At 38.2% G+C, this 72089-nt stretch overlaps 1 protein-coding gene across 1 annotated transcript; it reads right to left on the bottom strand.

The window, feature by feature from the left end:
- Window positions 1-53602: 53602 nt before the first annotated feature.
- On the bottom strand, window positions 53603-71426 carry LOC116888024. The gene is given in 7 exon segments (XM_032889433.1): window positions 53603-53674; window positions 53781-53885; window positions 65744-65842; window positions 67193-67292; window positions 68193-68331; window positions 70077-70160; window positions 71315-71426. Coding segments are annotated over 7 exon segments (711 nt in total).
- Between the last annotated feature and the right edge of the window lie 663 nt (window positions 71427-72089).

Genomic DNA, 72089 nt, shown 5'->3' with positions numbered 1-72089 from the left:
TGATTGTTTTGATTGTTCATGTATTTGGTTTCAGTGTTTTTGCATTGATATTTATAAGGGAAATTGGCCCGAAATTCTCTTTCTTTGTTGGTTCTTTGTGTGGTTTAGGTATAAGCACAATTGTGGCTTCATAGAACGAGTTGGGTAGTGTTCCTTCTGCTTCTTTTTTGTGGAATAGTTTGGACAGTATTGGTATTAGGTCTGCTATGAAGGTCTGATAGACTGTACTAAACCCATCTGGTCCTGGGCTTTTTGGGTTGGGAGACTTTTATTAACTGCTTCTATTTCTTTAGGAATTATGGGACTGTTTAGATGGTTTATTTGATCCTGATTTAATTTTGGTACCTGGTATCTGTCTAGAAAATTGTCCATTTCATCCAGATTTTCCAGTTTTGTTCAATATAGGCTTTTGTAGTAGGATCTGATGATTTTTTTTAATTTCCTCAGGTTCTGTTGTTATTTTCATTTCTGATTTTGTTAATTTGGATACACTCTCTGTGCCCTCTGGTTAGTTTGGCTAAGGGTTTATCTATCTTGTTGAATGCATCAAAGAACCAACTCCTGGATTATTGATTCTTTGTATAGTTCTTTTTGTTCCTATTGTTTGATTTCAGTCCTGAATTTGAATTTTTCCTGCCATCTACTCCTCTTGTATGTATTTGCTTCTTTCTGTTTCTGAGCTATTAGGTGTCCGGTCAAGCTGCTAATGTATGCTCTCTCTAGTTTCTTTTTGGAGGCACTCAGAGCTATGAGGGTTCCTCTTAACATTGCTTTTATTGTGTCCCATTAGTTTGGATATGTTCTGTCTTCATTTACATTAAATTCTAAAAAAATCTTCAATTTCCTTCTTTATTTCTTCTTTGATCAATTATCATGGAGTAGATTGTTGTTCAATTTCCATGTATATGTCGACTTTCTTTAATTTTTGTTGTTATTGAAGACCACCCCTTAGTCTGTGGTGATCTGATAGGATGCAAGGGATTATTTCAGTCTCCTTGTTTCTGTTGAGGCCTGTTTTGTCACCAAATATATGGTCAATTTTACATAAGGTATCATCAGATGCTGAGAAGAAGGTATATTCTTTTGTTTAAGGATGAAATGTTCTACAGATATCTGTTAAATCCATTTGGTTCATAACTTCTGTTAGTTTCCCTGTGTCTCTGCTTAGTTTCTCTTTACATGATATGTCCATTGCTGAAAGTGGGGTGTTGAAGTCTTGCACTATTATTGTGTGCGGTGCCATATGTGATTTGAACTTTAGTAAGGTTTCTTTTACGAATGTAGGTGCCCTTGCATTTGGAGCATAGATATTCAGGAGTGAGAGTTCATCTTGGTGGATTTTTCCTTTGATGGATATGAAGTGCCCTTCCTGTTTCCTGACTCTTATAGGGATTTCTAGTAGAAAGACATAAAACTTAATAATATAGTTTGTAGGGAGCTGCGACGTGCTGCGCCTCAAAGAAGGCGCTGGTTTCTGCCTTCCACCCTCCCGATGGTGAGCGCTCCTTGTAGTAAACAAGTCCTTATTTGGCTATGCCTGCCTGGTCTGCTAGTTTCCGCATAGTGACAGCCTGTCTGCATGACCCACGTGGCGGCACGTTGGGGTTGGTTGGCATTGGGTACTTAAGCTGATGTAGGGCATTCCCAGGGTAGAAGATTGTATCAAGGTTCCTGAGTAAACTGCGTGAAGAAGATCTCCTCTGGTCGTGTCTTCTTTGCTGGTTGAGGTTGGTCGCGACAATAGTTGACACTAGGATACACATGGTGATAGTACATGAATGTGTCTTTCTGAGCTTAGATTGCCTCCCTCAGCATACTTTTAAAAATAGTTTCATCATTCCCCTGGAATCTTCATTTTTCTATACAGTTTAATTAAATCATATATGTGTATGCATTATATTTTCATTACCTATGCATCAGTTTATGAACATTTAGGTTGATTCCAGGTTTTTGTGAATTGGATAGTCATGAGCATGAATTAGAAAATACCTTTGCAAAAGTCTATAGAGGCTTTCGGTAAGATGCTCAGATTAGCTTCATCATATGGTAGTTCTAATTTACTATTTTGAGAAGATGCCAGACTAATTCCAAAATTGGACTCATTAAAACTGCCGCCAACAGAGAAAAAAACGTATCTTTCTCTACTTCCACGCCAATATTTTTATTTATTACTTGGATTCTTGATGATGACCAATTTGATTGGTATGAGATACAAATTTAAGGTAGTTTTAACCATCATTTCTGTACTAGCCAAGGATATTGAATACTTTTACATTTGATCATTATCCATTCTTATTTCTTCTTTTTCAGATTTCTGTTTAATACCATTGCCCCTTTAAAATTAGGTTTTATTTATTGATGCTTAGAATTTTGGAGTTCCTTGTATCTTCTGATCATTAATCTTCTATTATAAATATGTCTAGAAGATATTTTCCTCAATTCTGCATTGCACTCACAGGTTTGTTGTTGCTATTGTTATTATGCAGAAGTTATTTAGCTTGATGAGATCCTGTATGTTAGTTGTTGATATTTCCTGTATGACTAGATCCTAACTATAAATCATAAGCAGTGCCTCTGAAAGCTTCAGGGTATTGAGTCTTACAATTGACTCATTTGAAGTTGAATTTTGTGGCAGGTGAGTGGTCAGGGTCTAGTTTCATTATTCTACTTGTTGAAACTTGGTTTCCCTGATACCATTTGTTGATGATGCTAACCTTTCTACAATGTGTGATTTTCTGCATTCACTGAGAAAATCATGCTATTTCTGCCTTTGAGTATATTTATGTGACATCCCTTCTTCACTTACTTATGTATGTTGAACCAATCCTGAATTGTTGACATCAAGACTACATCCACTGGACATGAAGAGAAGATCATCTGATCTTGAATTAAATTTGATTTTTATTGAGAATCTTTACATGTATATTAATTATAGAAATAGGTGTGTAACTTATCTTGATTATTTTATCTTTTGTTTCTCTTGCTCTGTCTACTCTTGTTCTCTCACTCTTTTGCTGTTGCTCTCTTTTCTGTCTCTCATTTTGGTGTACCTTAGACTAATTTTGGTATCAGGAAAATATTCGTTTTATGGAAAGAGTTTGAGAACATCCCTTCTTTTTCTGCTTTATGAAATAATCTGATTGATATGGAGGGTAGCTGTTATTTGAAGGTGTGGTATAATTCTGCAGTGAATTTATTAAGTCCTAGATATTTTTAGTTAGGAAATATTCCATTACTATTTTAATCTCTTTGCTACTTAAAAATCTGGTAAAATAATTATTTTGTATTGACATAATTTAGAAAGATTGTATGCATCTAGACATTCATTCACTTCTTAAGATATTCAGTTTAGTGGAATGTGGGTATGGTGGTTTTTATGTGCTTAGCCCAGGGAGTGGCACTATTTGGAGGTGTGGCCTTGTTGCAGTAAGTGTGTCACTGTGCTTATGGGCTTTAAGATCCTCTTCCTAGATTCCTAGAGTCAGTATTCTGTTAGCAGCCTTCAGATGAAGATGTAGAACTCTCAGATCGTCCTGTACCATGCCTGTCTCAATGCTGATATGTTCCTGCCTTGATGATAATGGACTGAACCTCTTAAACTGTAATCCAGCGCAAATTAAGTGTTGTTCTTGTAATAGTTCCCTTGGTCATGGTGCCTGTTTCAAGCAGTAAATCCCTAACTAAAATAGAAATTGGTACCAGGAACTGGGGTTTTGCTGTAATAGTCCTGACCATGATTTTGTTTGGAAGAGTATGGATTTGGGGACTTTGGGTTTGGAAAGCAGTGGAATTCTTTAAATGATCCTTTAAATGATCTTATATGGGCACTATTATATCCTAGTAGGAATATGAAAGACTTTGTTGCTAAGCATGATTTTAACTATGCAGACCTGGCTCAAGAGGTTTCAGAGAGGATAATTTCAGAATATGACTTAGAGAATCATTTTGTGGTAATTTGGTAAAGAATGTGGATGCCTTTTGCCCTTGTCCAAAGAGTCTACCTGAGTCTAAGGTAAACATTTATATAAATCATATCGACAAAGGAAGTTTCCAAAAAACCCAGCAGAGACTTTGTTCTCAGTTATGTCTCATGGAGAGCATTTTGAACAAGCATAACAAGCTTAGAAAAGACAGATATAAAACACATGGATCAAGTATTAAAGGGGCAGCAGGAAGTGAAATGAAATTGAATCTTATGTTCTAGGATATAATTGATTAAGGCATTTAGGGGCAAGATGCTACCCCTAAGCTTAGATCCAGGCATTGTGGTCCACACCTTTAATCCCAGCATTACAGGAGACAAAGCCATATTGATCTTTGTGTTCAAGGTCACCCTGGGACAAAGCATGTTCTAGGTGAAGAATAGCTTAAATCCAGGCATAGTGATACACTCCTTTAATCCCAGCATTACAGGGGACAGCCATGCAGATCTCTGAGTTCATGGTCAATCTACAGAAAAAGTTCCAGGAAAGTCAAGCTTAGGCAGAGAGGGAATTGGAAAACAGAAAGATTGTACTAGGATAAGAGGAGCCACGTTTCAGCTCCTGCAAGCAGCAGAACTCGGCAGCTTCAGCTGTGTGGCTCTGGCTTTAGAGTGAAAAATAGAAGGGACTACTGGGACAATTGATGATGGTCAGCTGAAGCTAAAAAAAATAATATTCATTAAGAAGAGACCAGCATCACTGAGGTGAAATCTTCTGGGAAGTGTTTTCTGAGAGCACAAAGAAGTTGCTTTCCAGAGGTAGCCAAGGTTATACCACATGCAGCAGCTGTATTAGGTAATGTGTAAGAGTCACACAGGTAGTACTAATTTTGAATGCAAGAGGGTGTCATGAAGAACAACTGAGGCTTGGCACTGTGAGAGGCCATGGAAGGCCATTAGTGAAGGTACAGGTTGAGTTGCAGTTGATGTCTCAGGACTGAAGGGGTCATGCAAAGGAGTTGAGGCTTGGTACCATGACAAGAGCCTATGAGAGGCTATAGATGAAGCCTACTTGCAGTGGAAGACCCAGTGTATTGGAGATGCCAGTACCATGGGTTTACCACAAAAAACAGCAGTGGCAGTGTAGTGGATCATTCTGAGCTTACAGTGCTACAGAGGGCAGAGCTGAAGAAGTGACAGCAGCCCTTGGAGGAGCCCAGAAGAGCTTTGGGCTATCTGCTGATGAAAGCTGCTAACAGGGAGTGGAACAAGCCCAGGAAAAGAAGTTTGTTGCAGTCAACAAAGGTGAAAAAGGAGTTGGAGGTCTAAAAACTGCTTTGACATCAGATATGGAGATGCAGAGTTTGGAGTTTGCCCAGCTGATTTCCTGTCTTTATTCAGGAATTACAGTTAAATGATTAGGTGGCTCTCAGAAGAAACTTTGAACTTCAGACTTTTTTTTTTTTTTTTTTTTCAGGGCTGGGGATCGAACCCAGGATCTTGCGCTTCCTAGGCAAGCGCTCTACCACTGAGCCAAATCCCCAACCCCGAACTTCAGACTTTTAACAATATTGAAACTGCTAAAGAATATGAGAACTTTTGAAGTTGGAGTAAATGTATTTTGCACTATGCTATGTTTAGGTGTGGCCCTTATAGACTCATATGTTTGAACTATCCTATGGGGGCCAGGGAGTGGAATGTCATGGTTTGTATATGCTAGGCCCAGGGAGTGGCACCATTAGAAGGTGTGACCCTGTTGGAGTAGGTGTGCCCTTGTTGAAGTAGGTATATCATTGTGGGTGTAGGGTTTAAAAATCTCATGCTAGCTGCCTTGAAGCCAGTATTTTGCTAGCAGCCTTCAGATGAAGATGTAGAACTCTCAGCTCCTCCTGCACCATGCCTGCCTGGTGCTGTGCCATGTTCCCACCTTGATGATAATGGACTGATCCTCCGAATCTTTAAGCCAGCTCCAACTAAATGTTGTTCTTATAATAGTTGCCTTCGTCATGGTGTGTGTTCCCAGTAGTAAAACATTAAGACAGTGGGTTTATTATATTTATGGTCCTGGGTTTTACTTTTATCCTAACAATATCTCCCTTTTATCTCTAATTTTATTAATTTTGATATTCTCTTTTTTCATTAATATGTGTAAGGTTTGTCAATTTTGTTTATCTTTTCAAAGAAACAGTTTTCCATTCTTCATATTTATCTTTGTTTCTATTTCATTAATTTCACTTTGACTTTTTCTTATGTCTTTCCATCTGCTGTTTTGGGTTTTGTTGTGTTCTTGCTTTTCTAAAACCCCCGGGTGAATCATGATATTGTTCATTTGAACTCTCTTAATTTTTATGTACCCATGCAGTACTGTAAAGTTTACCCTTTACTTTTGTTGTGTTGCATACATCACCATTTGTTGTGTTTTAGTTTTCATTAAATTGTAGGAATTTAAAAAAAATTCGTTCTTCTTTTCTTTAGTGACCATATTCATTAGCATATAATTTAGTCTTCATGAGTTTATATACTTCCCATATTCTAACTTCTTTTTGACAATGTATACAATGTATTTTGACTATATTTGCCTCCCTCCCAGTCACATCTCTTACTCACCTACCCAACTTTGTATCCCATTATTTTTGTTTCAAACCTCATAAAGAACAATTTATAATACCTACATACTCTCATATGTATAGCATTCCATGGAAGTGTGGTCCTTTCTCTGTCTCTCTCAATAGCTGTTAATTGCCAATACTTCCTCATCTAGAGTTGGAATTTCATGCACACCTATCTTTTCCATTCTGGTATTCTATCTATATTGTCCTTGTGCAGGGCTTGTACACACTGTCATACAACTTCTGTGAATTTGTATATGCAACTGCTATGCTGTGTCCAGAAACAGGAAACTGTTTCCTTTTACTCATCTGCTGTCTCTGACCTTTATAACATTTCCACACCACATTACACAATGGTTTCTGAGACTTGAAAGGAAGGAGTATACTATGTCCCCTTTAGGTTTGAACATTCTGTATTCTCCTATTTTCTGAATGTTGACCAGATTTTCTTTTATTTCTGAGTCAATTGCCATCTATAGGAAAAAGGAACTTCTTTGTAAATGATTGAGAGATGTCCTCGTCTATCAGTATAATAATAAATATACAGGTGGCTATTCAATACTATATTTAGCAAAGTAAACAGAGTAGGTTTTCCTTTAGGACCTATAGTATGTTTAGAGACAAGTGTTTGGCCACAGTCACAATGTTAGGTATGGGTGTCATCTTGTGAATCATGACATAAATTCAATCAGAAAGGTGCTAGTTATGTACATGTGTCCATGGTGTTCATGGCACAATTACACCAGTGGACATTTTTTGCCATGCCAGTTGTTATCATTGTTCACAGTGTTCATGGATAAATAATATGGATGATTAGTTTCCTCCTGTGGTAGTGAATATAAAACCTAACACTATGAAAGCTAGAAAGTAGGGATAAAGCTTCCAACTGAGTACCATCTTGATTTCTCCATTTTCTATAGTTAAAGTATGTGGTGTCTTTAGCAACAGGGTCTCAATGGCAAGTTTTGTAGGGTAACCAAGGGCATTGGTGATAGTTTGTAATGTTTGGGGATCTCACTGGAAAACAATTTGGAAAGAGGTAATCCATTTTTATCACTGAGCTTCTATTTATTTATTTATTCTTCATTTATTTATTTATTTATTTATTTATTTATTTATTTATTTATATATTTAGGCCTTTGTATATAGTAATGCCATTTGTGTCCATTTAGAGTATGACTGCATTTTATCACTTTCAATGTGTGTGTCTGCGTATACTTTAGAAAACTTTTATACTAATTGGTTTCTATATGTTTTTTAAAATGTTCTTTAGTGTTAGATATTACATCAAAATATTATTTTATTGTTGTTGATATTTGTCCTTATTCTACATGACCAGATAGAATGCAGAATGTTATTTCAATTTTCTTATATTCATTAAGTCTTACTTGTTTGTTCTTATTAGAATATGCAATGAATTTTACCAAAAAATCCATAGACTCCTGAAAAAATCAAATTCATTCTTTGGTGTTTGAATAGAATATTGTGTTGATGACTGATAGACCTATTTGATTTATGATATAATTTAACTTCAATGCTTTTGTTTACTTTTTTTTTTTTGGCTCAAGTAACCTTTCTTCTGTCTGTTCTAGTTTGACGTTTGCTTTTCCATAATTAGGAGAACTAGATACAGCAGCTTGTTTTCTTCCATTATGTCCATGTGGCATTCCATTGCATTTTTATTTTTACTAATTAAAGCCTTCATCTCCATCTTCATTTTAGTTTGGATTTTTATTTAGTGTTTTGTCATTGAACTTTCTTTTCATATCCCGAATTGTTTTTTTCATTTCATTCAAGTATTTTTATGTTTTCTTTTATTTTGATCCATTTATTCCTGTCTTCTCTAAGTTTGTTATCATGTTTATGCATGTATCATTTAAAATCTATGAACTCTTGGAGCACATTAATGTTTATAATTATTCTTGTGAATTCTACAGCTTGAATAAAATCTGAATTATTATCATAAGTATCAATTTATATGGAATTAATGACAGGAGGAGTGACATATTGTCTTGCATTTTATATGACTTGTCTTTCCATATCTGTTTGTCTGTCTGTCTCTCTCTATCTATGTATCTATCTATATATCTATCTATGTACCTTTGATGGGACCTGGGCAATTGTAGTTAGGCTGTTGATTGTGTTGATTGACTTTTGATATACTGTTAGCCCAGTTAACCTTAGTCCAGATATCCCCACAGAGTAGTGCAAGTAAGAAACATTGCAGAACATTCCGGGAAGATTCCAGAGATGGGGGTGCTAGTGGATGTCTTAAGTCTTTTAGCCAGGTGGCTATGTGGAACAGACCAATGGAAGTATTCTCAGTGTCTCTGTCTTTCTTCCATGTTTGGCCTACTAAAGAGATGTTGAGGCTGTGAGCACAAATTTCTAAATCAGTAGGATGGCAGGATTGTGCCATTTGAATCTCTTAATCAGATGGCCACGTTTAATGTGACCATGGAAGAGGTTTCTAGGAGATCCTAACGGTAGGGCTGAAATATTTTGTGTCTTTTACCTTTTGCCAACATGGAATAGTGCAATGAGTGAAGTTCCCTGGGGGTACATTTTATTGTTTTCTCTACCTACTCTTTTAATGAGCACAAATTATTAAAATTGTAAGTAAAGGAGTTAAGTAGTTTTTCATAACACATATCTAGATTACTATACCCTACTATGTGATTTAAAGCAAATCTATTTAATTGAGGTTTAAAAATATTAAAAAAAAAAAAAAAAAAAATATTCAGAAGTATCCAGTTAGAAAAATCCATAAGTACCACTGGTTTAGTTTTCTATCAGCCCTAGAAAAACTTTACTATTCTACAACCTTATGCGATCATTCAATTCAGTTGGAAATCTATCAGTGACAATGTAGGAAGGCTATGTTCTCAAGTAAGCACTTTCGATAGGTACATCATAAATAACAACATATAGTTTCCATAGTATATCATCTGTTCAGTTGTACTTGAATAGACAAAGAATCCATGGCACAGAAATTCTAATGAGCTTGTCTAATGGCACAGTGCTAGATCCAGAAATAATACCAGCTTGCTATGTGAGTTCAAATCTCATACTTAACACATTATGTAGGGCGCCCTCCAGTGGTGAACAACGGTACTGCGCATGCACGGGTTTTGCACCTGGTGTCAGTTGGCCGTTAATATGCTAATAAGGGGCGGGTCCATTCTAGTGATGTGATTCATTCTCCGCCAATCCCTGGAGGACAAGTAGTGGGATGATAGTGGGGTGACCTGTGCCCCACCAATCCCTGAGAGATTATTAGCATACTGTTGTGTATATAAGGCGAGCGACTTTGCCGCTCATGGTCCCCTGTCCCTGTTCAAGAGAGCTGTACAGTAAAGGCTTGTTCGCAGAAGAATCCTGTTGCTGCGCGTCGTTCTTACTGGCGAGACGTTGGGTGCGCGACAACATTACTTCTAACATTTGATCATTTCATTTCTTTACATTTTGTGATACGTATTTTGCACTACTCCATCACAAAAAATGCCATACTCTCCTAATTTTAATCAGAAAAATTACACAATTTCTTCTCAAATCCATTCTTGCACATAGAAACATACACATAATTGGTAAACATGGTGTAATGTTCATGGTTAAGTGCCTTTTGTTAATCTTTCGTTTTTCTACTTAACAGTGTACAAGCATCAGGTATTCTGGTGATTTCTTCATACACTGCAGTTTGCATGTTGCTACCTTCAATAACGCCCTGCCTTACCTAACATTATTTCTCACAAGAACAGCTCATGAGCTGCATCTGCTATACAGCATCTAGCACCATTCCTTAGGAACAAGATCTTCTAAAGAATTAAAGGATATATGTATTATCACTTTAAATTTCACTTAGATATATTTCAAAAATTATGGAAGAAAATTAGCTTCAACATATACTGCTATATTTCATAGGTCAGGGCCAAAACATTTTACATAAACTCTGTATCACAGGGAATCAGTCAAGAGGGGTTTTAGAATCAAGTTTTCATGTTTTAGAAGTCCACCAAACTGTCACATTCTTTATAAAGTAGTCCAGCACTTTACAGAGGAGAATCTCTTTATTTTTATGGTCACCACAGTACTACTCTCAAATGTGATATTATGACACATGATAATAGAACTTGAGTGATAAAAATAATGAATTGGATTTTTTTGTCACTAGAGGGGGCCCATGGGAGAAAGAATATAAACAAATGAGTGCCGACTTAAACCCTATGATACTGATAAATCGCAGGTACAAATTCATATAGAAAATATACTGAAAATTATCATGCAAAACATTAGGAAACTATAAGAATTATTTTTATCTTAGTGTTTTTTCAAGAATTCAGTCAAGTTAAAGTTTTTTATGTCCATGTGGCATTCCATTGCATTTTTATTTTTACTAATTAAAGCCTTCATCTCCATCTTCATTTTAGTTTGGATTTTTATTTAGTGTTTTGTCATTGAACTTTCTTTTCATATCCCGAATTGTTTTTTTTTCATTTCATTCAAGTATTTTTATGTTTTCTTTTATTTTGATCCATTTATTCCTGTCTTCTCTAAGTTTGTTATCATAGACATATGTAAGCAGTATTATACATAGATTCAACTAAACACTAGTTTTCCTTCTGTTAAGTCACTGTTACATCTTATTGATCTTTAATGTCTCATTTCTCAGTGCAATTATTTCCTATAAAATTCTTACTATATCTTTTACAAAAGTAACCTTTCATCAATATATTCAGATGTGCTTATTGAAAGACTGAAGATACTCTCTACATACAGACATACACACACAATAAAAATACATGGCTAATAAGATTTATGCAAGTGCAAAATCTTACACACAAAATGGTATCTTAATGACGTTTTTATACTTAATCATCCCCCACTCATTATGAAATAGTTGTCAATACTCAGATATACTTAAAGGGCTTTAATCTATATGGTGATATGCATAAACCACAACCAACACAGTGGTGATATTTTGCTTACTTTATGTATATTTTACAATATAATGAACAAAGTAAGTTTTGTAAAACATGTATGAGCTGATGCATAAGTTAATATAAAAACTTAATAAATTAGAATGGGCTTAACATTTTAAAAGAAGAACAAATTTAAGCTAAATTAGTCAAGATAGTACGTTAATGATGTAAGGATTGATGATTAATTAAAAATAGCAAAGCCATAAATAATTTTAAATAACTATCTATCAATACTATAATTTTATTCAAATACATTATTTAGAGTAAAAAAAAGCTTGTCCATGGCTGAAAAATTGAGATTAACTCTAAAATCTAAGTAGGGAACTGTAAAGAGTAATAGAATTGTATAGCTTAATTGCGGTAGTGATTCCATAGTATACTTGATAAATTCTTTCATACTATATACTTCATATGAATGGCTGATACATTGTATAAATTATAACTTTTAAGAACTATATTTAAAAAATGTTAGTTCAATTTTATTTTAAGATTCAGAAGTCTTTGGGGGTAAAAACTTGAGATAAAAATATAAATCTTTGCTCTGCTCCCAGACCACGTGGGAGAGAGACCTCACCGCCTGGTCAGGTGGGCACTCCTGAGGCTGCAGAGTGGAAGAGACCACCAACACTGCCCACCCCTGCCCACATCCCTGGCCCAAGAGGAAACTGTATAAGGCCTCTGGGTTCCCGTGGGGGAGGGCCCAGGATCGGCAGGACCCCTGCGCCTGAGACACCACCAGAACCTGAAGGAAACAGACCGGATAAATAGTTCTCTGCACCCAAATCCCGTGGGAGGGAGAGCTAAACCTTCAGAGAGGCAGACACGCCTGGGAAACCAGAAGAGACTGCACTCTGCACACACATCTCGGACGCCAGAGGAAAACACCAAAGGCCATCTGGAACCCTGGTGCACTGAAGCTCCCGGAAATGGTGGCTAGGATCTTCCTGGTTGCTGCCGCAGAGAGCCTCATGGCAGCACCCATGCGAAAGTAACTTGAGCCTCAGGACCACAGGTAAGACCAACTTTTCTGCTGCAAGTGACCTGCCTGGTGAACTCAAGACACAGGCCCACAGGAACAGCTGAAGACCTGTAGAGAGGAAAAACTACACGCCCGAAAGCAGAACACTCAGTCCCCATAACTGGCTGAAACAAAACAGGAAAACAGGTCTACAGCACTCCTGACACACAGGCCTATAGGACAGTTTAGCCACTGTCAGAAATAGCAGAACAAAGTAACACTAGAGATGATCTGATGGCGAGAGGCAAGCGCAGGAACCCAAGCAACAGAAACCAAGACTACTTGGCACCATCGGAGACCAATTCTCCCATCAAAACAAACATGGAATATCCAAACACACCAGAAAAGCAAGATCTAGTTTCAAAATCATATTTGATCATGATGCTGGAGGACTTCAAGAAAGATGTGAAGAACTCCCTTAGAGAACAAGAAGAAGCCACGGAGAGGAATCCCAAAAAATGCCTGAAAGAATTCCAGGAAAACATAAATAAACAAGTAGAAGCCCATAGAGAGGAGTCACAAAAATCCTGAAAGAATTCCAGGAAACACAATCAAACAGTTGAAGGAATTAAAAATGGAAATAGAAGCAATCAAGAAAGAACACATGGAAACAACCCTGGATATAGAAAACCAAAAAGAAGAGACAAGGAGCTGTAGATACAAGCTTCACCAACAGAATACAAGAGATGGAAGAGAGAATCTCAGGAGCAGAAGATTCCATAGAAATCATTGACTCAACTGTCAAAGATAATGTAAAGCGGAAAAAGCTACTGGTCCAAAACATACAGGAAATCCAGGACTCAATGAGAAGATCAAACCTAAGGATAATAGGTATAGAAGAGAGTGAAGACTCCCAGCTCAAAGGACCAGTAAATATCTTCAACAAAATCATAGAAGAAAACTTCCCTAACCTAAAAAGAGATACCCATAGGCATACAAGAAGCCTACAGAACTCCAAATAGATTGGACCAGAAAAGAAACACCTCCCGTCCACATAATAGTCAAAACACCAAACGACAAAATAAAGAAAGAATATTAAAAGCAGTAAGGGGAAAAAGGTCAAGTAACATGTAAAGGCAGACCTATCAAAATCACACCAGGCTTTTCGCCAGAAACTATGAAGGCCAGAAGATCCTGGACTGATGTCATACAACCCTAAGAGAACACAAATGCCAGCCCAGGTTACTGTATCCTGCAAAACTCTCAATTAACATAGATGGAGAAACCAAGATATTCCATGACAAAACCAAATTTACACAATATCTTTCTACAAATCCAGCACTACAAAGGATAATAAATGGTAAAGCCCAACATAAGGAGGCAAGCTATACCCTAGAAGAAGCAAGAAACTAATCGTCTTGGCAACAAAACAAAGAGAAGAAAAGCACACAAACATAACCTCACATCCAAATATGAATATAACAGGAAGCAATAATCACTATTCCTTAATATCTCTCAACATCAATGGCCTCAAGTCCCCAATAAAAAGACATAGATTAACAAACTGGATATGCAACGAGGACCCTGCATTCTGCTGCCTACAGGAAACACACCTCAGAGACAAAGACAGACACTACCTCAGAGTGAAAGGCTGGAAAACAACTTTCCAAGCAAATGGTCAGAAGAAGCAAGCTGGAGTAGCCATTCTAATATCAAATAAAATCAATTTTCAACTAAAATTCATCAAAAAAGATAAGGAAGGACACTTCATATTCATCAAAGGAAAAACCCACCAAGATGAACTCTCAATCCTAAATATCTATGCCCCAAATACAAGGGCACCTACATACGTAAAAGAAACCTTACTAAAGCTCAAAACACACATTGCACCTCACACAATAATAGTAGGAGATTTCAACACCCCACTCTCATCAATGGACAGATCATGGAAACAGAAATTAAACAGAGATGTAGACAGACTAAGAGAAGTCATGAGCCAAATGGACTTAACGGATATTCATAGAACATTCTATCCTACAGCAAAAGGATATACATTCTTCTCAGCTCCTCATGGTACTTTCTCCAAAATTGACCATATAATTGGTCAAAAAATGGGCCTCAACAGGTACAGAAAGATAGAAATAATCCCATGCGTGCTATCAGACCACCACGGCCTAAAACTGGTCTTCAATAACAATAAGGGAAGAATGCCCACATATACGTGGAAATTGAACAATGCTCCACTCAATGATAACCTGGTCAAGGAAGAAATAAAGAAAGAAATTAAAAATTTTTAGAATTTAATGAAAATGAAGGTACAAAATACCCAAACTTATGGGACACAATGAAAGCTGTGCTAAGAGGAAAACTCATAGGGCTGAGTGCCTGCAGAAAGAAACAGGAAAGAGCATATGTCAGCAGCTTGACAGCACACCTAAAAGCTCTACAACAAAAAGAAGCAAATACACCCAGGAGGAGTAGAAGGCCGGAAATAATCAAACTCAGAGCTGAAATCAACCAAGTAGAAACAAAAAGGACCATAGAAAGAATCAACAGAACCAAAAGTTGGTTCTTTGAGAAAATCAACAAGATAGATAAACCCTTAGCTAGACTAAGGAGAGGACACAGAGAGTGTTTCCAAATAAACAAAATCAGAAACGAAAAGGGAGACATAACTACAGACTCAGAGGAAATTCAAAAAATCATCAGATCTTACTATAAAAGCCTATATTCAACAAAACTTGAAAATCTACAGGAAATGGACAATTTCCTAGACAGAAACCAGGTACCGAAGTTAAATCAGGAACAGATAAACCAGTTAAACAACCCCATAACTCCTAAGGAAATAGAAGCAGTCATTAAAGGTCTCCCAACCAAAAAGAGCCCAGGTCCAGACAGGTTTAGTGCAGAATTCTATCAAACATTCATAGAAGACCTCATACCAATATTATCCAAACTATTCCACAAAATTGAAACAGATGGATCACTACCAAATACCTTCTACGAAGCCACAATTACTCTTATACCTAAACCACACAAAGACCCAACAAAGAAAGAGAACTTCAGACCAATTTCCCTTATGAATATCGATGCAAAAATACTCAATAAAATTCTGGCAAACCGCATCCAAGAGCACATCAAAACAATCATCCACCATGATCAAGTAGGCTTCAGCCCAGGCATGCAGGGATGGTTTAATATATGGAAAACTATCAACGTGATCCATTATATAAACAAACTGAAAGAACAAAACCACATGATCATTTCATTAGATGCTGAGAAAGCATTTGACAAAATTCAACACCCCTTCATGATAAAAGTCCTGGAAAGAATAGGAATTCAAGGCCCATACCTAAACATAGTAAAAGCCATATACAGCAAACCAGTGGCTAACATTAAACTAAATGGAGAGAAACTTGAAGCAATCCCACTAAAATCAGGGACTAGACAAGGCTGCCCTCTCCCTACTTATTCAATATAGTTCTTGAAGTTCTAGCCAGAGCAATCAGACAACAAAAGGAGGTCAAGGGATACAGATCAGGAAAGAAGAAGTCAAAATATCACTATTTGCAGATGATATGATAGTATATTTAAGTGATCCCAAAAAGTTCCACCAGAGAACTACTAAAGCTGATAAACAACTTCAGCAAAGTGGCTGGGTATAAAATTAACTCAAATAAATCAGTAGCCTTCCTCTACACAAAAAAGAGAAACAAGCGAGAAAGGAATTAGGAAATGACACCCTTCATAATGGACCCAAATAATATAAAGTACCTCTGTGACTTTAACCAAGCAAGTAAAAGATCTGTACAATAAGAACTTCAAGACACTGAAGAAAGAAATTGAAGAAGACCTCAGAAGATGGAAAGATCTCCCATGCTCATGGATTGGCAGGATTAATATAGTAAAATGGCCATTTTACCAAAAAGCGATCTACAGATTCAATGCAATCCCCATCAAAATACCAATCCAATTCTTCAAAGAGTTAGACAGAACAATTTGTAAATTCATCTGGAATAACGAAAAACCCAGGATAGCTAAAACTATCCTCAAGAATAAAAGAACTTCAGGGGGAATCACTATCCCTGAACTGAACTAGTATTACAGAGCAATAGTGATAAAAACTGCATGGTATTGGTACAGAAACAGACAGATAGACCAATGGAATGGAATTGAAGACCCAGAAATGAACCCACACACCTATGGTCACTTGATTTTTTTTGACAAAGGAGCCAAAACCATCCAATGGAAAAAAGATAGCATTTTCAGCAAATGGTGCTGGTTCAACTGGAGGTCAACATGTAGAAGAATGCAGATCGATCCATGCTTATCACCCTGTACAAAGCTTAAGTCCAAGTGGATCAAGGACCTCCACATCAAACCAGACACACTCAAACTAATAGAAGAAAAACTAGGGAAGCATCTGGAACACATGGGCACTGGAAAAAAATTTCCTGAACAAAACACCAATGGCTTATGCTCTAAGATCAAAAAATCGACAAATGGGATCTCATAAAACTGCAAAGCTTCTGTAAGGCAAAGGACACTGTGGTTAGGACAAAACGGCAACCAACAGATTGGGAAAAGATCTTTACCAATCCTACAACAGATAGAGGCCTTATATCCAAAATATACAAAGAACTCAAGAATTAGACAGGGAAACAAATAACCCTATTAAAAAATGGGGTTCAGAGCTAAACAAAGAAGTCACAGCTGAGGAATGCCGAATGGCTGAGAAACACCTAAAGCAATGTTCAACATCTTTAGTCATCAGGGAAATGCAAATCAAAACAACCCTGACATTTCACCTCTCACCAGTGAGAATGGCTAAGATCAAAAACTCAGGTGACAGCAGATGCTGGCGAGGATGCAGAGAAAGAGGAACACTCCTCCATTGTTGGTGGGATTACAGACTGGTACAACCATTCTGGAAATCAGTCTGGAGGTTCCTCAGAAAATTGGACATTGAACTGCCTGAGGATCCAGCTATACCTCTCTTGGGCATATACCCAAAAGATGCCCCAACATATAAAAAAAGACACGTGCTCCACTATGTTCATAGCAGCCTTATTTATAATAGCCAGAAGCTGGAAAGAACCCAGATGCCCTTCAACAGAGGAATGGATACAGAAAATGTGGTACATCTACACAATGGAATATTACTCAGCTATCGAAAACAATGACTTTATGAAATTCATAGGCTAGAGGATGGAACTGGAAAATATCATCCTGAGTGAGGTAACCCAATCACAGAAAAACATATATGGTATGCACTCATTGATAAGTGGATATTAGCCCAAATGCTTGAATTACCCTAGATGCCTAGAACAAATGAAACTCAAGACGGATGATGAAAATGTGAATGCTTCACTCCTTCTTTAAAAGGGGAACAAGAATACTCTTGGCAGGGAAGAGAGATGCAAAGATCAAAACAGAGACTGAAGGAACACCCATTCAGAGCCTGCCCCACATGTGGCCCATACATATACAGCCACCCAATTAGACAAGATGGATGAAGCAAAGAAGTGTAGACCGACAGGAGCAGGATGTAGATCGCTCCTGAGAGACACAGCCAGAATACAGCAAATACAGAGGCGAATGCCAGCAGCAAACCACTGAACTGAGAATAGGACCCCCGTTGAAGAAATCAGAGAAAGAACTGGAAGAGCTTGAAGGGGCTCGAGACCCCATATGTACAACAATGCTAAGCAACCAGAGCTTCCAGGGACTAAGCCACTACCTAAAGACTATACATGGACTGACCCTGGACTCTGACCTGATAGGTAGCAATGAATATCCTAGTAAGAGCACCAGTGGAAGGGGAAGCACTGGGTCCTGCTAAGACTGAACCCCCAGTGAACTAGACTGGGGGGGGAGGGTGGCAATGGGGGGAGGGTTGGGAGGGGAACACCCATAAGGAAGGGGAGGGGGAGGGGGATGTTTGCCCGGAAACCGGGAAAGGGAATAACACTCGAAGTGTATATAAGAAATACTCAAGTTAATAAAAATAAATAAATAAATAAATAAATAAATATATAAATCTTTAAGTTTTTATTATTAAGGTACTGACATGTATTTAAAATACAAACACACTACAAATGCACTAACACTTGTATACAACTATTTTTTCTTTGTTCTTTTGAGTTCAACTTTTCATTATTTTTTATTGGATATTTTTATTTATATTTCAACTGTTATTCCCTTTCCCGGTTTCCTGTTCATAAGTCTCCTATCCCTTCCCCCTTCTTCAACCACCCCCCTTCTTTCTTCCTTGTACTGACATTTCCTTACACTGGGATGTCCAGCCTTGACAGGATCAAGGACTTCTCCCACTGGTGCCCAACAAGGCTATCCTTTGCTACATATGCAGCTGGAGCCATGGGTCTATCCATGTGTACTCTTTGGGTAGTGGTTTAGTCCCTGAGAGCTCTGGTTGGTTGGCATTGTTGTTCTTATGGGGTTTCAAGCCCCCTCAGATTCTTCAATCCTTTCTCTAACTTAGAACTATTTTTTTCAAATTGACGCTTTTCTAAATATATATGATACACACACACACACACACACACACACACACACACACAGATGTGAAGACACTCCATTGTATGCCACATAATCACATTTTAGTTAATCCTGGACTTCTTCTATATGCTGGTCCCATATGATTACTATCTTGTCCCTCTACTCAATAATAAAAAAATGTGGTTTATTTACCCAATGGAATACTACTCAGCTATTAAAAACAAAGACATCATGAATTTTGCAGGTAAACGGATGGAACTAGAAAATATCATCTTGAGTGAGGTAACACAGAATCAAAAGGATATGCATGGTATATATTAACATATTAGTGGATATTAGACATAAAATACAGGATAACCATTCTACAATCTATAGATCTAAAGAAATCAAATAGCAGGAAAGGCCCAAAGGTTGAATCTTTCTCCTCAGGGGAAAGAAAATAGATATTGGAGGTGATAGAAGGAGGTAACAAGGTTAGAACCAGCATGGGGAGGAGAATGTACTGGGGGATTCAGGTGAAGGGAAAGCAGGGGAGAGGGAATGGAAACCAGAAGAGGGGCCAGGGGGCATCTCTAAGATTCTCCAAAGTTCAAATGTTATTCCCTTATGTGGGAGGCAGGGAGGTCCCAGAGTGTTTATGAGGGTGACTCTAGCTGAAACTCCTAGAAGTGAGGGATATGGATCCTGAACTGGCCACTTCCTGTAACCAGGCAGGACTCCTAGTGGAGGTATAAGGACAACAACCCACCCACAAAACCTTCGACCCAAAATGTGTTCTGTCTTAAAGATGTACAAGGCAAAGATGAAACATAGACTGGGGAAATGGCCAACCAATGTCTGGCCCAACTTTAGTCTCATCTCATGTGAAAGAGCCTAACCCTGACACTATTTAAGATGCTCTGTTATGTTTGCAGACAGAAACCTCACATATCTCTCATCTGAGAGGCTCCACCCGGCAACAAATAGAAACAGATATGCAGACTCACATTTAATTATTAGATGGAGTTCAAGGAGTATAGTAGAAGAGTTGGGGGAAGGATTGAGGGACCTGAGTAGGACAGGGACTCCACAGGAAGACCAACAGTGTCAACTAACATGGATCCTTGAGGCTGTCAGAGACTAAACCATGAACCAAAGAGATAGAATGGGCTGATAGTAGTCCCTCTCACCACTCATTTGTCATAGATTTGCAGCTTGGTCTTTGTGTGGGTCCCCCAACGAATGGAGCAAGAGCTGTTGCTTAATGTATTGCCTGCCTGAGGATACTGTTCCCCTAACTGTGCTGCCTGTCTAGCCTCAGTGGGAGAGCATGTGTCTAGCCCTGCAGTGACTTGATATACCAGGGTTGGGGGCTATTCCCAGAAGGGATCACCCTTCTAAGAGGAGAAGGGAAGGGAGGAATGGTGGGAATATCTGTGTGAGGGGTACTGGGAGGAGTGGGGTTGATATTTTGATGTAAAGTGAATAAATAAATAAATAAAAATTTAAAAGATATACTTATTTTAGAGTGGTAGATTTATATAATCATACTATTCTGGCAGTTAGGGAGATACAATTTTAGCTAGTCATACTTGCAGCTCTTGGAAAAATTGATAGTTCACCATTCTGAGTTAGAGGAGTGAGAAATGATATTGCTTTGTTATGGTCAACTAACCTGAACCTGAAAGTCAATGCAGAGATTCTGGATTCTTAAAGTTAAGTCTCTTCCACTTATATTATGTTTGTGTGTTGTGAGGATCAGCCAAGTATCTTCAGAGTTATAAGCTTCCCTTGAAATAACAAATAACTTAACAAAGACATCTTTCTTTTGTTATTTGTATAGTATCATTTGCTGTATGACACTTTAAAAAGTACATGCTATTCCCATGCTATTCTTATGTAGTTAGAAAATAAAAATTTATTTGCAGACAGGATAAATGTTTTTGGCATAGTCACTGTATTTATTGTGGAGAAAAATCACAGTTGTCAGTACCAGAAGTCCAAATTTTCGAAGGCCAATGTACAAATGGTGTTGGAAAAAATTAGGAGGTCCCAGACTCCACCACCAAGAAATCATGTCTTCCATTTCAGTACTTATCTTCAGTGAGCAGGGTTGGGGTGGGGGATAGGGGGTGGGGGTTGGGGTTGGGAGAAACTTGTGACTATCTACAAACTTTGTAAAGAAACAAATGAAAGAGATGGTTTCAGCATTCTGGATTTATGAATGATATGAAGATTTATTTCTTGCGAGGAAGTGGGTAGAAATATGCCATTTGAATTTATAAGGAGATAGTTTATGGGTAGCATGGGGCAGTACATTGATCATTCTGCCCAATTAAATTTTGTTGTATTTTAGCGAGTTCTACATGTTGAAGACATGTTTCCAGTACAATTTATAGGTAATGTTACATAGTCCTTAAAAGTCTCCTTTCTGAAATCAGATAGATATAACTATTTAGTAACTATTAAGAAAAATACCTCTGTTTTGATAATTGGAAATAATGTAATAGCTCATAAATATTTGTTTGCAGTTATATCAAAATGATAGTTTATTTTCCAAATAAGTATCTGCTGTAAGTATTAATTATTCCTAACCATTCTTTCTTGGTCCAACCCTTAACAAAATACCTAAAGAACCTAGTATACATGTACGTTATTAAGGAACATTAGCTGAATTTTTAAGAAAGTGTATTTCAAACAATATCAAAAACATAGTTCCCATTAGAGAAAGAATAGAATACACACCTTTAACACATTATCTCTTCTGGATTCTGTTTTGTGATTTTAATTAAGGCCTCTCTCCTTCAAACAGTTCCAGACATATGCCCCATGCATCCCAGTTTTGTCCTTAGTCAAAGATGACACAGTCACAATGTTGGAATATCATACCAGGCAGTTGAATTTCTCTATTTTTATCTTCTCACCATGCCTCAAAAGGCCAGCCATTGTATGACTGACATACTTAACATTTTTTAACATAATACTATCTTAAATATTTTAAAAAGTGTGCAAAATTTTGGAACATTAAAAAAAGAATAAAGAATCAACAATGCACTGTAAATGATTCAGTTATTGGAACAAGTCAGTGCTGTGAAAAGACAAATGGGAAGAAGGAAGACCACAGATTATTAGAAACCAGAGTCGTAACAACCTAATATTTGGTGTTAGATTTATTCTGATCCAATTTGAGCAAGTCTAATTATTAAAAAGAGTTTAAGTTTATTTGTGGATTATGCCATGCATGATATTGAGAAATCACCACTATTTTAATGGTTAATGATGATGTCATTGTTGTTATGTTTTCCAAAAACCCATTATTTTAGGTATGTAGTGCACATGGAAACAAACAAAAAATTGATACATTTTGAAGTTTTCATTAAAGGTTGCTTACAAAGTAAAAGAACAGTGATAAAACAAAAAAGTCATTCCATAATCAGTGAATAAACAGGGCTGTTGCTAAGTCATTTTCTATATGTATGATTTGTGAACATTTGGAGAAATTACAAGAGCATACTTATTAAATATAGGACAATGGTGTCATTGGGTAACCTAGCTAGAGCAGTGCTGAGGAACACACCCTTTTGGTGTGGATAAGGGAGAGCAGGCAGCTAGTGGACTGACGAGCTCATCTACCATCCAGGCCCATATCCAGGGCTCTGAATTGGCCCACCCCAAAATTTATATCATCTGTGATTTTATAGAGTATAAAAGAGCCATTCTTGCCTATTCAAAGTTGTGAGATCTCCAGGATACAGGACAAAGAATAACCAATGTGAGCCCTGGTGAGGATCCAATACTAATAGTGTCAAAGAAGACAGAGACCTTGAATCAAACCAATGACTCGTTGCAATGAACATTTGTAAGTGAAGATGTGTGGTCAGAAAGATATACTGTGGGACACAGTGTGAATTATTACAGTTTCTACAATGAGATGTTTTTTAATGCTTTGTTTTTTTTCTTTTGTTTATGTTTTTTATTTTATGGGAAGTTTGCAAGGACAGAAGGCAGATACAAAGAGATGAGTGGGACTGGAGAACATGATGTGAAACTTATAAAGAATCAATAAAAAGTTAAGAAAAATAAATATGGGCATGTAGAAAAAATGCAAAAAATCTATACCTATCACCCTATTTTATTTATAATAACCAGAAACTGGAAACAATCTAGATGTCGCTCAACCAAAGAATGGATAAAGAAAATGTTCATTTACAAAATGGAGGATTATTTAGCTATTAAAAATGATGGCATCATGAAATTTGAAGGCAAATGAATGGAAGTAGAAGAGATCATCCTGAGTGAGGTAACCCAGATTCAGAAAGATAAACATGGTATGTAATCACATGTAAGTGGATGTTAGCCATAAAGTATTGGATAAACATGCTACAGTCTACAGGATAACCAAGCTACAGTTCACAGACCTATATTAGTCCACAGAAGCTAACTAATAAGGATGGCTCAAGGGATGGTGCTGGTGCATAAATCTCACCAAGAAGGGGGAATAGAATAGTCTTCATGAGTGGATATGGGGAGGGAACTGGAGTAAGGGCATGGAACAGGAGGAATCAGGAGGGGGAGAGTACTGGGAGAGACAACTGGAATCCTGTGGGATGAGTTAGATCCCAGAGCAATGGAAACTCCTAAGAATCTGAGAGAAACCCTAACTAAGACTCATAGCAATGGGGCTAAGCAAGGTAAACTGGACATCTCCTGTAACCAGACAAGACTTGCAATAAAAAGACTGAGACACTAACCAAGCCACAAAACCATCAACCTACAATCTGTTCTGCCTAAAAGATGTGTAGGAGTACATACAGAGCATAAATTAAAGGAAGGGTCAAGCAATGACTGGTCGAGCTTGAGACCCATGACATGAAAGGGACCTCACCATTGACACTTTTAATGGCATTCTGATATACTTGCAGCCAAGAGTCTAGTGTAAGTTTCATCAAAGAGGTTTACCCAGCAACTGTTGGAAACAGATTCAGAGATCCACAACCAAACATTAGGCAAAGCTTGTGGAATCCTGTGGAAGAGTAGGAGGAAGGATTGTAGGAACAAGAGGGGTCAAGACACTACAAGAAAATCTACAGAATAGACTAACTTAGGCTACTAGGGGCTGATAGAGACTGAACTGAAAACCAGAAAACATGCACAGGATGTATGTAGGCCCTCTGCACATATGTAACACTTGTATAGCCTCGAGCACATGGGCACTGGAGAAAATTTCCTGAACAAAACACCAATGACTTATGCTCTGAAATCAAGTATCTACAAATGGGATCTCATAAAACTGCAAAGCTTCTGTAAGGCAAAAGGACACTGCAATTAGGGCAAAATGGCAACCAACAGTTTGGGAAAAGATCTTTACCAATCCTACATCTGATACCGGGCTAATATACAAAACGTACAAAGAACTCAAGAAGTTAGACTCCAGAGAGCCAAATAACCCTATTAAAAATGGGGTACATAGCTAAACAGAATTCTCAACTGAGGATATCGAATGGCTGAGAAATATTTAAAGAAATGTTCAACATCCTTAATCATCAGGGAAATACAAATCAAAACAACCCGAGTTTCTACCTCACACCAGTCAGAATGGCTAAGATCAAACTCAGGTGACAACAGGTGCTGGTGAGGATATGGAGGAAGAGGAACACTCCTCCATTGTTGGTGGTATTGTAAGCTGGTACAACCACTCTGGAAATCAGTCTAGAGGTTCCTCAGAAAATTGGACACTGCACTATCTAAAGATCCAGCTATACCACTCTTGTGCATACACCCAAAAGATGCCCCAACATATAACAAAGACACATTCTCCACTACGCTTATAGCAGCCTTATTTATAATCATCAGAAGCTGGAAAGAACCCAGGTGCCCTTCAACAGATTAATGGATACAGAAAATGTGTTACATCTACACAGTGGAGTACTACTCAGCTATCAAAATCAATGACTTTATCAAATTCATAGGCCAATGGATGGGACTAGAAAATGTCATCCTGAGTGAAGTAACTCAGACCCAAAATAACATATTACATATATTCTCACAAATAAGTGGATATTAGCCAAAAAATGTACAGAACACCAAAGACACAGTCCACAGAACTCAAAAAGATCAAGAAGCTGAAGGGCCTAAGTAAGTACACCACAGTCTCACTTGGGAGGGAGAAGAAAGCAACCATATGGGAGGAAGGAGATGTGATAGAGGAGGGAAAGGGGATGGTACTTGAGGAAGACGGAACATGATTTGGTATTGGGTTTGGGAAAAGGACTGAAGCCATGAGGGCCAGCAGAAAAAAATGAAAACAGGTGATCTTGGGAGGAAGGAGGTTGTGAGGACCCTCCAGAATATACCAGAGACATGGGAAGTAAGAGACTCTCAGGACTCAAAGGGGAGACCCTAGATGAAATGCCCTACAGTGGAGAGAGGGAACTTGTTGAGCCCACCTCCAGTAGAAAGACAGGGCATCAAGTGAGGGATGAGGTTGCTATCCCACTATCAAACTCTGAGCCATAATTCTTCAAGTCTTAAAGAAATGCAGGGATGGAAATGGATAAGAGCCTGAGGAAAATAATTTCCTGTGACAGGCCCAAAGTGAGATCCAGATCAAGGGGTTACCAAAACCTGACACCATTACTGAAGTTATGGGGTACTCACAAAATGTAACTTGCCCTCCAAAAGACCCAACAAGCAGCTGAAAGACTCAGATGCAGATATGTGTACCCAACCAATGAACAGGAGATGCTGGCAACTCTGGTTGAATTAGGAAAAAGCTGGAGGAAGCTGAGGAGGAGGGCAACCATGTAGGAGGACCAGCAGTCTCAATTAACCTGGACCCGTGAGAACTCTCAGACACTGGATCACCAACCAGGCAGCATACATCAGCTAAGATGAGGCCCTATACTGTAGAGGACTCCCAGGTCTGGGTTCAGTCAGAGAAGTGCACCTAATCCTCAAGAGACTGGAGGCCTAAGGAAGTCGGATGGGGTGGGTGAGATAGGGACATCCTCGTGTAGACTGGGGGAAGGTGGAGGGGGTAATGGGATGTGGAATTATCAGAGGTGGACTAGGAGGGGAATAAAATCCAGAGTGGAAAAGTAAAGAAAGAAAGAAATAGATAGATAGATAGATAGATAGATAGATAGATAGATAGATAGATAGATAGATAGATAGATCTGACTGCACCTCAAAACCTTGTAGCTTGAAGCAAAACTTACGTGAGTGTTGTTAAGGGAATATAAAACTTAACTTCTCTAGTTTTAAATTCTGAGTGTGAACTCAGAAAAACCTGTTCTGCAAAGTTTTTTCTCTTTGATATGAAAGAAAATTGAAAAAGAGCACCTTCCTCTCTTGCCTAACTAGTTTTACTTACAGAAATCCTTTCTTACTTTTAATGCCTTGGCCTCAATTCATCTACAGTATTTTTCAAACATTTTAGTATTTTAGTGCTTGATTCATCAGTATCATTTTTTCCTGGTTAAATTTTGTATTGATGAAACTTTATATATTAAACTGTTCATATAATCAGCCATTTTTTCACTTAATGGAATTGGATTCATATTTTGTTTCTGAAATATGTTGGAAGAGGTAACATTTTGAAATCCTAGATTTATTGAATACTACCCAAGTAAAAAATTTGTGAGTAATACTGAAAATGCATAATACCTAATCAAGCCTTCCAATTCTTCTGCTAATTATTTCAGGTTACCACAATGAAAATGTGTGTGTGTATATGTCAAAAGAAATAAAGAAGACAGAGTAAAACAGAAAATGGTGAGAAAGGGAGGCAAAAAGAGCAATAAGAAGAAATGATGGAAAGAGAAATGAAAAGGGACAAATCCAAAGTGTCTGTTCTGTAGGAACTATATGCTTTTGTCTTCCTGACTTCAGTGATGTTATTTATACAGGAAAGGTGTAAAATTGCCATTATAAGGAGATCCATTGATAAAAAGAGAGGCATTTCTTTTCTTGAGCAAGACAATATTAGCTAATCTCATTCAACATCAATTGTATAGGAAAAATAAGAACAATTAAAAATCAAAGTTGAAGAAACCCATCCTCAAAAATATATATTACATAATATATATTATATACATGCATGTGTATGTATACATATGAGAATATAATATGTGCTGCCTTTGGAGAAGATAGTATACTTCACTATTTATATAAATGATAGTGCCAATTTTCAAATATACTAGTTGTATATTAATCTCTTATTGTTATATAAAGCATCCATTACATTTCAAAAACGTTCATATAAACAAGAGCTACATAATGTCAAAAACATTCAATTTGCCAATGTGCCTTGGGGGAATCTCACAAGGCCCCAGCCCAAAATGAAGAAAAACAAGCAATTAATTGCTGCTCAGAGAGGGAGACTCAGTCTTTTCCAGGATCAAACTATCTAATAGATTATCTAATGCCAAGGACTCAGCAAAAGTAAATGTACATAAGAATAGCACTGAATATATTTAATAAGATATATATGAATATATGTATGTGAATTTCTCTCTCTCTATCTCTCTGTGTGTGTCTGTGTTTGTGTTATATATAAAGTAACGACAACTACAATTATAGAACTAGTCATGAATCTAAGAACAAATGGGAGGGAGTACGATAAAGATTTTAAGGGGAAGAATGAAGGATGGAAATAATATAAGTGTTGCATATTCATGTATGAAATTCTCAAAAACTTTAAAAAGCATCTATATACTTATATTAAAAATTTTGTAGTATATATTAAATTATGTATTATAATTGCAGACTTACTATTCTTATTGCCACAAGACTTTCACTGAGTACAAACAGTAAATTAAGTTAGCAAAAGTGAATACTTTAATTTGAGCTGTTGATTTTTATCTGATCAAATTGAAAATATCACCAAACTGTTGTCAAAATGAATTTGGCAACTTGGAGACAGGTTACTAAAACGATTCTTTTAGTTCTTTCTTTCTTTCTTTCTTTCTTTCTTTCTTTCTTTCTTTCTTTCTTTCTTTCTTTCTTTCTTTCTTTCTTTTCTTTCTCTCTCTCTCTTTCTTTCTTCTTCTTTCAATCTCCTCCTCCTTCTTCTTCCAAATATTTCATGATATATATATATATGTGTGTGTGTGTGTGTGTGTGTGTGTGCGTGCGTGCGTGTGTGTATGTATGTGTGTATGAAATAATCAAGTTAACCAAAATATAGCCTCTAGCCATTGGAAATTTTCTAAGCACGTCTGCAAAAATGTATTTGCATTTGCAAAATGTTATGAATCTTCTATGTGTTCATCGGCATCAATTTATAAGTTTCTAGGTCTATTGTGTATTTCGTGTAAATCAGAAACATTTAGCTATATTACGTATAAAAATATGGTACTCAGAATTTAGTTATGCCTAAAGTAACAAATCTCGGTGTGAATTCAACAAGACTACTTTTCTTGGAAATTTAGTTAGATTTATTACTATAAATGTTTAACCTAAAAAAGGAAGAATGCAGTCTGAACGTGGTCAAGGAATTTACAGCTAAACTGTTTGTAAAGCATTCTCTCAAAAATTTATTGTACTTTGTTGCTACGAAGGAACAATGAGTAAAATGGAGGGTGGTCTTTAACTGGGAAAGAGACATGAAGGCAGCACAGAAAAGGAGAGATAAATAACACTATGGGTATTTGAAAAGTCACAGATAATGTATGTAATGTTTTCTTAAATGAATATATAATATTAATATCATTTATCTGTACACATATATTCTGTTTAAATGATATTACACCACCTGGGCTGGCAATGTTTCCCTACGACCTAGCTAACAAAAGCAGTATTGTTAAGTATAAGAAACCTTTACATTATTAGTCAAGTAAGTCCAAGAGACCCCCCAAACAATGCAGGCTTTTGGCATTATCTTTTTTTCTTACAGAAATTGAAGGGCAGACTCTGTTGCTAAAGACACCATGCTCTGAACATAAAACTTGCTGGATCTATTAAGAATTGACCTAGAAGTTTCTTTGAAGAATAGATCTGATAGTATCTAAATGTATGTGTGTATGAAATTCTGAAAAATAAATTAAAAATGCTAGAAAACACTAATATTTTAATGACTTGTGGTATGAATTAGTCATTTAATATTGTTATGGTTCTATTTTAATAAATCTAATATGCTAATGATATTTTAAAATTAAAATACTTGTATGTATTAAGGGAAATACATGTTTTCATATAATTTGACATCGTAAAACCACTACCTTGAATCAAGCTAACTAACACTCATACTTTGACATGGTCCTAAAAATAATACCAATAATTTGAAATATTTTTGATAGGCCTTAGTTCTATTTTCTAAATTATTTTCAAAGAAATTCAGAAAAATAGAAAAATTTGACGAAAATGACAAGAACAGCAAATGGTTTTATGAAACTTATCATATTTATACCTCAGTATTTTGGTTTCTCATAGCAAATTTAATTGATTTAAAATTTTAATCTGAGAAATTGCTGTTTTAGGGACTGCTTTTGCACATCGTTGGTAGGATTGAGATTTGACATAATGGTTGTGAGAAATAGGTTGCAGTACCTCAAAAAAATAGAAATAGAATTGCCATATGTATCAGCAATTCTACTATGTGATGTGTATACAGAGAAAAAAAAGTAAGCATGCCTAAAAGACATCTACATTTCTATTTTTGACTACAGTACTGTTCATAAAGGCTAGGATATGGTATTGTCATAAATATCCTGACTATAAATGAATGAAAATATATATACATACACACACATAATGCAACACTACTCAAGTGTAAAAAATGAAATCCTGTAACAATGTTGATTCCCATAGAAATTGTAGGAAGAAAGCAGGTGAGCAGAGGATAGAGAGGCTAGTCAGAGAGGTCCTGGATAAAGGTGGATTACTAAATTACAGTTAAGTTTTAACAAGTAGTGTTAGTAGGCTATTGTATAGTCCAGAGACTATGAATAAGGATAACAGAACAGGGTATTTGAAAGGATGCCCTTTTATATGTGTATAAGGATTTAGACATATTTAACTTGATTTAAGTATTTACTTTTTATTAAATTATTTTATTTACATTCCAAATGATCTCCCCTCCCTGTTTCCCCTCCCAAAGTTCTTCACCCCATCCCATTTTCCTTTGCCTCTAAGAGGGTTCTTCCCCCACACTCTCCTCCATCCACCATCTTCAAAACCCTATACTTGCTGGGAGCTTGCTTCCCCCTTCTCCCAGCAGAGTCTTCTTTGTTTCTTTCTTTCTTTCTTTTTTTTTTTTTTTTTTTTTTTTTTAGGCAGCAGAGGGAAGAGCTTCAGTGGAGGCGTAAGGCTTTTTGTCTTATGAGATATTTGGAATTTCTGTATAATAACTAAAAGTTCACTTATCTAAGTCCAAGTTACTTTGCTACTGTAACTGACCTCCCTTCTGTGTTCCTCTGAGACCAGAAACTGCAGTCTCTGGCATTTAGAACCTCATCCTAAAACAGCAGATTAAATAAAGGACTAATTGTCAGAGCCTTTTCCCTTTTGTCAAGATTCCTCTGGCTTATCAAACCAATTGGGTTCAACTTGCATACAATTTCATCACAATTACATATTTACACACACACACACACACACACACACACACACACACACACACACATTCATACTCACACATGCATTTGAAACAAATGACCAAGCACCAGTGCAGAAAGAACTCACTCATTCTGGATGAAAGATGAGTTCCAATCTTTATTGCATAGAGAAAGAAAAAGCTTCTACCCTTTTAATGCTGAGTGAATTAAATCCAAGTTTGTGAGAAGAAAGCTTTGTTCCTCTTAATAAGACTAAGCCTGCCTGTTATTAAGAAAGGACCTATTCTGTCCCATGGTAAGGAGTAATCTGCCTGATGTTTCTGCTCTCTGCAGCTTCTTCTTCTTTTTTCTTCTTCCTCTCTGTATTCTGTACATTGCTCTCTTAGTATTTTATGTTACCTATAGTTTCTAAGTTATTCCACTATGCAATCTCTTAATATTGCTCTCTTCCTGCTCTGATGTCACAGTAATGCTCTTACTCTCAATGCCTTTTCTCCCTATGCTATGCCTTTGCTTCTAAGTTATTCTTCAGTTCAGTTCTGTCTAAAAAGTTCTCCTGTGTCCTGAATAATAATAATAATAATAATAATAATAATAATAATAATAATAATAATAATAATAATAAACATCCTCAGTTTTGTTCTAAAGTGTTCTGTTGAAATCTGACTAAAATGTGTTCTGTCTAAAAGTTCTCCTTGGTGCAGTTCTGACACTTTTCTTTGTCCTCAGTACTTATTTTATAATACATGATCACATGTTAAAAAGTTTAACACAAGTTCACACATAAATTCAAATCAAAATTTGAAATAGAAGTTTACAAAAGAGAATATTTACATGCATATCCATTAGGAGTAATTATCTGACTAAATATTGATCACCTGTCACAGTTCCAAAAGTTTATCAAGGGTTAAAAACCATGACTAAGTTATTAGTGAATTTTGTATAGATAAATCCAGTCAATATTTTATCTTCTGTCTTAGCACATATAATCAATAGTTCCCTTTTTATGACCTTTGGTTTTACAACCTCTTGGAATGTGCTCTGAGTAGTAGAAGGTTTGGTTACTATTTACAAGCAATTATCTGGTGACACATGAGAGAGTAACAGAGTTCTCATAGCAGTTTTAGTTACCAGGAGAGATCTAATAGCATTCCCACTATAAAAGAGATTAATAAACATAGTTATAATTTTTGGAATTTTATAGGATCATCATAAAGAATTGAGAAGTAATTTATCTATATAGCATCACCTCAAGACAGCACATCTTCAAAGATCTGCAGAGATATGCTCAAAAGGGTGGGTAATACCTAAGTGATTATCATATATGTTTTAATACTAACAGGAAAAGCATTTTTAATAGCAGGGATATTTCTAAAATGATTTTTCCTGGGCCTTGCCTATATATGAGAATCTGTGCGTGATTACTGTAATCTGAGGCAGACCACCTAAGGAAGATCATCTGCTAGGTATTAGCTTGTCCTATGATGGCTTCTGATACCATCTCCCTTTCCTGGGGCATCCAGTCTCTATAAGATTATCTGAATCCCCTCCCACTGAGGCAAGACAAAAAAGTCCTCTGCTGAGGACAAGCTCATGTATGCTCAGGTTGGTAGCTTAATCTCTGGGAGCTCCCAAGTGCCAGGGTTAGTTGATACTGCTCTTCTTCCTATGGGGTCGTCACCCCTGCCAGCTCCCTGAATCCTTCCTCTAACTCTTCCATTAGGGGTCCCTGACTTCAGTCCAATGGTTGGCTATAAGTATCTGCATCTATCTCAGGTGCTGGTAGAGTCTGACAGAACAGCAATGGAAGGCTCTTGTCTGTAACATGGCATGAGTAATAGTGTCAGACTTCGGTGCTGGCCCATTATATGGATACTAAGGTGGGCTGGTCACTGGATGCCCTTTCCTTCAGTCTCTGTTCTATTTTTGCTCCTGCAATTTCTTTAGACAGGATCAATTCTGGGTCAAAAATTTTGAAGGTAGGTGGGTGGTCTTATCCCTCCACTGAGAGCCCTATCTAATAACTGGACGTGGTCTCTACCAGTTCCATCTCCCCACTTTGGGCATTTTGGCTAAGGTCATCTCCATTGTATCCTGGGAGCCTCTCAGATACCAGGTCCCTGGTATTTTCTAGAGGTTTCCCCTAACCTCCGTACCTGAATATTTCCATTCTTCCTCCTGGCCCCTTGGGCTTTTCTCCTGTCTCCCCCTATACCTGATCTTGCCCACTTTACTCCTTCTTTTCCCCTCTCCCACTCATGTCTCTCCCTCCCTCTTCCTCCTGTGATTATTTTCTTTTTCATTCTAAGTGAGATTGTAGCATCCTCACTTTGACCTTCCTTCTTGTTAAGCTTTAAAAGGTCTGTGAGTTGTATCATGGATATTATGCACTTTTTGGCTAATATCAACTTATCAATGAGTACATAACATGCATGTCCTTTTGGGTCTGGGTTGCCTCACTTAGGATGATACTTTTTAGTTTTATCTATTTGTCTGCAAAGTTCATGATGTCCTCATTTTTAATAGCTGAAGAGTATTCCATGGTGTAAATGAACTACATTTTGTATCCATTCTTCAGATGAGGGTCATCGGGTTGCTTCTAGAATTTGTGTATACACACACACACACACACACACACACACACACACACACACACACATAATAAGCATGAGTTTATTTGATGGAAGGAAATTTTTCTTCTCCTTTATAGGCTATTTTATTATGGTACTATAAAAAGTAGCATACAAAGTAGTGGTTTTCATTATGATATTTTCATATATTGTTTGCTTTTGTTGATTTCTCCTTTATTTAAAGGCTATTATTATCTCTTTACTTAAGATCCAATCTTCAGATAAATTATTTAATGAAAGTATTTCAGTACATGAAAATGTCTTTTATAAAAATTAATGGGTACTGTGAAATAGTTTTTTGTATTTATACCGCTTCCTATATTTATTTTATTTTTTTTTTAACTTTCGATGGAGTATTTAGATCCAGCCCAAATTAATACAGTCCATCCTTGGCATCGGGGACTTTCTGGATCCTTCCCAGTTCCCCATCCTCCATTACTACACACTTTGTTCAATTTTCTGTACATCTCCTCCATTTCCTTCAAACTGGGTTCTGTCCCTCTTTTCCTCCCCTCTCCCTTTTCCTCCTAGGTCCTCCACCCCTCTACTCCCCTTGATTATTTTGTTCCCCCTTCTATGTAAGACTGGAGAATATACTTTTTGGTCTCCCTTACTCTTGAGCTTCATGTGGTCTGTGAGTTTTATCATGGGTCTTCCAAGCTCTTTGCCCAATATTTATTTATCTGTGAGTACATACCATGTGTGTTCTTTTGTGATTGAGTTACCTCACTCAGGATATTTTCTAGATCCATCCATTTGCCTGCAAATTTCATGAAGTCATTGTTTTTAATAACTTAGTAGTATTCCACTGTGTAAATAAATCACAATTTTTGTATCCATTCCTCTGTTAAAGGGCATCTGGGTTTTTTCCGGCTTCTGGCTATTATAAATAAGGTTGCTATGAACATAGTGGAGAATGTGTTCTTGTTATATGCTGGAGCATCTTTTGCATATATGCTCAGGAGTGGTAGCTTGATCCTTAGGCAATCTGAAAACATCCGATTGGGAGAAGAGGAAAGATGATTAAGTCAATAGAGAGGTTTAATTCATTTGGTCAAGACAAATGATATTAGTATCATTTTAAGTAACACTATTTTAATAAATTTTCTAATACTCTAATACTCTGCATAGGAAAATGCATTCTGTTTCTCCTTACCTCACCTTTGATTTCCTCCTGATATTACCATTCACCCATACTTACTTCTCTCAACTTTAACAGTAAATCTTTGTTGTACAACCCAGAAATAATTTTCAGATTACATGCTAAAAGTATTGAACCAACTTCTCAACACCCTCCTTGTTAAATCTCTTAGCTATGGTTCTTGATTTTCCCCTTGCCTTTGGTTTATCATTTCTGTGCTTTTTAATGATCTTTCCATATTTAATGTATACCCCTAGCCCATGGGGATCATGAACCAACTTGCATACAGGGGCTAGACATAGCCCACTTATATATTTGTAACAGATATGCTGCTTGGTCTTCATGTTGGTCCCCTAAAAATTGGAGCTGGGACATCTCTAACTCTGTTGCCTGTCATTGGATCCTTTTCCCCTATCTAGACTGCCTGGTTGGGCCAGAGTAGGAGAGAGTGTGCTTAGTCCTGGTGTGATTGGATGCCCACAGAAAAGTAGTAGGCAAGTGAGGTCTCCTGTTCTCTGAGAAAAGGAAAGGAGGCAATGGGAGTAGAATTTGTAAGAGTAGAACTGGTGGCAGACTGTAATCATGAAGTAATGTGAATAAATGAATTATTGAAAAGTGTATGCTTCTCTATATCTAAGGTCTTAAACACACCCCTTTTTTCACTAAAATGGTAATTATTCTTCTGTATATTGAGGCTCACTAATAGCTTTACCCAGACCACTTACCTGAATTCTGTAGGCATAAAAATTGACTACACATCTTCATTTTGCTATCTCATAAGCATATTGGAGTCTCCTGCTGTAAAATTATTTCAGACCATTTATCACAGTTTTTCCATGCATTGTCAGGACATGATATCAAAAACAACGAAACACTCTGTTGGTCAGATAAGATTATAATATAACCGAAATATTTTCTGTCATCCAGAATTTTTACTGTGTCTTTAATATGGTAGCTATAGTTATATATATATAACTATATATATATAAAACATTGTATTACATTTGGCTAAAGTTGTGTGTGAGCACATGCTGTATATTTTTGCTAGCTGGAAGCAAAAGGCTAAGTGCAATATAGACTATATTGTGACATATATGAGTATCCATGATGTTAACACAGCAATATCATAATGAATGAAATTGCCAAGGAATGTGAAGGTAAAATAATGATTATCTTTACTTGAAGTTTACTTCAAAGAAACTGGAAAATTGTAAGATTTGTCAAACTATAAACCATCCAAGAAAGAGGTGGGAAAGGACAAATTCAGTAGAACTGTAATAACCTCTGTTTAATAGGAAGCTGTTGTTATTATTTGAATTAACCTGTGAGCCAGTAGACTTAAGTAAACAAAGCATCCCTGTTTATTTATTTAGTGAAAGATTTATAATGTCACATGTAAAAGTTATTAATTTTGTGAAAGTGCAGTAAATTATGCCAAATTTCTACTTCAAAATTCAATGGTACATCATTGGAGATGTTTTGAGCTAATAACTAGCAATGGACCCATACTTCTTTAGAATACTTCTTAGTAATGGCTAGTAGCTAGTATCAAAAATAAAACAAAACAGTAATTTTGGACTTTTTGATGACCCATTTTTTCTTACGTGTATTTTGCATCTATCATCAAGCAATTCTCTGAGCCCTCCAAGGCCCACCCCACCCCGTGTGTGTGTGTGTGTGTGTGTGTGTGTGTGTGTGTGTGTGTGTGTGTGTGTGCGTGTTCTTATGCATTTGTAACTTTAAAAACAACCCGGGATGATCAATATTTTTTAAATGCTGATCCTGCAGATAAATTGCTTATCTGGTCTCTAAAGACATTTAATCTTAGGGGATCAGAGGATACAGATTCAGATGCATTCTGTTGTGATAATATCTTTGGATGTGAATTCTTTCATTTGGAATTCATAATTGCAATGTCCCTATACTTGGGTTTATTCTCAGCTTTCAACCCCTTTATAAATCTGTCTACACAAAACGGCAGCTGGTCCACTGGCAATTGAACTGCTTCTGGTGACATAATTTCAGGGTGTTTTTAGTTTCTGAAAGAGAGCAGCTGTCCAGAGCTCCATAAACATCATGCATGAGAAAATTTGCTCACATTTTCTCTAGGGACAAATAGGCTATATGGGGTGAAAATCTGTGAGCATTTTCAGGTAAATAACAATCTTGTGTGCATACAGGGGTGGAAGTAGTGTCTAAATGTCAAACCTTAGTAAAAGTACCAAAAATGTTAGTAAGTGCAAGCCAGGATTAACCAAAGTACTTTTAATTTTAATCCCCAAATGAGACCATTGTGAAGAAAGATAAAAATATAAAACACACAGAGATATCCAGGCAATGTAAAGACAGACACTATTACTCTAAATCAAACACTTCTGTTAGCACACTCTAGGTAAACCCTTATGAAATCTATTTTTCTTACACAGTGGGGCACAATTTTCATTTGATTTGTTATAGAGAAAGAACCTGCTGATTTTATGGCAGTAAAAATGGAGTATGACTACCGAATTATAACTCTAACCTCTGCTATTTTGAACATCTTGCAAATGACTTAGACCTGTTTTGTCTGACTCAAGAGTATAGTCTGTTTTCAATAAAATCCTGTAGTATTAAAAGTAGTTAAGTATGAGATAGATGATCTCACTCTTCCTAAGAAGTCTTTTACGGGACAGAAAAATTATGCCCTGACCGTCCCCTAAATCATTACAACAACTAACAGCAAGAAACAAAAGACACTGGGGGAAATATATACCTGCTTTTCCAGAGATATTTTGTTTTTTGGCTAAGAAGTTGATTTAATTAATGATTCTTGAAGGAGTTATTCAAACCTACAAACAACAATATGATATAGGAATAGAAGCAACCACAATATCATTGTCAATTGCCTAGTTTTAATATTGTACTATAATTGCTTACATAACAATATTTGGTAAAGACTGCATGATGAGTATACAGAACATCTGTGTTCTATCATAGCAATTTCCTGTGAATATACAGCTAATTAAATAAAAATTTATGTATAGAATTCTTCTACCACATTCATATGTGGTTTCAAATTATGATATATGCAGAGACACTGATACCTCTTTACCTAGAGAACTTTTCTTATATACTCCCAGAAATTATTAAAATCTTGGATTACTGAAGTCTCATTCACAGCACTTTCTAAAAACCATAGATTCATTCAGCTCCATTATATGATGTTCTTCATTCAACAACTGTATCTAGAAAATCTATTGCATATCAAAGACCTTGCCAAATATTATTACTACAGGGAAAATATTACAAATGGATCAGTTCAAATTGAGACAATCCCTTCTCCAATCCCTTCTCCAACAAAACTCACAGATTAGTATTAACAGATGAAAACTAAAAGGAGTTAGATTAGAAATGTAATCTTGGGGGCTGGAGAGATGGCTCAGTGGTTAAGAGCACTGACTGCTCTTCCAGAGGTCCTGAGTTCAAATCCCAGCAACCACATGGTGGCTCACAAACGTCTGTAATGAGATCTGCTGCCTGGTGTGTCTGAAGATGGTTGCAGTGTACTTACATATAATAAATAAATAAATCTTTAAAAAAATAATGTAATCGTGGTTACTGTTAAACCATGTACTTAGTAGACATGGGATTAGAAATAAATATCAAACACAGTGACATACACATAGAAGCCTACCACACACACACATACAGAGGGGGAGGAGGGAGTGAGGAGGAGGGAGGGGGAGGGACAGAGGGAGGGAAGGAGAGAGAGCAATTAAATAAAAAACATATATATAAATCTTTAAATAACAGAAGAGAAGGCATATTCTGAAGTAAAACTTTAAACTTAAAATTTTTCTGATTTTTTTTCCATCTTTAATAAATTGGGTACTTCTTATTTACATTTTCAATTTATTCCCTTTCCCCGTTTGGGCCAACATCCTCTAACCCTTAACCCTCATATTCAATATTGTTAAGCCTCTATCCTCCCCCATTACGCCTCCCCAAAATCCCGTTCACTGGGGTCCCAGCCTATAGCAGGACCGGGAGTTCCCCTTCCACTGGTACCTTGCAGAGGCTATTCATTGCTACCTATGCAGTTGGATCCAGAGTTCAGTTCATGTATGGTCTATGGGTGGTAGCTTAGTCCTGGAAGCTATGGTTGGTTGGCATTGTTGTTCACATGGGGTCTCAAGGCACTTCAAGCTCTTTCACTCCTTTCTCTAACTCCTTCAATGGAGGTCCCATTCTCAGTTCAGTGATTTGCTGCTGGCATTCGCCTATGTATTTGCTGGTATTCTGGCTGTGTCTCTCAGGAGAAATCTACATCCAGTTCCTGTCAGCCTGCACTTCTTTGCTTCATCCACCTTATCTAGTTTGATGGTTGTATGGGTAGGGACCACATGTGGGGCAGGCTCTGAATGGGCGTTCCTTCAGGCTGTGTCCTAAACTTTGCCACCCTCTCCCCTCTTAAGAGTATTCTTGTTCCCTTTTTAAAGGAGTGAAGCATCCACATTTTGGACAGCCTTCTTGAGTTTCATGTGTTCTGTACATCTAGGGTAATTCAAGCATTTGGGCTAATAGCCACTTATCAATGAGTGCATACCATGTGTTTTTCTGTGATTGTGTTACCTAACTCAGGATGATATTTTCCATTTCCATCCATTTGCCTATGAATTTCATAATGTCATTGTTTTTGATAGGTGAGTAGTATTCCATTGTGAAGATGTACCATATTTTCACTATCCATTCCTCTGTCGAAGGGCATCTAGATTCTTTCCAGCTTCTGGCTATTATAAATAAGGCTGCTATGAACATAGTGGAGCATGTGTCTTTGTTATACGTTGGGGCATCTTTTGGGTATATGCCCAAGAGAGGTATAGCTGGGTCCTTAGGTAGTGCAATGTCCGATTTTCTGAGGAATTTCCAGACTGATTTCCAGAATGGTTGTACCAGTCTGCAATCCCACCAACAATGGAGGAGCGTTCCTCTTTCTCCACATCCTCGCCAGCATTTGTTGTCACCTGAGTTTTTGATCTTAGCCATTCTCACTGGTGTGAGGTGAAATCTCAGGGTTGTTTTGATTTGCATTTCCCTTATGACTAAAGATATCCTATGGATATCTCATTCACCCTTTTAAGAAGGAGTGGAAGCATCTGTATTTTGGTCCTCTTCTTTTTGAGCTTCCTGTTGTATGTGGATTGCATCTTGGGTAATTCGAGTTTTGGGCTAATATCCACTTATCAGTGAGTGTAGACCATGAGTGTTTTTCTGTGATTGGGTTACCTTGCTCAGGATGATATTTTCTGCTTCATTTCATTTGTCAGTGAATTGCATGAAGTCAATTTTTTGATAGCTGAATAGTACTACATTGTGTAGATAGATGTAGAACTTTTTGGATTCATTCCTCTGTTGAAAGGCATCTGGGTTCGTTACAGATTAATCTATTATAAATAAGACTTCTATGAACATAGTGGATCATGTGTCTTTGTTTTATGTTGGAGCACACGGGTATATCCCCAGGAGAGGTATAGCTGGATCCTCAGGCAGTTCAATGTCCAATTTTCTGAGGAACCTCCAGACAGATTTCCAGAATGGTCGTACAAGTCTGCAATCCCACAAACAATGGAGGTGTTCCTCTTTCTCCATCCCTGCCAGGCATCTGCTGTCCTGAGTTTTTGATCTTAGCCATACCCAGCTGGTATGAGGGTGGAATCTCAAGTTGTTTTGATTTGCATTTCCCTTATGACTAAAAGATTTTGAACATTCTTTGGGTGTTTTCTCAGCCATTCGGCGTTTCCTCAACTGTAATTCTTTGTTTAGCTCTGAACCCCCATTTTTAATAGGGGTTATTTGTCTCCCTGCTGTCTAACTTCTTGAGTTCTTTGTGTATTTTTAGACATTAACCCTCTATCAGTTGTAGGGTAAAGATCTTTTCCCAATCTATTTGGTTGCCATTTGTCCTAACAACAGTGTCCTTTGCCTTACAGACTTTACAGTTTGCAAGATCCCATTTGTGGAGTTTCTTGATCTTAGAAACATAAACCATTGGTGTTTTCTTCAGAATTTTTTCCAGTGCCCATGTGTTCGAGATGCTGCCTAGTTTTCTTCTATTAGTTTGGTGTATCTGGTTTGATGTGGTCCTTGGTCCTTGGACTTAAGCTTTGTACAGGGGTGATAAAGCATGGATCGATCACATTCTTCTACATGTTGACCTCCAGTTGAACCAGCACCATTTGCTGAAAATGCTATCTTTTTCATTGGATGGATTTGGCTCCTTTGTCAAAAATCAAGTGACCATGTGTGTGGGTTCATTTCTGGGTCTTCAATTCTATTCCATTGGTCTATCTGTCTGTCTCTGGACTAATACCATGCAGTTTTTATCACTATTGTACAGAGCAGAATCTTAACATCACCTGCCATGGCTTCTCCCCTCTCTCCTGTCTTCCCTTCTCTTCTCCTCTCCTCCTCCTCCTTCAAACTTCTCTCCCACCCATCATTCCTTCTCCTCCAATGACAGGCCTCCTTCTATCCTGTACCTGCCTCTCACCTGTACTTTACAAATTCAATGGCAAGGTTCTGGTGAAGTCACCTGATTCCTGTGTACGTGACTAGGCAGCTATCCTTGGGGCAGTGGAATTAGCATCAAAATACAGATAACTTCAGGACAAACCACAACATTTCCCCCTTTTTGTCCAGTTAAATAACCTTTTCACTTATATGTAAATTGAGTACAATTATTACCATTCTACAATTTACATAGTGTATGATATTCTCAACACCCAGTCCATCACTATATCAGTTAAACAGAACATTTAATTATTCATTCCAGCTTAAGAAAGGCTTAAAATCTATATTATATCTTGGCTAGCTTGTATACTATCTGATAACTATCCAATAAAATATGTATAATCAGAGTTATACAGTCTGATAGACTATGAGACTATAATCAGTCTTCAACCCTGTCAGAAATCTGAGAATGACCAAATATCTATACACATAGGAAGGCTAACGTGGCTTCTAGAACTGAGAGATTGTACAGACAGATCTCCACTAGCACAGTCCCCGGTTAACAACATGTGAGTGCAAGTCTTCAGCCTCCTGGCCCAAAAATCAACTGACAGACTCTTGAAATGCAGATTTTGAAGGGCTGATCACCCTGTCTTGTCAGGGTTTATTAGTCAACTATTCTGCATAATTTGTCCTTTTCTGGACAGTATTAGTCTGAACCCCATTTTTAAAAGGGTTATTTGTCTTCCTGCAGTCTAACTTCCCGAGTTCTATGTATATTTTGAACATAAGCCCTCTATCAGTTGTAGGATTGGTAAAGATCTTTTCCCAATCTGTTGGTTGACATTTTGTCCTTACGACAGTATCCTTTGCCTTACAGAAGCTTTGCAGTTTTATGAGATCCCATTTGTGGATTCGTGATCTTAGAGCATAAGCCATTGGTGTTTTGTTCAGGAAATTTTCTCCAGTGCCCTTATGTTTGAGATTCTTCCCCAATTTTTCTTCTATTCATTTGAGTGTATCTGGCTTGATGTGGAGGTCCTTGATCCAGTTGGATTTAAGCTTTATACAGGGTGATAAGAATGGATCGATCTGCATTCTTCTACATGTTGACCTCCAGTTGAACCAGCACCATTTGCTGAAAATGCTATCTTTTTTTCATTGAATGGTTTTGGCTCCTTTGTCAAAAATCAAATGACCATATGGATTCTTTTCTGGATCTTCAGTTCTATTCCACTGGGCTATCTGTCTGTCCGTGTACCAATACCATGTAGTTTTTATCACTATTGCTCTGTAATACTGCTTGAGTTCAGGGATAGTGATTCCCCTGGAAGTTCTTTTATTGTTGAGGATAGTTTGAGCTATCCTGGGTTTTTTGTTATTCCAGATGAATTTGCAAATTTTTCTGGCTAACTCTCTGAAGAATTGGTTTGGTATTTTGATGGGGATTGCATTGAATCTGCAGATCGCTTTTGGTAAATTGTCATTTTTACTATATTAATCCTGCCAATCCATGAGCATATGAGATCTTTCCATCTTCTGAGATCTTCTTCAATTTCTTTCTTCAGAGGCTTCAAGTTCTTATCATACAGATCTTTTACTTGCTTGGTTAAAGTCACACCGAGGTATTTTATATTATTTGGGACTATTATGAAGGGTGTCATTTCCCTAATTTCTTTTTCAGCTTGTTTCTCTTTTGTGTACAGGAAGGCTACAGATTTATTTGAGTTAATTTTGTACCCAGCCACTTTGCTGAAGGTGTTTATCAGGTTTAGTAGTTCTGTAGTGGAACTTTTGGGATCACTTAAATATACTATCATATCATCTGCAAATAGTGGTATTTTGACTTCCTTTCCAATCTGTATCCCTTGGATCTCTTTTTGTTGTCTGATTGCTCTGGCTAGGACTTCAAAAACTATATTGAATAAGTAGGGAGAGAGTGGGCAGCTTTGTCTAGTCCCTGATTTTAGTGGGATTGCTTCAAGTTTCTCTCCATTTAGTTTAATGTTAGATACTGGTTTGCTGTACATGGCTTTTACTATATTTAGGTATGGTCCTTCAATTCCTATTCTTTCCAGGACTTTTATCATGAAGGGGTGTTGAATTTTGTCAAATGCTTTCTCAGAATCTAATGAAATGATCATGTGGTTTTTATCTTTCAGTTTGTTTAGATAGTGGATTACATTGATGGTTTTCCATATATTAAACCATACCTTCATGTGTGGGATGAAGCCTACTTGATCATGATGGATGATTGTTTTGATGTGCTCTTGGATTTGGTTTGCCAGAATTTTATTGATTACTTTTGTGTCGATATTCATAATGGGAAATTGGTCTGAAGTTCTCTTTCTTTTTTGGGTCTTTGTGTGGTTTAGGTATAAGTGTAATTGTGGCTTCTTAGAAAGAATTTGGTAGTGCTCCATCTGTTTCAATTTTGTGGAATAGTTTGCATAGTATTGGTATGAGGTCTTATATGAAGGTCTGACAGAATTCTGCACTGAACCCATCTGATCCTGGGCTCTTTTTGGTTGGGAGACTTTTAATGACTTTTCTATTTCTTTAGGAGTTATAGGGTTGTTTAACTGTTTTATCTGTTCCTAATTTAACTTTGGTACCTGGTATCTTTCTAGGAAATTGTCCATTTCCTCCAGATTTTCAAGTTTTGTTGAATATAGGCTTTTGTAGTAGGATCTGATGATTTTTTTAATTTCCTCTGAATCTATAGTTATGTCTCCCTTTTCATTTCTGATTTTGTTAATTTGGACACACTCTCTGTGTCCTTTCTTTAGTCTAGCTAAGGATTTATCTATCTTGTTCATTTTCTCAAAGAACCAGCTTTTGGTTCTGTTGATTCTTTCTATGGTCCTTTTTGTTTCTACTTGGTTGATTTCAGCTCTGAGTTTGATTATTTCCTGCCTTCTATTCCTCTTCGGTGTATTTGCTTCTTTTTGTTCTAGAGCTTTTAGGTGTGCTGTCAAGGTACTGATATATGCTCTCTTCTGTTTCTTTCTGTAGGCACTCAGAGCTATGAATTTTCCTCTTAGCACAGCTTTCATTGTTTCCCATAAGTTTGGGTATGTTGTACCTTCATTTTCATTAAATTCTAAGAAGTCTTTAATTCCTTTCTTTATTTCTTCCTTGACCAGGTTATCATTGAGTAGAGCATTGTTCAACTTCCATGTATATGTGGGCGTTCTTTCCTTATTGTTATTGAAGGCCAGCTTTAGTCCGTGGTGGTCTGATAGGACGCATGGGATTATTTCGATCTTTCTGTATCTGTTCAGGCCTGTTTCATGACTTATTATATGTTCAGATTTGGAGAAAGTACCATGAGGTAGTGAGAAGAAGGGATATCCTTTTGTTTTAGGATGTAATTCATTTTCTTTAAACTTTGAAGTTTTATATATTCTACTGCAATAAAATAGTGTCAGCAACTCATATGAGCTCAGGAATTCATACTTAGTTGTTGATTTCTAACACTGGTGCTGCTTGAACTCGTTTATGGTCTCATTTTAAATGCTTCTGTTGAAAGTATTTCTAAAGAATTCTAAAGAATTGATAACAATGTCCCAGTCACCACATACCATTGTGTATTTTAGATTGCAGTAAAAAGACAATGAACTGTAAATATACTTTGTTTCTTGACAGTTGTTGACCTACAGTACATGTGAGGTACTGGGAATTTCCAGTAGCAATATTTTCAAAGAAATTTTCAGTGAAACATTAGTTGCTTGAAAAAATAATTCTATAAATATGTAATCTGAAATTATGAAGCTGTTGATTATCAACTGCATTTGCTGTAGATCATTAATTATTAGACCCTCTACTTAGAGTTAGACATAAAAACATTATAATCCTATATGCTACAGAGTAAGATATAAAATAATTGCTAGAGAAAAATAAGTTAAAATTATGTTGGAAAATCAGTTGTGATTAAAATTTCAAAGATGGTCAGATATTTAATATACAGCTAAATAGTGAGTTTGAGACTAACTTTTGATAACTAATATCGTCACAATAAAAATGCACATTTTCTTAGATAGTCCCAAAATTTTAACTTGAAAAACGTACTTTGAACATGTTCTTCTGCCCCCTCCCACCAATCCCCTTTCCCTCCCCAATTCATTCTTCCCTTCCTTCCCCTTAGTGGTTGCTTTCTTCTCCCTCACAAGTGGGACTGTGCATGTCCTTTTGTGTCTGAGTCACCTCACTCAGGATATTTTCTAGTTCTATTCATTTGCCTGCAACATTCAAGATACCCTTGTTCTTAATAGTTGAATAGTTTTCCATTGTGTAAATGAATAACATTTTCTGTATTCATGCTTCTGTAGTGAGATATCTGGGTTGTTTCCAGCTCCTGTCTATCACAAATAAGGCTGCTATGAACATAGTAGAACATGTGCTCTTGGGCTTTGGTGGAGCATCTTTTGGGTATATTCCCAAGAGTGGCAATGCTGGGACTTTAGGTAAGTCTACTTCCAATTTTCTGAGGAAGATGCAAAGTGATTTCTAAAATAGTTGTACCATTTTTAACCCTACAAGCAATGGAGGAGTTATCCTCTTTCTCCACATTCTTGGCAACATGTGATGTTATCTGAGGTTTTGATCATTAAAATTCGGACAGATGTGAGGTGGAATCAGCGGTGTTTTCATTTGCATTTCTCTGATCACTAAGGACTTTTAACACTGAGGACATTGAACATGATCTTGTATTGGTTGGGGGAAGAGGATTAAAGCCCTGAGAGTCAGTGGAGAAAGAAGGGAAACATGCATCCTTGGGAGGCAGGATATTGGGAGGAAGCTCTAGAATGTACTAAAGACCTGGGAAGTGAGAGCCCATCAGGACATAAATGGGGGTCTGAGGGAGGCTAGATGAAATGCCCTACAGTGGAGAGAGGGAAATTGTTAAGCCCAACTCTAGCAGAAAGACAGGGCATCAACAGAGGGATGGGGTAACTAATCCCACAGTCAAAGCTCTGACCCATAATTTTTCTACTCTGAACGAAATGCGGGGATGGAAATGGAGAAGAGCCTGAGGTAAACTGGTTCGGTGACAGGCCCAAAGTGGGATACAGCGCAAGGGGAGGCCCCAAGACATAACACCATTACTGAAGCTATGCAGAGTTGACAAAATGGGACTAATTACAACTGCCCTCCGAAAGGCCCAACAAGCAGCTGAAAGAGGCAAATGCAGACATGTGCACCCAACCAATGAACAGAAAGTGCTAACCCCTCTGGTTGAATTAGGGAAAAGGAGGAGGATCCTGAGGTGGAGGGCAACCCTGTAGTAGGACACACAGTCTCAAATAACTTGAACTCCCCCGATGTCCTAGACGGTGAATCACCAAACAGGCAGCGTACCCCAGCTGAGATGAAGCCTCCAACACATATAAAGCAAAGGACTCCAGCGTCTGGGTTCAGTCAGAAGAGATGCACCTAACCCTCAAGAGAGTGAAGGACATAGGAAACTGAGAGGTCTGGTAGGGTAGGTGGGGTGGGGACATCTTTGAAGAGACTGGGGAATTTGGAAGGCAATAGGTGGAGGTAGGTGATGTGAAACTGTTGGGGGATGGGGGTGGACCTGGAGTAGAATAAAATCTGAAGTGTAAAAATAAAAAACAATGTACTTTGAAATTAATTTTAAAGTAACTAAATGTTTTCAGCAGTCACAGGTGAATAACTTTATATTTTTATATCTACTACAAAATTGGAATTTATAAATTGATGTTGTAGGATACATATTTGAACCTTTAATCTCTAAGGTCTACATTATCTCTCTGTGTCTAGTGAAAATTCACATAAATTGTGTTAACAGGTTTACACCTAAATGCAGAAAAAATATTTAAACTCCATTGTGAATGCAAAAGAAGCAAAAAGATTAACATAAATTATGAACATAATTTCAAATGAAAATTGTAATTTCCAATTTAATTCTCTCTGAAAATATAGTATCCATATGCTAAATGTTACTTTTTCTGATTCTTATTCAGTGCTATGGGTAAAGGATTTATCCTGGGAAGACGAATGCAAATATAGATGAGTTTGTAATTTCAAGTTGACATAAGGATGAGTGAAATCTAGAAGGAAAGTTTTAAAAGTTGGATATTACATTTTGATTCTACTATGCTGAGGTCAAGTAGCAGTGGTCTGAGTAAATTCAGAGTATATTCGTTAGCACTTGCCAACATGCAGCAGTTCAACCTGCCTCCACATTCCAGTTACAATCAACCCATTTCTTTCTGTCCTGCTATGATGGTTTATATATGCTCAGACAAGGAGTAGCATTATTAGGAGGGAAGGCCTTGTCAGAGTAGGTACGTCACTGTTGGCATGGGCTTTACAACACTCATCCAACTGCCTGGAAGCCAGTATTCTGCTAGCAGCCTTCAGATGAAGATGTAGATCTCTCAGCTCCTCCTGAACCGTGCCTGCCTGGATGCTGCCATTTTCCCGACTTGATGATAATGGACTGAACCACTGAACCTATAAGCCAGCCCCTATTAAATGTTGTCCTTATAAAAGGAGCCTTGGTAATGGTGTGTATTCATAGCAATAAAACCCTAACTGTGGCAGAAGTTGGTAGCAGGACTGGGGTATTGCTGTGATAGGCCTGACCATGCATTGTTTGGAAGAATGTGGATTTGTGGACTTTGGAAGGATTATAAGATGTGGCCCTGTTGGAACAGGTATGTCACTGTGGGTGTGGCCTTAAGACCCTCACCCTAGCTACTTGGAAGTCAGTATTCTGCTAGCAAACTTCAGATGAAGAAGCAGAACACTCAGTTCCTCCTGAAACATGCCTGCCTGGATGTAGGCATACCTTGATGATAATGACCTGGACCACCGAACCTGTAAGCCACCCCAGTTAAATAATGTCCTTATAAGAGCTACCTTGGTCATGGTATTTGTTCACAGCAGGAAAACCCTATTTAAGGCACAATAGAAGCCATTCTTCCTAGCTCTTCGAACAGAAGCTTCCTTTCACTGCTTAAAGGCTTTGCCAGATATTTCTAAATTAACCCCATTTCTCCCATTCTTTTACTTCTTCTTGGTTTCCATGAGCCTCATGAATTATTATTTGAAATATAATTTATAACAAAAAATAACAAGCAACTAGTTTCATGCATGTGTAGTTCACATTCACATGGTATAGAGCCAGGAAATAAGTTGCTTCAGAGGAAGGGTCTTATTCTAATTTATATGCCATCTTCCATAAAGTATACTATGTGCTTTAGTGTATCTGCTGAAAATAAAATTATTCATTTTAATATTGTTTAAAATGCCTTCCATTTGTATGGGGGCTTTGATAAACTGGAAGTAAAAGTCAGCATTTACTGAAAATCATGTATGATGTTTAGAAAAACCTTCCCATGATGGTATACTAGAAACCGTCTTAGCATATTGTAGGTGAAGAAATAGAGGTCAAAGAGGTTTATGATTGCCCCAAATTAGTGTTAAACACATATACATAAGACTATGTTCTGTCACTTAAGCTCTATTTTTTCTAAAAGGCCAAATGGCATTGGGGACAATGGGGCCCCCTTTTAATTGAGGCTGAAATGACTAACTACTTTCAATGAAAATTAACTTTGATGTGAACACAAAGACAAAAGCAAAATGATGAAAAGCAGAAAGGAAATAGTACAGGAATTAGTGCTGGAGAGATAGCCCAGCAACTGACAATATTGAGTGCTAAAAGACTTACAGAGGACCCAAATTCAGTGACCGACACCCGTAGGGGGCTCACAACTGTAACTCCAGTCCCGGAGATCCTATTACCACTTTTGGCCATGATCGCACTGCTTGCATATGTGGTGAACAAAAAACTAATACAAGTAAACCAGCCACATAAAAATGTAATATAATGTGATAGAATAAAATAAATTCAAATTTCACATTTTATAATAGAATGTCAATTTTGCATTAAAAGCACCATTACATTCTTATATTTTATATTTAGTACATGCACAATTGTGTGAGTCTATGAGAATACACGTGCCCAGTGCTTTTGCAGAAGAGAAGGCATTCTTTTGGAAGTCAGCACCCAGGAATAAATTCAAGGTACCTTGAGGGATTGGTACCTTACAACCCTTTACACTGAGTCATCCTTCTGAAGCTCAACATAATGTTTGCTGAAAACCCTTTTCCGAGCAGTATGTACGGTATTTGAAAAGAACTAAGTACGGACTTTCATGGCTGCACTACAATCTGCTCAGGTAAATCATGACTCTCGTAAGACGGTTTAGATATGCAATGGCAGCCTAGAGCAAAACATTACAGGAATCTAACTGAAGGGACTGAAAAAACCTTTATGAGAACATACATTTTTGTCACAAATATTCCTGTTTTTTATTTGATTTTATAACACATTAATTTTTTTAAAGATTGCAGTTGACTTGAGGTTCTGCATGAGAATGAACACTAAACATTTTTGGAAACATAAGAAGACTCACATTACGTTCAAAAGAAACTGTTAGCCACTGAAAAGTCTACATGTCACAAGAGGCATGGGACATTAATGAAAATAACACCATATCAAAATGTCGCATGCCATAATACCAGGTCAAAGTGGGCTTGTTTTTAACATTAAATTGTAACTGCATTAACAACATTGAATTTTACAATTGTTCCATGTCTGTCATGCTTTATGTCGTTCCAATTTGTTGTCTTAGGAATACTAGTAGAAACCCGGAGTTAGTGCAGCATTTGGACAGAGGGCAAATTTGGGTGATGGGTGATGTACCATCTTGGCTGTGTATTGTGTATTATTTACACACACACACACACACACACACACACACACACACACACAAACACACACATATGTGTATGTATATATACACATTTATATGTATGTATACAGACACTCATATATATTATCGCAAAAGAATTAAATAATCAAGTTTGTCCCCACTAAACAAAAACCACATTGTTCATAAAAACTGTCTCCCATTTATTTTCTGAAAAAATTTCATACAACAAATATTCATCATGTTTTCCTCTATCTATATTTCTTTCAGATCATCATCTCCCGACTGAGACACGTTGTAATTCAGAAAGTTGTCGCTATCTCTCATTTTCAAAACATACAACCACAAATACAGAAGAACCAAGAAATAAACACCCCTTGAATACCCAAAATTTAAATTAACATGAAATGCAAATAAGACCAACGCAAAGAGACAGTTATGCTAGTGTCCTGTCTACAAGCATCATAGTGTCCACTGCTGACTCTCTTTTGTAGGATGGGTCTGAAATTGGGCCAGTTATTGGTTGGGCAATCCCTCAGTCTCTGCACCAACTTCAACCCAGCCTTTCTTTTAGGAAGGACACATTTTTGGTTGACGGATTTGAGGGTGGGTTGATGTCACCCTCTCTCCCTCCAGTGGATTTTCCACCTGGTTACAGAACATGGCCACTTGTGTCCATATCCCCCTCACACCAATTTATCTCACACCAATTTCAAAAAATAAACAAAGCAAATTGAGATACATGTCTAAGGTTATATTTAAGTGGCAGTGAAATAGAAAAGTGACTGATACTTTTCTCTGGTTTGTGTTTTGCACATGCAAATTCACATCAAACTTTGAAAGCTAACCGCATCCCAAATGTTGTTGGAAAAACTATAGACCTGGAGTAGTTCACTGGTAGATGTGAGACACGTGCTACAAGAGAGTAGCAATCTTAGGAAAAAATTCTACTTTAGATTTTTGTCACATCAATCACCCTTGCTGCTGACAGTTTGGAATATCTAGTCATAGAATCCTCAAGCTTATTGAGGTTCTCATCTTTCTAGCTCCTTTGGTTTCATAATGCCTCCTCTATCTTAAGGATTAAGAGTCAGTTTGCTGAATTAGACAAAAGAAAGAGACAAGCACACTGCTGTTTTCCGAATCCTGTCCAGCATTCTATGATGGACTCCTGTTTTTCTGTCCCAGTGGGACCAATGCTGAAGATCCAGGATGTTTAAATTTATGGTGAATGTAGATCATTAGTATGCCAGGACCTCTAATATAAAACTCCATCTGTGTAGGCTTTCTGGTTCGTGAGACTGAGGTCTCTGTTTTACGCACCTCTATATCCAGAAATCATCACCAAACTCTTGGCACTGAAAAGGAGTTCAGCATTTCTTGACTGAATAGATGTATTCTCTCTAAAGTGTCCTAACTTGAAATTCTACTCGTTATAAATTCTCTTTCTTTAGACTGAGCCCAGATATGATAGACATGCTCCACAAAGCAATGCCTATCAATTTTAACAGCATAATAGTATTTAGTTTACTATGGAAATTTTAAGAGTGAAAATATTGAAGCGTCAATCACATTCAGCTGTTGTTTATTGCCAATGATTTGTACTCAAAATTATGCATCCCGTTCATGTGCTGGCCCCAAAGCAGGCCAGACCCACCATAGGTTAGCTTTGCCCACAGCACAACTTGTGCTTTAGAAAATTCTAAATGATAAATAACAAAGACTTTCAATCTTTACCTTTTCTGATCTTTGCAGAAACTTAGCACAAACTCACAAAACTCATGTCTAGGTATAAATGGTACTATTCTTTCCTCTTTTGCTTTTCTCCTTCTAGTTCTGTTTTATTAAAGATACTGTCACAGTTCTTTCTCACTCTCTCTGCATTTTGAGGCTGTTGTTACACAATGTTTTCTTCCTTACACCTAGACCCATGGTATGTATATGATAACTATCACCCCTCCTATGCAGTTCTCTTTTCTGTGCTTTAGACTTTATAATCAAAAAGTTACTAGGAAATATTTCCTACACAACACATTTCTCAGAGTCGCCTAGAGAGTTCATGCTTCCTGTATTAGTAATTTACACATGCTGCTTGAAATGCCTACTGAGAAACACTTCCATCTTCTGCCTCCCTGGTTTCCTACCTAATAATGACCAGGCCTTTAAAATTAATGAAAATGCTTCTCTCTGGTTCTGAGTATGTTTTAGTATACCATATACACCCAGGATGTCCACACATCTTAGTAATAGATATGAGGCATATATACATAATATGAATTCTACCAATGTTTTAGGGAAAATGAAGGTTGAGGTTTGCTTCTCCAATTCTAATATCATTTTCTTTAAAACTATTGGCCTGTGAGGGGATTGATTAATGTCTGCCGTTATCTAAAACTCATTCTAATAATATGCAGATTTAATCCATCTGACATACATGTGTACATATATAATCAATCAGGCATAGCCTATTTATTAAATAAAACACACTCTGCACAAAATGTTAAATCCTCAGAACTTACACTGTGGAAGAAGAGAACCAACCCCACTAGGTGTCCTCTAACCTTCGCAAGTGCATCATTGTACATTTTCATACACTCACATATAAAAATGATTTTTCAAAAAGAAAGTCAGATATATGATGTATACACAGCCTGACTCTCAAAATCTGGTTCTCTCTTGGGCTACATTAGTGTGTGTCTGAACTGACAGTTTGAAGAAACTGGAATCTGATATCCACCAGCGATGACCTCAGCAACAGATGCACCAGTCCAGGAAATAATGAAGCTTTCATATACTAGTTTCTTTGTCTATTTCTTCTTTAATTCCACTCAGGCTCCCAGCCTCTTAGGATGCTCTGATGCACATTCAGGGCAAGGCATTCTCCAGTACCTCTCGCAATCTTCCACGTAAATACCTTCACATATATGCCACAGGTGTACATTACTAACTCCCTAACCAATTTTCAATCCAGTCCTGCTCACAATAGTAATCCATCATGACACATGGCCATTCAGGTACACAGGGAATTTAAAGCACAAATGCCTTATTTGTCCATCAATAACTGGGAGCATAAGAAAAGTATGAGGTATATATATTCATAAAGTACCATTCAGATATCCTAAAAGAATGGAATGCTGCCTTTTAAAAAACTGTATGCAATCTCAGAGCATTACATTAAGGGAAAGAAGCCAGACACTCATCACACATGTTCTTTCACATACATGGAAACAATTTTAGAAGGACCTGAATATAGAACAGTCATTTAAGGGGGCTATAATCAATTGGGCAAAATGCAAGGGAAAACTGGCTAGATAGAATCTTTACAAGGTGGTCCTTGTCATTGCAGATGTGTGCACATATGGGTAAGACAGAATAAGTCTCGTGAATTTGTGTGATTAAGGCATATGCACCTATTGTAAAAATAGTCAGGCATAAACTATGCTTCACAGGTCACAATCAAAGTGGAAAGCACATGGAAAGAGGAGTCTACCCTCTCCTTCCTCTGGGACTAATATACCTTTTCAAATAATTTGATAATTTCCTCATTCAAAGAAATAAATTAATTGAAATATCTCAAGTAGATTGTTAAACAATTTCAAGTGTCATTTAACAGCTACGCAAACTAATTACAGGAACATTAGCTATCTGGAAATGCCACAAACCTGCTCCCCCACCTCTATGTCTGCCCTAAGAGCTTCATGGGAACTTTTGGTTTTTTTCTCTTTGTCATCAGTTTTAGCAGTTGGATTTTATTTTCTGTAGGACAAATGTAAGTTGCAGTAGAGAAGCTTTATAGGACCACTGAGTTAATTCTACCGTGTGCTACCAAATCTATCTAAGAGTGTTACTGCCAGCTTCTCTGATTCTGACCAGGGGCCTGATAATTCAATATTTACCACCTTGTAATGTCTGCAATTCACCAAACCGCTCAGAGCTCACTTGATGGTTAAGGGACATGGAGTCTCGCGTATACCAAACGAAAGAATGACAAATGAGATGATGGGCCAATTTATATTATAATTTTTGGTAGTGTAAGGCATGTTTTGTGCATGTCACATGACATGATCACAGCTAATCTTCTTCATTATCCTCCGAGAACAAAGAATGAAGACATGATTCGATAGCTGCCAAGTCCTGTTGTTGCTGTTTTAAAGAGAGATATCATAATTATTATAAGCATCTCCTCAAGGAAGACATTCAACATATTGACAAGATACCTGCTTTTCAGTATTCAGTATATACTACATACACTTTCTGTCTCAAGTTTCCTCTTCAGGCTTTGCATTTCACTTTCCAATTTGTTTTGCTCAATAGCATCAAGAACTTTGTGCTCATCCTCAAGGGCTTGGACATTCTAAAACAAACAAAGTTTACATCAATTGAAAAAAATCTCCTATTCATGTAACATTCAAAACTTGCATGGATCAAAACTTTCACATTTTAAGTCAGTGGATGCTTATTAGGAATGCCAAAAATGATGACATTTAGCCACATTTCCATGTGCTATAAAGGAATTAAGTGGGAGGCAGCTTCCTACCCTCAGCCACTAGCTGCACCCTAACCCCTAAGTCCATTGCCCCACCAACGCCCTTCAACCTCATCAGACCTGCGGATTTGGAACCGCTGAGGTTAGCTTAAGTGCCTGCATTTGTCTTACCTGCCCGCTGAGTCCTTTGGTACAGCCTAGCTGCCCTGAACAGTCTGCTGTCCACACATGCTGAAACCTCATCTGTCCACCCAACTCTCCACCCACCTTCATCAGAACTGCTGATTCTAAACCATAGAGGTTAGATTCAATTCCTGTACCTACTTCCCCTACCTGCTGAGTCCTCTTAGGCAAGTCTAGCTGCCCTGAGTGACTTTCTGTCCCCCAGACCTCCACCGACCAACCACTTCTCTACCTGCCTCTCTCCACTTCCAATTGCCACCCCAGGTTCCTCAGAGGCACACCCAACTGATGGGAGACTTGTACGGCCCCCTGAGTATCATTGTCCAAACCAGTAATATCCACAAGGGGCCTGCCACTCTAGGGTCATTGAGTTTAGGCATCCTCCCAATACCTACACAACAGATGGCCAAATGCCCATTAAAGAACACAATCAATAGACACATAGACAGGGCAATATGATAGCTACGGAGCACAGATCTTCTACTATAGTAAGCCCTGGGTATCCTGACACAATCTAAGCACTAGAAAATGACTTTAATCCAATCTCATAAAGATGATAGTGACCTTTATAGAGAAACTGAAGGAATCCCTTAAAGAAATACAAAAATACAATCAAAGAAGTGCAGATCTTTAAGAGGAAACAAATAAATCACTTAAAGAAATACATGAAAATACAGTTTAAAAGGTGAGGGAAATAAATAAAAGTGTTCAAGAACTGAAATGGAAATACAAGTTATGAAGAAAACACAAACTATGGGAATCCTTGAGATGGAAAATCAAGAGAGAGAAGATAAACAAGAGATACAAGCATCACCAACCAAATACAGGAGATGGAAGGCAGAATCTGAGGCAGAGAAGATACAATAGAAGAAATTGATACACCAATCAAGAAACTTCCTGATATGAAATATGCAGGAACTCTGTGCAACCAGGAGAAGACATATCCTAAGAATAATAGGAATAGAAGAAGGTAAAGAGTCTAGAGTCTAAGCTCCAAGGACCAGAAAATATTCTCAACAAAATCATAGAAGAAAACTTTCCAAAACAAAAGAAAGAGATGCCTATAAAAATACGAGTAGCTTGCAGAACGCAAGACTGGACCAGAAAAGAAAATGTTCCTGCCACATAGTAGTCAAAACACAAAATCTACAGAACAAAGAAAGAATATTAAAAGGAGCAAGGCAAAAATCCAGGTAACATACGAAGGCATACCTATCAGAATTACTCCTGACTTCACAGTAGAGTGTCTCAAAGCTAGAAGGGCCTGAAGAGATAGATATCTTGCAACGTCTAGAAAACCACAGATGCCACCCTAGACTACTATATCCAGAAAAAAAACTCTCAAAAACCACAGATGGAGAACATAAGAAATTTCAAGAAAAATTCAATTTTAAACAATATCTATTCACAAATCCAGTCCTACTTATAATACCCGAAGGAAAACTTCAAACCAATGAACATCACAAACACAGGAAATCTGTATTTCCATCCCAGCCAAAACAATGGAAGCCCACCTCCACATACAGTCAGAGCACCAACATCAAAATAACAGGAATTAACAATCACTGGTCTTTAATACTGTCGACATCAATGGACTCAATTCACCAATAAAAAGACACAGGCTAACAGAATGGATGCAAAGGCATGACCCAAACTTCCACTGCATACAAGGAATATACTTCAGCAATAAAGGTAGACATTACCTCACAGGAAAGTGATGAAAAAATGTTTTCTGTGCAAATGGACCCAAGAAGCGAGCTAGAGCATCCATTCTAAAATCTAGTAGAGTAGACTTTCAACGAAAATTAATCAAGAGAGACAAGGAAGGACACCTGATAGCAATAAAAAAAAAAAAACCTAGCACGATAATGTCAATTCTGAACATCCAAGCCAAAAACTCAAGGGTACCCATATTTGTGAAAGAAATGCTAAAACTTAAATCACACATGGAAATCCACACGTTAACAGTGGGAGACTTCAACACCCCGCTCTCACCAATCCATATGCCATCCGAGAAAAAGTAAGCAGAAATAATGAAAGAATCCAACTATATGAGTCAAATGGTCCTAACAGATACATACAGATCATTTCACCCCAAAACAAAAGATCTCTCTCAACTGCTTGTGTAGTCTTCTGCAAAATTAAACCTATGTTCCATTACAAAGCTAGCTCGAACAGATACAAGAAAACTGAAATAACACCTTGTATCTTATAAGACTACTATAGATAAAAGGTGGGCTTCAACAACAACAGAAATTAGAGAGTGCCTATACACTCTTGGAAAAGGAATACCTCTCAACTTCACAATCTCTGAGTCAAGGAAGAAATAAAGAAACGAAAGGCTTCCAGAATTCAATGAAAATTAGGGCACTACATACCGAGAGCTGCACTAAGAGGAAAGTTCATAGCACTAAGTGCCTCTGAATAAAAACTGGAAAGTTCTCATGCCAGCAATCTAAAAGAACATCTTTAGCCTCTACAAAAGAAGTATATGAAGAAGATGGAGAGGAAGAGGAACTAGAAGAAGCAGAAGGACTAGAAGGAAAAGGAAGAGAGGTGGCAACAGCGGTGGAGGCAGCAGCATCAGCCGCAAAAGCAGAAACAGAAGCAGAAGAAGCAGAAGCAGCAGAATCAGCAGAAGCAGAAACAGAGGCAGAAGAAGCAGGAGAAGCAGGAGAAGCAGGAGAGGAAGAAGCAGGAGCAGGAGAGGAAGAAGAAGAAGTGGAAGCAGAAACAGGAGAGGCAGAGGCAGAGGCAGAGGCAGAGGCAGAGGCAGAGGCAGAGGCAGAGGCAGAGGCAGAGGCAGGAGCAGGAGCAGGAGGAGGAGGAGGAGGAGGAGGAGGAGCAACAACAGCAGCAGCAGCAGCAGCAGCAGCAGCAGCAGCAGCAGCAGCAGTAGCAGTAGTCGCCGATGCAAGCACACTGAAATGTAGTAGAAGGCAGGGCATAGACAAAAGTGGGTCTGAAACCAATCAATTTTTGTACAAAACAAAGTCAATAATACAAAGAATCTAGGGAAATAAGACCCGGTTCTTTGAGAAAATCAGCAAGGTAGACACACACTTAAGCACACTAACTAAAGAAAGAGGGACACTATCCAAATAAACAATATCAGAAATGGACAGGGAGACATAAAAACGAAGACAGGGAAATTCAAACAATAATTAGGTCTTACAACAAAAGGTGGTACTCCACAAATTTGGAAAGTCTTGATGATATGGATGGTTTTCTAGATAGATAACACTTAGAAAAGTTCAACCAGGGTCAGGTAAATAATTTAAACAGTGCTACAACACCTAAGGAACTACAGGAGTGATTAAAGTCTTAAAAGAAAACTCAGGGCCAGATTATTTTGGCACAGAATGCTACCAGATTTTCATTTTTGTTTTAATTTTTTTCTTTTATTAGACTTTTTAAAATTTATGTTTCAAATGTTATTTCCTTTCTCAGTTTCCTGGACGTAAGCCCCCTACCTCATCCCACTCCCCATCTTCTATAAGTATGTTACCCTTTCCATCCACAACCCTTCCAGCCCCACTGACATTCACCTATACTGGGGGGGGGGCAGTCCAGCATTTGCAGGACCAAGGGCTTCTTCTTCCATTGGTGTCCATAAGGCAATTCTTTGCTACAAATGCAGCTGGAGCTATATGGGTCAGTCCATGTATAGTCTATGGGTAGTGGTTTAGTCCCTGGGAGCTCTGGTTGGTTGGCATTGTTGTTCTTATGTAGTTACAAGCCCCTTCAGCTCTTTAAATCCTTTAACTAGTTATTCCAATGGGGATCCCGTTCTGAATTCAATGGTTTGCTGCTAGCTTTTGCCTCTCTATTGGACATGCTCTTGCTGTCCCTCTCAGGTGATAGTTATATCCGGCTCCTGTCAGCATGCACTTCTTAGCTTCATCAGTCTTATCTAGCTTTGGAGGCTGAATGTGTGTGTATATATATATATATATATATATATATATATATATATATACACACACACACACACACATATATATGGTATGTATACCCATGTCGGGCAGGCTTTGAATGGCTGAGTTGAATAACCCTATTAAATAATGGGGCACAGAGCTAAACAAAGAATTCTCAGCTGAGCAATATGGAATGGCTGAGAAGTACCTAAAGAAATGCTCAACATCCTTAGTCATCAGGAAATGCAAATCAAAACAACTCTGATATTCTACCTCACGCCAGTCAGAATGGTTAAGTTCAAAAACTCAGGTGACAGCAGATGCTGTTGAGGATGTGGAGAAAGATGAACACTCCTCCATTTTTGATGGGATTGCAAGCTGGTGCAACCACTCTGGAAATCAGTCTGGAGGTTCCTCAGAAAATTGCACATTGCACAACCCGAGGACCCAGCTATACCATTCCTGTGCATATCCCTAAATGATGCTACAACATACAACAAAGACACACACTCCACTATGTTCATAGTAGCCTTATTTATAATAGCCAGACTGGAAAGAACCCAGATGCCCTTCAACAGAAGAATGGATACAGAGAATGTGGGATACCTACACAATGGAGTAGTACTCAGCTATCAAAAACAATGACATCATGAAATTCATAGGCAAATGTATTGAACTAGAAAATATCATCCTGAGTAAGGTAACCCAATCACAGAAGAACAGACATGGTATGTAGTCACTGATAGATGGATATTAGACCAAAAGCTCAAATTACCCAAGATACAATCCACAGACCACTTGAAGCTCAAGAAGAAGGACGACCAACGTGCGGATGCTTCACTCCTTCTCAAAAGGGGGAACAAAAGTATTCATAGGAGGGGATTTGGAGGACACCAGACTTTCAAAGAAGAGTTAACACCAATACTCTTTGAAATATTCCACAAACTAGATATAGAAGGAATACTGCCAAACTCATTCTATGAGGCCAAAGTCACCCAGTTACCTAGCCCACACAAAGGCTCAAGGATGGAAGAGTATTTCTGACTAATTTCTCTTATGAACGCTGATGCAAAATTACTGAATAAAATACTTCCAAGCAGAGTATCAAAACATCATCCACCATGGGCTTCATCCCAGGCATTTGGGAAGGTTCAGTATAAGAAAATCCATCAATGTAGTCCACCATAAAAGCAAATTGTAAGAAAAGAATCATGATCCTTTCATGAGGTGATAAAAATGCCCTTGACAAAATCTAACACCCATTCATGTTAAAAGTCTTAGAGTGATCAGAGATACAAGGCACAGACCTAAAAATAATAAAAGCAATACACAGAAACTGAATAGCCAATGTAAAATTAAGCGGAGAGAAACATAAAGCAATTCCACTACAATCAGGACAAGACAAGGCTGCCCCCTCTCTCCCTATCTATTTGATTTAATACTTGGACTTCTAGCTATAGCAATAAGAAAACCAAAACAAGATTTCAAAGGGATACAGATTGGAAAGAAAAGAGTCAAAGTATTTGCAGATGATATGATACTGTACAAAGCAAACCTCCAAGTTCTACCATAGTATATCTGAGAAACACTTTCGGCAAAAGGGTTGGATACAAAATTAACTCAAAGGAAAAGGAAAACTCAGTAGTCCTCCATCATACAAATGATAAGTGGGCTGAGAAAGAAATTAGCGAGATAGCACCCTTTAATATAGCCATGAATAGTATAAAATAACTTGGTGTAACTTTGACCAAGCAATTGAAAAGTCTGCTGTGACAAAAACTTTAGGCCCTAAAGAAAGAAACTGAGGAAGGTATCTGAAGATAGAAAGATCTCTTATGCTATGGGTAGGTAGGATTAACATAGCGAAAATGGACATCTTACCAAAAGAAATGTTCAGATTCAACGCAAATCCTATCAACATTCCAACGCAATTCTTTACATACCTTGAAGAGCAAATCTCAACTTCACATGGAAAAAGAGAAGACCCAGGATAGCTAAAGCAATCATGGACAATAAAAAGTGTGGGGAAAGTCTCAGCATCTCTGACCTCAAACTGTACTACAGAGCAATAGCAATAAATACTGCATCACATTGATATAGGAACAGACAGGTTGTTCAATAAAATCGAATTGAAGAACTCTGAAACGGATCCACACACCTACTGACACTTGATTTTTACAAAGAAGCCAAAAAACCACACAGTGGGGAAAAGAGAGCAACTCCAATAAATGGTGTCTGTCTAATTAGATACCAATATGTAATAGAATGCAAATAGAGCCATAGCTATCACCCTGACCAAAACTCAATTTCAAATGGATCAAATACTTTTAGGTAGAACCTGACAAAGTAATAGAACAGAAATTGGAAAATGGCTTTGAAATCATTGTTACAGGAGACACTTCACTGCGCAGAATGCCAATGGCTTAGGTCCTAAGATCAACAATAGAAGAATGGGACTTACTGAAACTGCAAAGCTTCAGCAAGGCAAAAGACACTTTCGATAGGACAAAAAGGCAACCTACAGATCAGCAAGGATCTTCACCAGCCCTACATCTGACACAGGACTAATATCAAAAATTTAGAAAGAACTCAAGAAGTTAGACACCAACAACCCAAAAGGCCAATTAAAAATGGGGTTTAGACTTAGAGAATTCTCAACAGGGGAACCAAAAATAGCCAAGAAAAACTAAAAGAAATGTTCAACATCCTTAGTCATAAGGGAAATGCCAATCAAAGTGATCCTGAGATTCCACCTTACAACTGTGGCAAAGGCTAAGTAAGATCAAAACTCAAGTAGCAGCACATGCTGGAGTATGTGGACAAGGGGAACACTCCCCCATGGTTGGTGGGATTGCAAATTTGTACAATGACTTTGGAAATCAATTTGACAGTCTGTCATAAAACTGGGAATCCATTTATTCTGAGACCAAGCTATAATGCTCCTGGGCATATACTCAAAACACGCCCCACTATCCTGTAGGGACACTTGCTCAACTATGTTCATAGTAGCTTTAGATATAATAGCCAGAAATGAGAAGCCACCTAGATGGCTCTCTAATGAATGAATAATGGATAAATAAAATGTGGTATATCTACACAATGGAATACTAAGCAACAATCAGAAACAAAGACATCAAGTATTTGGCAGGCAAATGTGTGGAACTTGAGAATATCACCTGAGTGAGGTAACCCCTAGCTACACAGAGAAATAAGATAAACACTTACTTATAAGTATACAGAAAACCTATAGAGACCCTATCCAGAGGTTAGGCAAGGCCACCCTATAGGGATGGGGCCATACACCCTTTGAAAAATTTTGAAACAGAATTGCTCCTGTCTAAAGGAAATACAGGAACAACGAGTGGATCAGACTGAAGGAAAGGACATCCAGAGACTGCCCCACCTAGGGATGCATCCATATGCATCCACCAAACCCAGTCACTTGCTGATGCCAAGAAGTGCTTGCTGACAGGAGCCTGATATGGATGTCTCATAAGAGGCTCTGTCAGAGCCTTAACTGTAAAGATATGGCTGCTTGCAGTCAACCGTAGGACTGAGCATGGGAACCACAATTGAGGAGTTATGGGAAGGATTGAAGGAGCTGAAGGGTTTTGCATCCCCATAGGAAGAACAACAATATCAAACAGCCAGACACTCCCCTCCCCCAAGCTCTCAGGAAATAAACCATCACCTAAACAATACACATGGAGGGACCTGTGGCTCCAGCTGCATATGTAGCACAGGATGGCCTTGTCTGGCATCAATGGGAGAAGACGCCCTGGGTCCTGTGATGGTGTGATGCCCCAGTGTAGGGGAATTATTGGGTGGTGGCTAGGAGTGGGTCACTGTGTGTGTGTGGGGGGGAGCACCCTAGTGGAGGCAGGGGAACGGGTGATGGAATAGGGGTAGAGGGTTGGAAGGAAAAGCAGGAAGGGGATAACATTTGAAATGTATATAAACAAAAGAACCAATACAAAATTATACAGTAGGCATAAAATGCAGGATAGCTATGCTACAATCCACAGACCCTAAAAGTGGGTAATAAAGAGGTCCCAAGTGAGGATGTATGAATCTCATTCAAAAGGAGAAACTAAATAGTAACCTGAATTGGATAGAGAGAGGGACCAGAGTAGGAGAAGAGGGTTACAGGGATGCAAGGCAACCAGGTGTGAGGAGAAGCTGGGTGAGAAAAGCCTGGAAGTGAGAATGGAAACCAAGGCGTAGGGGCATCTCTGCTGACTAGCTAGAAGCCTGGGACAGGAGAGGACAGGGAGAGCCTACTGGGTTGGTACTAACATAGATTCCTACTAGAGGGGCATATAATGAATGAATAGACCACCTCCTGTAGCAAGACAGGAGTTTCAGAGGAGGAAGAAGGATATCAACCCACCCACAAAACCTTAAACCAAAATTTGTCGCGCATACAAGATGTCCAGGATCTACTAACCTGTGACTGCCACAACTTGAGACCCAGCCCCCACATTAGAGAGTTAACCCCTGACACTAGTAATGATCCTCTGCTATGCTTTCAAGCGGGAAACTAGCAGAACTGTTTCCCGAGAGGTTTCATCTAGCAGTTGACTGAAATCGATGCAGAGTCCCACAGTCAAACAAGAGGCAGGACCCCAGTAGTCTTGTGGAGGAGTTGGGGATAGAAGTGAGCAAGTCTGAGTTGTCAAGGATACCACAAGAAGACACCCAGAGTCAAATAACCCGTGACTATGCGGGCTCACAGAGACTGAACCAGCAACCAGGGAGCACGCAGGAGTGGAACCTCGGTTCCCTACACATTTGAAGCAAACCTGCAGCTCAGTATTCATGTGGTTCCCACAACAAGTGGAATGGGGCTCTCTTATTCTCTGTTCCTTCCATTGGATCCCCTTTCCCCTACCTGATATGCATGGCTGGGCCTCATTGGGAGAGGATGTGCCTACTCCTGCTGGGAACATGAGATGGTGAGTGAGGAGTGCAAATCAAAAGGAAGCAGACGGAGAAAGGAACCCAGGCCTATAGCATGAAATAGAGAATCCTCTGCCCTGCTCCAGGTACTGACTTATGATGAAAGAAAGAACATATAACATGATTTCCATTTCCATTCCACAGACATGGTAGACACTTTGCCTCATGAGCATTCAAGTCGCACAGTACATCACTTAATTATTTTTTTTTTTCTATTCAGCCAAAGAACAGTGAAGTGATGGACACCATGGGTTGCTAACCGTGGCACGTGTGCCTGGTACAACTGAAACATAACTGCATATTTTCTGCCGTATTCCTAGAATATGGTTTAGCGTATAAACAAGAATAATATAAAGAAGTTTAAAATTGGTTTGGAACTAGCGGGTAAAACCATAAGCAAAGCAGGGAAACAGAGTTGGGGATGGCTTCATAGAAACCTACTATCCTGGAGGCATGGAAGCAAAGACAGCCAAAAGCGGCTTTGATTTGAAGGAGGGAGAAGTTTCTGAGGAGGGCACTGCAAGTTCTAGAGGTAAAAAAGGGAGGCTGATACTTTATGCCTTTACAGTGCGACATGAGAGGTGGGGACTTTTAACTGAAGTTGGGATTGAAACAGGGAACTCAGAAAAGACTTCCTAGTACTGCTAGCAAGAAACATTTAAGGTCCTGGGACAGTTCATCAGCTGAGGAAGTTTAATGAAGAAAGGAAAGTACAGAGGACATAACCAACCCTATAGGTAATGTGGGGAAAGGAACATCAAGCAGCCACTGTAGAAGGTTTGGTAATAAGTTCCTAATCTAGTGGTCACATTTAACAGTGACATATAGAAGAAAGTATTGGGTAACTTTTTCTTTACACTGTGTGAAGTTGGGTCAATATTTTCAATTGTTAATTCTGTACCTGCAGAGAGCTAATTGCTGGCAGGATTCTGGTATTGTCATTTCTATGGCCCATCACTGGGGATTTTCTATTTCCTAAATATCCATCCTTCCTCACCTGTCTAAAGGCAAACTAGAATTCCATCACTCTTTGTCTAGCTGCTGATTGTCTATAATAAGGGGCTGATGGCCTACAGCTGGGCAGAAAGTAGGAGATAGTTCTTCTGGGCAGAGGGAGGGATGCTGAGAGAAGAAAACAGAAGTGGGAAATTTTGGAGTGGACGTGGAGGGAACAGCAGGGACCACAGAAGGACAGAGAAGGTTATACAGCTACCCACGTGGCTGGTTGTAGGCTAGATGGTCAGGTTAAGTTTGATGAGCTATCTGGGTGAATACCCAGCAAAAGGCCTAAGCTGTAAACTCTATAGAAGACTTTGTGTCTTTATCTATTCTGATGGTGCATCTGAGAAAGTCCAGCTACAGGAAACCCCTTCTGTTTAGATCTTCAAGAAAATGTTTCTCGGGCTCAATAGAGCTACATGCCTTCCAACTTTAAACTCTCTTTAAACACCTGGTCTGGTTATAGGGAGCACTCAAGCTCTTAAAAGGATTTGGTAACTGCCACTTTATTAAGGTTAGTTTAGGAGGACATACTTCGGGTATGTTTGAATAACCGGAAATAGAGGGGGAATGTGGATCTGGGAAGAGGAAAGGTAGTGGGTGTAGAGCTGGAAGGAGTGGAGAGAGGGGAAACTGTGATTTGGATGTATTTTATAGGAGGATAACCTATTTTCAAAAAGAGAAAATTAACAAGATATTAGGACATGGAATACCAAAGTGAATTTTAAAATACTATAGATATAGATATAGATATGAACACACATATAATATATATATATACATATATATACATATATATGTATATATATATTCGCAAAAAGTATAATCTGCAAAATGAAAGAAAGCACCACCCCTTAAAACCCGTGAATACTGTAGCTTGACATCAGCTCCACAAAGGATAGTTGGTCCAAGTGCATAATTCTCTTTTCACTAAAGGTCAATTCTCTGCATTCTCTGCATTCTTTGTTCATTCTATTAGGTATTTCAGCCATCCCTAATGTCTGTAAGTTGTAACATAGAGCCACCTTTGGACAAGATTAATTCTAATAGTAAAAGTCCCATAGCCTTCTCACATACTTCACTACAAAATAAAAGTGGTCGTAATGTGCCTGGTGTGGTGGCACACACCAGCAATCCCTGCACTCTGGAGGCAGGGGCACTCAGATTGCTATGTAATTCAAGGCCAGCCGGGCCTACCTAGCTGGACCCTGCCTCAAACAAAGAAGAAACAAACAGAACAGAAAAATTCATTTGTTGTTTACCCTTGCCTATTTTACACTCAAGAAAACTGCCCATACTAAACAAGCAAAAGAAAACCACAAATTATTTATAAAATGGCTAATTTCCACTCTTTATTTATCAACTTCAGCATAAAGACATCACAGAGTATAAGTTCTCCACAGTGTGTTTAGCTCTAGGTGAAGTCCAAATTTTACATTTCCTGATTTAAATGACTCATAAAACTAGATAAGTTTTCAAATTAAATATGCCCTTTGCAATCATGGATAATCTTGGAAAGCATTCAAAATAGAAAATGATCAAACTTTGAAGGAGCATTTAATAGCTTCCCCCTCCCCCCATAGATTCAGAATTACCAGTCTGTCTCCTGCTTTTACCTATATACTGTGTCGTAAGGAAATGATTTCTTAGCAGCTACAATAAACAGACCTTTAGAAACTGATCAGATACAGTTTTTGCTTCATCAATGGTCGCTTTCTGCGCCATCATAGCATTGTACATAGTCCCTGCACGTTGGTGGGATGAATTCTAAAATATAAAAGAAAGAGGTGACAAAATGCAAGAAAATTGAATATTCACAATCCCAACTGCATTATCTTTGAGGTGACACACATTAATCACTGCTGGTATTTTCTACTTCAAATATTATGTTCAACTTTAAATGATGTTAGAGAGTTCAGATAAATGTTTTTCAACAGCTTTTGACTAAGATAGTCTTTTTGTCACCAACATTCAAATTGTAAGTACTCTTCATGTTGAAGTCAAAAGAGGATCCTTCCAATATGTGAATTCCTACATCACAGGAATATAAATAGAAAGAACATAATGCTTGTTGTCTAGCATTCAGTGAGTATTAAATGTTGCACATTTCAACATGTCCTTAGACGAAATTTCCAAATACAGCCCTTTCTGTTCCTTGACCTTGTCTCCAGCTGCAACCTAGGCATAACCCATGCTGGCCCTCAAAGTCATCCCCTACATATCTTCATCCACATCTATTAAGTATGAAAAAGTTGAAAAGCACACAGCAACCAGTTATCGGATGCTGTTTTAGAGCATTTTAGTAAATATATGAAGACTGAACTTGTTTGATATTTAACCCATTCTATAAGTTGGAAACATTTCTATCCCCACTTTCACCTCTTAGGAAAGTGAGTCATGGAGATAACTAGTTAAACTATGGGTAGATTCCAAGAAGAGTTCCAGAGCCCAGATTCATGACCATAAACAGGGACTGTTTGCTCATTTTCTCAGCACCGAGGCTCTTTCCTGCCTTTGAGGATCATTCTCTTTAGTACTGTAGCTCAGTCCTCTGTCAAAATATAAGAGGCCTTAAAAAGAACATTCCCTGATGTCTAACTCCCAATTTCCGTGTCCTGTTCTCAGTTTCAGAGTAAATATTATTATCAGGGATTAAAACTGTTCTTGCCTACAAGCAGCTTTTCTTCCCCATCCCTGTCTGGGCATGTCAGAATACTAACTACTCAAAGATAACCCCTCATCTGCTCGGCCACAGCAGCTACATTGTCTACTCTCACGATTATTTACCGTTGTGTCATTAAATAATGCTGGGCACTCCTAACTACTGGTGATATGTATCTCACTAGGCTCTCTCAGAAGAAAGAGAGGAAGAGCTGCAAGTCTCCAATCAGGACATGCTGTGTTGGCCAGCCTGATTCCTAACCAACCATTTTCACATGCCACCAGAGAAAAAGAACCAAGCCAGAAAGCATGGTCTTATAGGCCCACCACCACCTCATACATCAGCCCTCTTAATCCTCCAAGATCCTATAGTGGACTCTCTTTCTTGAATGGTTGTATGCATTACTACCACTGTAGATTTTGTCACAATACTTTGGTTACAAGCCTGATACCCACAACAAAACTGTCTTCTTCTTGTCCGACTTTCATCACATCCTTTTCCCATTGTTGGAACAAAGGCTCAAACATCTTAGAATATTTGGAACGAAGCATCTTCCTGTAAAACATAATAATAAGCACAGGGTCCTTTAGTATGAGGGTAAGACAGATTACACATTCTCAAATTAAAAAAAAAATTCGGCATAATTAATACAACCAAAGGAGAAGAGAAAAATAATTGTAATAATCTAGTAGGAGAGAGAAAAGGTGGTGTCACATGGCCCCATTATAAAATTTTTGTACTCCTAAGTTACTATAAGACAGGTATGTCACATGCCTTCCCTCTTGAACGGCAAGGATTCATTGCGATATAACTTTCCTGTAATTGTTTATTTGACCTCTCTCTAATACACTATGCGTTCCTCTTGCTAGATAACATAGATTCTGATAGAGCAAGTTGATTTATTGCAAGTAACATACACCTTCCTCCTCAAGGACTGCCATAAGAGAACTCTTCAGTGAATTTGTCTTCTCCCATTCTCACAACGATTTTCCCAAAAGAATGGCAATTGCAATTTGAGACTGGTTCAAATTATTTGTAAGATTGTCACTACAATTTAAGATTCATAGTTACGATATATTAAAACTGTCTACACAAGCTGACTATTATTTGCTGTCCTATGCACAATGCTTTGGTGCTGAACCTGCACGCATGCAGCCAGCCAATTACAACGCGTAAGCATCAATGAATTGTACAGTAATAGAGTGATGTCGTTCGTTATTTAAAAGGCAAGAAGCAGACTGTACTCACTGTATTCTGCATCACATATCTCAATTCTGCAAAACTGAGGATCTAACACTAATAAAAATTTCTGTTCAGAGGAAAATCAAGGTGATGGCAATTTTCAGTGGTGTTTCAAAATCCATGCACAGTGATCATGGAATCTGCATTCATTTGCAGTAACGAAGAGTAAGACATTGCACAAGTTTTGTAATTCAAAGAAGTCAGCTACTTTACCTTTCCCTTTGTTGCGTTTTAAAAATACGCACAAGCTTTTCATTCAGGGTGTCGATAGAAGTTTTTACATCTTGGCAATACTGTTTTCTCTTTGCAAGGTGAGACTTTTTAGGGTCACCTATATATGAAATAAAAATTTCTTAGAAGATGAAACTGGAAGTTACTTTGTTCCCATTCATTCAAATAGACATGGGATATGGTATTTGAGCAATAATGCAAAAATATTAAAAATTTGTACAATCGGCATCATTCCAAAAAACAAACTTTTCTGACATTTTTATGAACACTTCCATTTTCCTTTATCCTTTCTATTCAACTAAATCATAAATATGATATACATATATATAAATATCTTATATATTATATGTATTATATAAGTATATTCAATTTAAGATTAATTTAAAAATATCTTAATTTACAGAAGAGAGAGGTCCAAGGCAAAATGCCTTTTTATTTTATAACATGTATATAAAGTTGTTCAAAGAAAAACTTTAATTTTCTCCTCAGAATCAGTTAATACAAAGGAATATAAATACTTAGTAAATATTCTTCTTTCCAAACGATATTCTTAGGATGGGAAATTGTGACAACACATTTGATAAAACGCAAGTATATTTTATTTTAAGCACTGCTTAAAAACATACAAGTAAATATACAATATGAAAGTTTTATGCACTCTGGCATATGATATCTAGGCACTGTACTTTACTAAAAATGACATCATCTTGGGGATAAAACAGATTAAATAACAAACATTTAAATTCTTTATCTTAGACTTCATAATGCATGCTTACCCATAAGTGCTGGAATTCATAATATTTCACTACTAGAAATGCTGTACTTGTAATATGAATTTATATCAAGGAAATATGGGCCATAGCTATTTTTAGAACGTACAGATCAAATCATCCCTGCAATGATACAGATATTTTATCTATCCAGTAACAATTTCTGTGACTCTTTCTGATACAAGCTCCTTGTCAGCACCAAGACAACAAAAGCTTTTCAAGATTCTTGCTTGTATGAGTTGTCTCTAGAGACAGGTCAAAAATCAGTGAGGAGTCTTAGTAGTGTTTTCTCTAGACAGGTGTCCAAAATTTAGTCACTTTGTAAAAATGTAGGTCAATTCATGAAGCAGAGCTGATAGTTAAGAATCAAGTATAAAATGTTCCAGGTTAAGGATCCAACCTCATACTTCTCACTGGGGAGAAACAACAGCACCACCAAATACACCAAGGAACTTTTTTAGTTTGCTATTAAATAGCTGACTCGGAGTTAGTAAGAGCTATATGGAAAGACTCCCATAGGCACTGTTATTCTAGGAAAAACAATATCAAAAGCCCAGAAAAATTAATTAATTCAGAGCATGAAAAGAGCATGTTGAAACTAATAAATAGAATAGACAGTAGTTTAAAAATTGACATAATCTCACCCAATCCATCCAGGAAAACAAGGCACACCCTACTCAATTTCTACTGTACAATACACCCATACCTCGGCATTGTTAAAACTAATTCCGTTTCCACATCACGATTTTAAAAAACAAAGAAATGTATACAAAAATAAAGGAGACCCTATACATAAACAAAGCAATCCAATATATGTGAAGGAGACATCAAACAAGAGTCCTGTAGGTCAGTGACTCACTTATAACCAAGTAAATTTTAATGATTGAAAAACAGCGCTTCTGAATGACTAGTGTCTTCTAAAAAACGTACCGTGAAGTTCTCGTGTCATCTTCAGAGAAGACCCCCTATGAAAAACAAATTTTTTAAATGAGTTTTTGAAAATTCAGTTCACTTACGGAAATAAGTATTGTGCTTTGCAGTGTTTTACAAAGAATAGTTGAATTTTCTGAAACTACCTTACAATGACAAACAAGACTTCACATTGATTACCTTGCCTGCTGATCGTCTAGGTCTGATGAAGAACTGTCCTCATCACTGATCTCAATCACATGCTTTTCTGCTACAGTGAAACAAAAACAAGGGGGGGGGGATACAAGGAATAAGCTGAATGCTAGACAAGAAAAATATTTTTAAATCCCATTTGAGATTTAAAAATAGGCATTACGGCTGGGAATCTCAAAATCAAAATCTGTCTCTGTGTTCTGTCTCTGTCTCTCCCTCTCCCCTCCCTCCCTCTCCCCTCCCTCCCTCTCCCCCTTCCCTCTCGTGTCCCTCCCTCCCCCTTCCTTCTCCCCTTACCCTCCCTCTCCTCCCTCTCTCTTTGTCTCTGTCCCTCTCCCTCTCTCTCCTTCCCTCCCTCCCTCCCCTCCCTCTCTCTCCCTTCCCCCCTCCCTCTCTCCCCTTCCCCTCCCTCCCTCCCTCTCTCTCCCTTCCCCTCCCTCCCTCCTCCCTCCCTCTCTCTCCTCTTCCCTCCATCCCCTCTCCCCTTCCCTCCCCTCTCCCCTTCCCTCCCTCTCTCCTTCCTTCCTCTCCCCCTCTCCCCCTTTCCCCCTCTCCTTCTCTCCCTCTCCCCCTCTCCCTCTCCCCCATCTCCACACACCCCCACACACACACAGACCCTCCTCCCCTCCCTCCCTCTCTCTCCCTCTTCCCCTCCCTCCCTCCCTCTCCCCTTCCCTCCCTCTCCTCTCCTTCCCCCTCTGTCCTTCTCTTCTCCTCTCTCCCCTTTCCCTCCCTCTCCCTCTCCCCTTCCTCCTCTCCTTCTCTTCCTCCTCTCCCCTTTCCCCCTCTCCTTCTCTCCCTCTCCCCTCTCCCTCTCCCCCATCTCCACACACACACACACACACACACACACACACACACACACACACAGACCCTCCCTCCCCCCTCCCTCTTGGCAATTGTAAAAACCTTCCAGGGTCAAAGTGACTTTAAAATCATGTCCTTGCCAGGAGAGAGGTTGGAAGTGAGAGTGGCTTAGGCTGGGAGTCCTGGGATGAGAATGTCAAAGGGGAATTTAAAGTCAACCAACAGCTTGAGAAACTTGAAATACAAGTATTCAGCATTCGAAACTGAAATCTGAAATTTGAATTCTGAAATCGGAAGTAAGTGATCCTGGATGTGCCTGGGCTGCCCTTGTGTGCCGCTTGCCAAAAGCCAGGTCTGACTGTCTCCTGGCTTAGGCACAGCCTTTCGGAACCCTTCTGATTTTACCTGGTCTGGGGGGAAAATTGTGATGGACAACATCATCATCAGATTGAGAATCCGAAGACTCCCTCGGGCGCTTCGCAGTTTTGCTTGTAGCCTTCTTCCCCTTGTATGGCATGTCTTCTTGTGCGAAGGTTTGAGCCCAACCCCTAAATCTTGGGATTGCAAAGGCAGAGAAAAGGAATTAAGTAAGAGTCTTGGGAACAGGTACCAGAGCAGGGAGGTTCATGGAGGCTGACAATGGTGTGGTGCCCTGTCCTGTCGGGTATGCAGTGAGGAGCGCAGAGCGTCTCTCTCCTGCACAACTCCACCTATGCTCCTCCAGCTGAGTTTCTGACTTTCCGTGGGCGGGGTGGCCTGAGGTTGGTGGGTGGGAGTTGACCTTGATGATGGCACAAAGCTGTGCCCTGTGTTCCCATCATCCCTCAGAGGACTAAGCAGTTTAGGGCTGACTCAGGCCCTGGCACTGCGTCACCAGAAATGAACCTGTGCCACACTCAGAGAGGACCCTGCTCTTTGATATTTCGAGGGACACAGGAGCCCTGGTGTCACAAGGAACTGTAGAGGCAAAGGTAAGCGTGTCTGCACTCTTTCCTTATCGCACCCACATGATTCCCTGAGCCCCTCTCAACACCAGGGGAAGCTAGTTCACTTGTACTCAGTGCCCTCAGGAGCCTCCTCCCATCTGAGGCCTAGGGGAGACTCCCTGATATCTCTCGCCTCAGGAGACAGCCGAGGCCTAGTTGCCCGCCCCACGCAGGCCCACAGGCTCTGCCAGTGG

This window comes from Rattus rattus, chromosome X (genome assembly GCF_011064425.1).
Source record: "Rattus rattus isolate New Zealand chromosome X, Rrattus_CSIRO_v1, whole genome shotgun sequence".
NCBI classification, from domain to species: domain Eukaryota; kingdom Metazoa; phylum Chordata; class Mammalia; order Rodentia; family Muridae; genus Rattus; species Rattus rattus.
This window is presented reverse-complemented; position numbering and strand designations above follow the sequence as displayed.